This window comes from Lagenorhynchus albirostris, chromosome 1 (genome assembly GCF_949774975.1).
Source record: "Lagenorhynchus albirostris chromosome 1, mLagAlb1.1, whole genome shotgun sequence".
NCBI lineage: Eukaryota > Metazoa > Chordata > Mammalia > Artiodactyla > Delphinidae > Lagenorhynchus > Lagenorhynchus albirostris.
The window spans coordinates 109,734,453-109,806,541 of record NC_083095.1 but is presented as its reverse complement, the minus strand read 5'-3'; positions in this window follow the sequence as shown (position 1 = coordinate 109,806,541).

The following is a 72,089-nucleotide window of genomic DNA, read 5'->3' as shown; positions in this document are numbered from 1 at the left end:
TTAAAATCAAAAAGACACAGCCACCCCAAAGTTTGGGACGGCTCTGTTTACAAGAACCTCGTTTATCGTACAAGTTCAATATCACAGAAAGCGAAAAATGAATAAAGAATTTGTGGTACTTACGTACAATGCAATATCACTCAGCAATGAAATCTATGTCATCAGGCCTGTAGCAGCATAATGAGTGGACTCAGGTACGATGATTCTAAGAGAAATAAGTCACACAGAAAAAGAAATATCATAAGGTATCACTAATACACGGAATGTAAACTTGGCTACCCAGGAACTGAATTACAAAACAGAACAGGGTCTCAAATGTAGAAAACCAACTTATGCTTGCTTAAGGGGAAAGGTGAGTTGGGGTGCTGCATAAAACCAGAGATTGAAATTAGCACAGATACCATTCCATAAGCCAAATATGTAATAGACAAGAGCTACTCCTTGCTCAACGAAGTGGACTCAACACCCCATATTAAACGCCTAAGAATATAGCTGACTAGTAAGAATCTTAAAACCTATGGATTTACATGTCTCCAAAAGAGAATCAAGCGTGTGTACAGCAGCATAAACGCAGCAGTGATAGGATTGTTGAGGTTCGGTGAGCAAATGCAGACCCTTTGAAGTCATATTGCATGGTACCCATTCCATGGGTCTCAACTCTCCAGGTTTAAGGGATTCTTCCTTCAGCTAAAACATGCATGTGGAACCCAGAGTATGATCCACCGTGTGATCGGGAAACGTGTTCAAATGTGTCTCAGTTTTCGTCCCCTGGTACTCGGGTGCAACATTCCAGACGCTTTACTAACACTCTCCCCACTTGGAGAGTCAGTGCCTTTAACGTCGTGTTTTGCCCAGTTTGCAATTTCTGCGGGAAATGAACAGGAATAGGGAGAACCAATGAGAGACTAGCTGGAGGTGTCTGGACGGGCAAATTTAACTCTCATTTCCCACCAGGAAGAGGAATTAACCAAAGGCTCAGCTTGCCGTGCCGGAACCACCCTAGGGCATGAAGCAATCCTGCGGTGTTGCGGCCAGCTCACAATAAAGAGAGTTGAAGAAAGGACCTCAGGGGCACTGTCATTCACAAACCTGCAGAGTTATAAATGACAGCTATCGTCCAAAAATATATTGAAGTAAGGCTGCCAAGAGCACTTGAAAGCGGGGCAGAATTGCAGGAAACCGATTTCAGGAGGTAGACTGGAATTGCATGAAAAGCATAGGAAAAGAGGCAGAACGTCCACAATGATGCACTTGGCCAAAAAGGGCGTATGCGTTTTTTCCTGAATATATTCAGGAAAAAACGCATACGCCCTTTTTGGCCAACCAAGCAAGCTTGCAAAGGAAATCTGCACTATAATGAAGTCTCACTGCCCCACGGGCAAAAGGGCCATCTGAAAAAGGTGTAAAATCCAGAAAGGCAGGACAGGCCATGGAGAACTGGGAGCCTTGTTATGCTGATGGGCGGGATGTAAATTGCCAACAGCCACTCTGGAGAAGTGTATGGTGTTTCCTGAAACATCTAAAAAACAAAGCAACAGAGCCTAGGGCACTTCCACTTATGCTCCTATAGCTTAGGGAAATTCAAATCAAAAAGACACAGCCACCCCAAAGTTTGGGACGGCTCTGTTTACAAGAACCTCGTTTATGGTACAAGTTCAATATCACAGAAAGCGAAAAATGAATAAAGAATTTGTGGTACTTACGTACAATGCAATATCACTCAGCAATGAAATCTATGTCATCAGGCCCGTAGCAGCATAATGAGTGGACTCAGGTACGATGATTCTAAGAGAAATAAGTCACACAGAAAAAGAAATATCATAAGGTATCACTAATACACGGAATGTAAACTTGGCTACACAGGAATTGAATTACAAAACAGAACAGGGTCTCAGATGTAGAAAACCAACTTATGCTTGCTTAAGGGGAAAGGTGAGTTGGGGTGCTGCATAAAACCAGAGATTGAAATTAGCACAGATACCATTCCATAAGCCAAATATGTAATAGACAAGAGCTACTCCTTCCTCAACGAAGTGGACTCAACACCCCATATTAAACGCCTAAGAATATACCTGAGTAGTAAGAATCTTAAAACCTATGGATTTACATGTCTCCAAAAGAGAATCAAGCGTGTGTACAGCAGCATAAACGCAGCAGTGATAGGATTAGTGAGATTCGGTGAGCAAATGCAGACCCTTTGAAGTCATATTGCATGGTACCCATTCCATGGGTCTCAACTCTCCAGGTTTAAGGGATTCTTCCTTCAGCTAAAACATGCATGTGGAACCCAGAGTATGATCCACCGTGTGATCGGGAAACGTGTTCAAATGTGTCTCAGTTTTGGTCCCCTGGTACTCGGGTGCAACATTCCAGACGCTTTACTAACACTCTCCCCTCTTGGAGAGTCAGTGCCTTTAACGTCCTGTTTGGCCCAGTTTGCAATTTCTGCGGGAAATGAACAGGAATAGGGAGAACCAATGAGAGACTAGCTGGAGGTGTCTGGACGGGCAAATTTAACTCTCATTTCCCACCACGAAGAGGAGTTAACCAAAGGCTCAGCTTGCCGTGCCAGAACCACACTAGGGCCTGAAGCAATCTTGCGGTGTTGCGGCCAGCTCACAAGAAAGCGAGTTGAACGAAGGAGCTCAGGGGCACTGTCATTCACAAACCTGCAGAGTTATAAATGACAGCTATCGTCCAAAAATATATTGAAGTAAGGCTGCCAAGAGCACTTGAAAGCGGGGCAGAATTGCAGGAAACCGATTTCAGGAGGTAGACTGGAATTGCATGAAAAGCATAGGAAAAGAGGCAGAACGTCCACAATGATGCACTTGGCCAAAAAGGGCGTATGCGTTTTTTCCTGAATATATTCAGGAAAAAACGCATACGCCCTTTGTGGCCAACCAAGCAAGCTTGCAAAGGAAATCTGCACTACAATGAAGTCTCACTGCCCCCCGGTCAAAAGGGCCATCTGAAAAAAGTGTAAAATCCAGAAAGGCAGGACAGGCCATGGAGAACTGGGAGCCTTGTTATGCTGATGGGCGGGATGTAAATTGCCAACAGCCACTCTGGAGAAGTGTATGGTGTTTCCTGAAACATCTAAAAAACAAAGCAACAGAGCCTAGGGCACTTCCACTTATGCTCCTATAGCTTAGGGAAATTCAAATCAAAAAGACACAGCCACCCCAAACTTTGGGACGGCTCTGTTTACAAGAACCTCGTTTATGGTACAAGTTCAATATCACAGAAAGCGAAAAATGAATAAAGAATTTGTGGTACTTACGTACAATGCAATATCACTCAGCAATGAAATCTATGTCATCAGGCCTGTAGCAGCATAATGAGTGGACTCAGGTACGATGATTCTAAGAGAAATAAGTCACACAGAAAAAGAAATATCATAAGGTATCACTAATACACCGAATGTAAACTTGGCTACCCAGGAACTGAATTACAAAACAGAACAGGGTCTCAAATGTAGAAAACCAACTTATGCTTGCTTAAGGGGAAAGGTGAGTTGGGGTGCTGCATAAAACCAGAGATTGAAATTAGCACAAATACCGTTCCATAAGCCAAGTATGTAATAGACAAGAGCTACTCCTTCCTCAACGAAGTGGACTCAACACCCCATATTAAACGCCTAAGAATATACCTGAGTAGTAAGAATCTTAAAACCTATGGATTTACATGTCTCCAAAAGAGAATCAAGCGTGTGTACAGCAGCATAAACGCAGCAGTGATAGGATTAGTGAGATTCGGTGAGCAAATGCAGACCCTTTGAAGTCATATTGCATGGTACCCATTCCATGGGTCTCAACTCTCCAGGTTTAAGGGATTCTTCCTTCAGCTAAAACATGCATGTGGAACCCAGAGTATGATCCACCGTGTGATCGGTAAACGTGTTCAAATATGTCTCAGTTTAAGTCCCCTGGTACTCGGGTGCAACATTCCAGACGCTTTACTAACACTCTCCCCACTTGGAGAGTCAGTGCCTTTAACCTCCTGTTTGGCCCAGTTTGCAATTTCTGCGGGAAATGAACAGGAATAGGGAGAACCAATGAGAGACTAGCTGGAGGTGTCTGGACGGGCAAATTTAACTCTCATTTCCCACCAGGAAGAGGAATTAACCAAAGGCTCAGCTTGCCATGCCGGAACCACACTAGGGCCTGAAACAATCTTGCGGTGTTGCGGCCTGCTCAAAAGAAAACGAGTTGAACAAAGGAGCTCAGGGGCACTGTCATTCACAAACCTGCAGAGTTATAAATGACAGCTATCGTCCAAAAATATATTGAAGTAAGGCTGCCAAGAGGACTTGAAAGCGGGGCAGAATTGCAGGACACCGATTTCAGGAGGTAGACTGGAATTGCATGAAAAGCATAGGAAAAGAGGCAGAACGTCCACAATGATGCACTTGGCCAAAAAGGGCGTATGCGTTTTTTCCTGAATATATTCAGGAAAAAACGCATACGCCCTTTTTGGCCAACCAAGCAAGCTTGCAAAGGAAATCTGCACTACAATGAAGTCTCACTGCCCCCCGGGCAAAAGGGCCATCTGAAAAAAGTGTAAAATCCAGAAAGGCAGGACAGGCCATGGAGAACTGGGAGCCTTGTTATGCTGATGGGCGGGATGTAAATTGCCAACAGCCACTCTGGAGAAGTATATGGTGTTTCCTGAAACATCTAAAAAACAAAGCAACAGAGCCTAGGGCACTTCCACTTATGCTCCTATAGCTTAGGGAAATTCAAATCAAAAAGACACAGCCACCCCAAAGTTTGGGACGGCTCTGTTTACAAGAACCTCGTTTATGGTACAAGTTCAATATCACAGAAAGCGAAAAATGAATAAAGAATTTGTGGTACTTACGTACAATGCAATATCACTCAGCAATGAAATCTATGTCATCAGGCCCATAGCAGCATAATGAGTGGACTCAGGTACGATGATTCTAAGAGAAATAAGTCACACAGAAAAAGAAATATCATAAGGTATCACTAATACACCGCATGTAAACTTGGCTACCCAGGAACTGAATTACAAAACAGAACAGGGTCTCAAATGTAGAAAACCAACTTATGCTTGCTTAAGGGGAAAGGTGAGTTGGGGTGCTGCATAAAACCCGAGATTGAAATTAGCACAGATACCGTTCCATAAGCCAAATATATAATAGACAAGAGCTACTCCTTCCTCAACGAAGTGGACTCAACACCCCATATTAAACGCGTAAGAATATACCTGACTAGTAAGAATCTTAAAACCTATGGATTTACATGTCTCCGAAAGAGAATCAAGCGTGTGTACAGCAGCATAAACGCAGCAGTGATAGGATTAGTGAGGTTCGGTGAGCAAATGCAGACCCTTTGAAGTCATATTGCATGGTACCCATTCCATGGGCCTCAACTCTCCAGGTTTAAGGGATTCTTCCTTCAGCTAAAACATGCATGTGGAACCCAGAGTATGATCCACCGTGTGATCGGGAAACGTGTTCAAATGTGTCTCAGTTTTTGTCCCCTGGTACTCGGGTGCAACATTCCAGACGCTTTACTAACACTCTCCCCACTTGGAGAGTCAGTGCCTTTAACCTCCTGTTTGGCCCAGTTTGCAATTTCTGCGGGAAATGAACAGGAATAGGGAGAACCAATGAGAGACTAACTGGAGGTGTCTGGACGGGCAAATTTAACTCTCATTTCCCACCAGGAAGAGGAATTAACCAAAGGCTCAGCTTGCCGTGCCGGAACCACACTAGGGCCTGAAGCAATCTTGCTGTGTTGCGGCCTGCTCACAAGAAAGCGAGTTGAACAAAGGAGCTCAGGGGCACTGTCATTCACAAACCTGCAGAGTTATAACTGACAGCTATCGTCCAAAAATATATTGAAGTAAGGCTGCCAAGAGCACTTGAAAGCGGGGCAGAATTGCAGGAAACCGATTTCAGGAGGTAGACTGGAATTGCATGAAAAGCATAGGAAAAGAGGCAGAACGTCCACAATGATGCACTTGGCCAAAAAGGGCGTATGCGTTTTTTCCTGAATATATTCAGGAAAAAACGCATACGCCCTTTTGGCCAACCAAGCAAGCTTGCAAAGGAAATCTGCACTACAATGAAGTCTCACTGCCCCCGGGGCAAAAGGGCCATCTGAAAAAAGTGTAAAATCCAGAAAGGCAGGACAGGCCATGGAGAACTGGGAGCCTTGTTATGCTGATGGGCGGGATGTAAATTGCCAACAGCCACTCTGGAGAAGTGTATGGTGTTTCCTGAAACATCTAAAAAACAAAGCAACAGAGCCTAGGGCACTTCCACTTATGCTCCTATAGCTTAGGGAAATTCAAATCAAAAAGACACAGCCACCCCAAAGTTTGGGACGGCTCTGTTTACAAGAACCTCGTTTATGGTACAAGTTCAATATCACAGAAAGCGAAAAATGAATAAAGAATTTGTGGTACTTACGTACAATGCAATATCAGTCAGCAATGAAATGTATGTCATCAGGTCCGTAGCAGCATAATGAGTGGACTCAGGTACGATGATTCTAAGAGAAATAAGTCACACAGAAAAAGAAATATCATAAGGTATCACTAATACACGGAATGTAAACTTGGCTACCCAGGAACTGAATTACAAAACAGAACAGGGTCTCAAATGTAGAAAACCAACTTATGCTTGCTTAAGGGGAAAGGTGAGTTGGGTTGCTGCATGAAACCAGAGATTGAAATTAGCACAGATACCGTTCCATAAGCCAAATATGTAATAGACAAGAGCTACTCCTTGCTCAACGAAGTGGACGCATCACCCCATATTAAACGTCTAAGAATATACCTGACTAGTAAGAATCTTAAAACCTATGGATTTACATGTCTCCAAAAGAGAATCAAGCGTGTGTACAGCAGCATAAACGCAGCAGTGATTGGATTGGTTAGGTTCGGTGAGCAAATGCAGACCCTTTGAAGTCATATTGCATGGTACCCATTCCATGGGTCTCAACTCTCCAGGTTTAAGGGATTCTTCCTTCAGCTAAAACATCCATATGGAACCCAGAGTATGATCCACCGTGTGATCGGGAAACGTGTTCAAATGTGTCTCAGTTTTCGTCCCCTGGTACTCGGGTGCAACATTCCAGACGCTTTACTAACGCTCTCCCCAATTGGAGAGTCAGTGCCTTTAACCTCCTGTTTGGCCCAGTTTGCAATTTCTGCGGGAAATGAACAGGAATAGGGAGAACCAATGAGAGACTAGCTGGAGGTGTCTGGACGGGCAAATTTAACTCTCATTTCCCACCAGGAAGAGGAATTAACCAAAGGCTCAGCTTGCCGTGCCGGAACCACACTAGGACCTGAAGCAATCCTGCGGTGTTGCGGCCAGCTCACAATAAAGAGAGTTGAAGAAAGGACCTCAGGGGAACTGTCATTCACAAACCTGCAGAGTTATAAATGACAGCTATCGTCCAAAAATATATTGAAGTAAGGCTGCCAAGAGCACTTGAAAGCGGGGCAGAATTGCAGGAAACCGATTTCAGGAGGTAGACTGGAATTGCATGAAAAGCATAGGAAAAGAGGCAGAACGTCCACAATGATGCACTTGGCCAAAAGGGCGTATGCGTTTTTCCTGTATATATTCAGGAAAAAACGCATACGCCCTTTTTGGCCAACCAAGCAAGCTTGCAAAGGAAATCTGCAGTAAAATGAAGTCTCACTGCCCCCCGGGCAAAAGGGCCATCTGAAAAAAGTGTAAAATCCAGAAAGGCAGGACAGGCCATGGAGAACTGGGAGCCTTGTTATGCTGATGGGCGGGATGTAAATTGCCAACAGCCACTCTGGAGAAGTGTATGGTGTTTCCTGAAACATCTAAAAAACAAAGCAACAGAGCCTAGGGCACTTCCACTTATGCTCCTATAGCTTAGGGAAATTAAAATCAAAAAGACACAGCCACCCCAAAGTTTGGGACGGCTCTGTTTACAAGATCCTCGTTTATGGTACAAGTTCAATATCACAGAAAGCGAAAAATGAATAAAGAATTTGTGGTATTTACGTACAATGCAATATCACTCAGCAATGAAATCTATGTCATCAGGCCCATAGCAGCATAATGAGTGGACTCAGGTACGATGATTCTAAGAGAAATAAGTCACACAGAAAAAGAAATATCATAAGGTATCACTAATACAAGGAATGAAAACTTGGCTACCCAGGAACTGAATTACAAATCAGAAAAGGGTCTCAAATGTAGAAAACCAACTTATGCTTGCTTAAGGGGAAAGGTGAGTTGGGGTGCTGCATAAAACCAGAGATTGAAATTAGCACAGATACCGTTCCATAAGCCAAATATGTAATAGACAAGAGCTACTCCTTGCTCAACGAAGTGGACTCAACACCCCATATTAAACGCCTAAGAATATACCTGACTAGTAAGAATCTTAAAACCTATGGATTTACATGTCTCCGAAAGAGAATCAAGCGTGTGTACAGCAGCATAAACGCAGCAGTGATAGGATTGGTGAGGTTCGGTGAGCAAATGCAGACCCTTTGATGTCATATTGCATGGTACCCATTCCATGGGTCTCAACTCTCCAGGTTTAAGGGATTCTTCCTTCAGCTAAAACATGCATGTGGAACCCAGAGTATGATCCACCGTGTGATCGGGAAACGTGTTCAAATATGTCTCAGTTTAAGTCCCCTGGTACTCGGGTGCAACATTCCAGACGCTTTACTAACACTCTCCCCACTTGGAGAGTCAGTGCCTTTAACCTCCTGTTTGGCCCAGTTTGCAATTTCTGCGGGAAATGAACAGGAATAGGGAGAACCAATGAGAGACTAGCTGGAGGTGTCTGGACGGGCAAATTTAACTCTCATTTCCCACCAGGAAGAGGAATTAACCAAAGGCTCAGCTTGCCATGCCGGAACCACACTAGGACCTGAAGCAATCCTGCGGTGTTGCGGCCAGCTCACAATAAAGAGAGTTGAAGAAAGGAGCTCAGGGGCACTGTCATTCACAAACCTGCAGAGTTATAAATGACAGCTATCGTCCAAAAATATATTGAAGTAAGGCTGCCAAGAGGACTTGAAAGCGGGGCAGAATTGCCGGAAACCGATTTCAGGAGGTAGACTGGAATTGCATGAAAAGCATAGGAATAGAGGCAGAACGTCCACAATGATGCACTTGGCCAAAAAGGGCGTATGCGTTTTTTCCTGAATATATTCAGGAAAAAACGCATACGCCCTTTTTGGCCAACCAAGCAAGCTTGCAAAGGAAATCTGCACTACAATGAAGTCTCACTGCCCCCCAGGCAAGAGGGCCATCTGAAAAAAGTGTAAAATCCAGAAAGGCAGGACAGGCCATGGAGAACTGGGAGCCTTGTTATGCTGATGGGCGGGATGTAAATTGCCAACAGCCACTCTGGAGAAGTGTATGGTGTTTCCTGAAACATCTAAAAAACAAAGCAACAGAGCCTAGGGCAATTCCACTTATGCTCCTATAGCTTAGGGAAATTCAAATCAAAAAGACACAGCCACCCCAAAGTTTGGGACGGCTCTGTTTACAAGAACCTCGTTTATGGTACAAGTTCAATATCACAGAAAGCGAAAAATGAATAAAGAATTTGTGGTACTTACGTACAATGCAATATCACTCAGCAATGAAATCTATGTCATCAGGCCTGTAGCAGCATAATGAGTGGACTCAGGTACGATGATTCTAAGAGAAATAAGTCACACAGGAAAAGAAATATCATAAGGTATCACTAATACACGGAATGTAAACTTGGCTACCCAGGAACTGAATTACAACACAGAACAGGGTCTCAAATGTAGAAAACCAACTTATGCTTGCTTAAGGGGAAAGGTGAGTTGGGGTGCTGCATAAAACCAGAGATTGAAATTAGCACAGATACCGTTCCATAAGCCAAATATGTAATAGACAAGAGCTACTCCTTGCTCAACGAAGTGCACTCAACACCCCATATTAAACGCCTAAGAATATAGCTGACTAGTAAGAATCTTAAAACCTATGGATTTACAGGTCTCCAAAAGAGAATCAAGCGTGTGTACAGCAGCATAAACGCAGCAGTGATAGGATTGTTGAGGTTCGGTGAGCAAATGCAGACCCTTTGAAGTCATATTGCATGGTACCCATTCCATGGGTCTCAACTCTCCAGGTTTAAGGGATTCTTCCTTCAGCTAAAACATGCATGTGGAACCCAGAGTATGATCCACCGTGTGATCGGGAAACGTGTTCAAATGTGTCTCAGTTTTCGTCCCCTGGTACTCGGGTGCAACATTCCAGACGCTTTACTAACACTCTCCCCACTTGGAGAGTCAGTGCCTTTAACGTCGTGTTTTGCCCAGTTTGCAATTTCTGCGGGAAATGAACAGGAATAGGGAGAACCAATGAGAGACTAGCTGGAGGTGTCTGGACGGGCAAATTTAACTCTCATTTCCCACCAGGAAGAGGAATTAACCAAAGGCTCAGCTTGCCGTGCCGGAACCACCCTAGGGCATTATGCAATCCTGCGGTGTTGCGGCCAGCTCACAATAAAGAGAGTTGAAGAAAGGACCTCAGGGGCACTGTCATTCACAAACCTGCAGAGTTATAAATGACAGCTATCGTCCAAAAATATATTGAAGTAAGGCTGCCAAGAGCACTTGAAAGCGGGGCAGAATTGCAGGAAACCGATTTCAGGAGGTAGACTGGAATTGCATGAAAAGCATAGGAAAAGAGGCAGAACGTCCACAATGATGCACTTGGCCAAAAAGGGCGTATGCGTTTTTTCCTGAATATATTCAGGAAAAAACGCATACACCCTTTTTGGCCAACCAAGCAAGCTTGCAAAGGAAATCTGCACTACAATGAAGTCTCACTGCCCCCCGGGCAAAAGGGCCATCTGAAAAAAGTGTAAAATCCAGAAAGGCAGGACAGGCCATGGAGAACTGGGAGCCTTGTTATGCTGATGGGCGGGATGTAAATTGCCAACAGCCACTCTGGAGAAGTGTATGGTGTTTCCTGAAACATCTAAAAAACAAAGCAACAGAGCCTAGGGCACTTCCACTTATGCTCCTATAGCTTAGGGAAATTCAAATCAAAAAGACACAGCCACCCCAAACTTTGGGACGGCTCTGTTTACAAGATCCTCGTTTATGGTACAAGTTCAATATCACAGAAAGCGAAAAATGAATAAAGAATTTGTGGTACTTACGTACAATGCAATATCACTCAGCAATGAAATCTATGTCATCAGGCCCATAGCAGCATAATGAGTGGACTCAGGTACGATGATTCTAAGAGAAATAGGTCACACAGGAAAAGAAATATCATAAGGTATCACTAATACAAGGAATGAAAACTTGGCTACCCAGGAACTGAATTACAAATCAGAACAGGGTCTCAAATGTAGAAAACCAACTTATGCTTGCTTAAGGGGAAAGGTGAGTTGGGGTGCTGCATAAAACCAGAGATTGAAATTAGCACAGATACCGTTCCATAAGCCAAATATGTAATAGACAAGAGCTACTCCTTCCTCAACGAAGTGGACTCAACACCCCATATTAAACGCCTAAGAATATACCTGACTAGTAAGAATCTTAAAACCTATGGATTTACATGTCTCCGAAAGAGAATCAAGCGTGTGTACAGCAGCATAAACGCAGCAGTGATAGGATTGGTGAGGTTCGGTGAGCAAATGCAGACCCTTTGAAGTCATATTGCATGGTACCCATTCCATGGGTCTCAACTCTCCAGGTTTAAGGGATTCTTCCTTCAGCTAAAACATGCATGTGGAACCCAGAGTATGATCCACCGTGTGATCGGGAAACGTGTTCAAATATGTCTCAGTTTAAGTCCCCTGGTACTCGGGTGCAACATTCCAGACGCTTTACTAACACTCTCCCCACTTGGAGAGTCAGTGCCTTTAACCTCCTGTTTGGCCCAGTTTGCAATTTCTGCGGGAAATGAACAGGAATAGGGAGAACCAATGAGAGACTAGCTGGAGGTGTCTGGACGGGCAAATTTAACTCTCATTTCCCACCAGGAAGAGGAATTAACCAAAGGCTCAGCTTGCCATGCCGGAACCACACTAGGACCTGAAGCAATCCTGCGGTGTTGCGGCCAGCTCACAATAAAGAGAGTTGAAGAAAGGAGCTCAGGGGCACTGTCATTCACAAACCTGCAGAGTTATAAATGACAGCTATCGTCCAAAAATATATTGAAGTAAGGCTGCCAAGAGGACTTGAAAGCGGGGCAGAATTGCAGGAAACCGATTTCAGGAGGTAGACTGGAATTGCATGAAAAGCATAGGAATAGAGGCAGAACGTCCACAATGATGCACTTGGCCAAAAAGGGCGTATGCGTTTTTTCCTGAATATATTCAGGAAAAAACGCATACGCCCTTTTTGGCCAACCAAGCAAGCTTGCAAAGGAAATCTGCACTACAATGAAGTCTCACTGCCCCCCGGGCAAAAGGGCCATCTGAAAAAAGTGTAAAATCCAGAAAGGCAGGACAGGCCATGGAGAACTGGGAGCCTTGTTATGCTGATGGGCGGGATGTAAATTGCCAACAGCCACTCTGGAGAAGTGTATGGTGTTTCCTGAAACATCTAAAAAACAAAGCAACAGAGCCTAGGGCACTTCCACTTATGCTCCTATAGCTTAGGGAAATTCAAATCAAAAAGACACAGCCACCCCAATGTTTGGGACAGCTCTGTTTACAAGAACCTCGTTTATGGTACAAGTTCAATATCACAGAAAGCGAAAAATGAATAAAGAATTTGTGGTACTTACGTACAATGCAATATCACTCAGCAATGAAATCTATGTCATCAGGCCTGTAGCAGCATAATGAGTGGACTCAGGTACGATGATTCTAAGAGAAATAAGTCACACAGGAAAAGAAATATCATAAGGTATCACTAATACACGGAATGTAAACTTGGCTACCCAGGAACTGAATTACAAAACAGAACAGGGTCTCAAATGTAGAAAACCAACTTATGCTTGCTTAAGGGGAAAGGTGAGTTGGGGTGCTGCATAAAACCAGAGATTGAAATTAGCACAGATACCGTTCCATAAGCCAAATATGTAATAGACAAGAGCTACTCCTTGCTCAACGAAGTGCACTCAACACCCCATATTAAACGCCTAAGAATATAGCTGACTAGTAAGAATCTTAAAACCTATGGATTTACATGTCTCCAAAAGAGAATCAAGCGTGTGTACAGCAGCATAAACGCAGCAGTGATAGGATTGTTGAGGTTCGGTGAGCAAATGCAGACCCTTTGAAGTCATATTGCATGGTACCCATTCCATGGGTCTCAACTCTCCAGGTTTAAGGGATTCTTCCTTCAGCTAAAACATGCATGTGGAACCCAGAGTATGATCCACCGTGTGATCGGGAAACGTGTTCAAATGTGTCTCAGTTTTCGTCCCCTGGTACTCGGGTGCAACATTCCAGACGCTTTACTAACACTCTCCCCACTTGGAGAGTCAGTGCCTTTAACGTCGTGTTTTGCCCAGTTTGCAATTTCTGCGGGAAATGAACAGGAATAGGGAGAACCAATGAGAGACTAGCTGGAGGTGTCTGGACGGGCAAATTTAACTCTCATTTCCCACCAGGAAGAGGAATTAACCAAAGGCTCAGCTTGCCGTGCCGGAACCACCCTAGGGCATTAAGCAATCCTGCGGTGTTGCGGCCAGCTCACAATAAAGAGAGTTGAAGAAAGGACCTCAGGGGCACTGTCATTCACAAACCTGCAGAGTTATAAATGACAGCTATCGTCCAAAAATATATTGAAGTAAGGCTGCCAAGAGCACTTGAAAGCGGGGCAGAATTGCAGGAAACCGATTTCAGGAGGTAGACTGGAATTGCATGAAAAGCATAGGAAAAGAGGCAGAACGTCCACAATGATGCACTTGGCCAAAAAGGGCGTATGCGTTTTTTCCTGAATATATTCAGGAAAAAACGCATACACCCTTTTTGGCCAACCAAGCAAGCTTGCAAAGGAAATCTGCACTACAATGAAGTCTCACTGCCCCCCGGGCAAAAGGGCCATCTGAAAAAAGTGTAAAATCCAGAAAGGCAGGACAGGCCATGGAGAACTGGGAGCCTTGTTATGCTGATGGGCGGGATGTAAATTGCCAACAGCCACTCTGGAGAAGTGTATGGTGTTTCCTGAAACATCTAAAAAACAAAGCAACAGAGCCTAGGGCACTTCCACTTATGCTCCTATAGCTTAGGGAAATTAAAATCAAAAAGACACAGCCACCCCAAAGTTTGGGACGGCTCTGTTTACAAGATCCTCGTTTATGGTACAAGTTCAATATCACAGAAAGCGAAAAATGAATAAAGAATTTGTGTACTTACGTACAATGCAATATCACTCAGCAATGAAATCTATGTCATCAGGCCTGTAGCAGCATAATGAGTGGACTCAGGTACGATGATTCTAAGAGAAATAAGTCACACAGAAAAAGAAATATCATAAGGTATCACTAATACACGGAATGTAAACTTGGCTACCCAGGAACTGAATTACAAATCAGAACAGGGTCTCAAATGTAGAAAACCAACTTATGCTTGCTTAAGGGGAAAGGTGAGTTGGGGTGCTGCATAAAACCAGAGATTGAAATTAGCACAGATACCGTTCCATAAGCCAAATATGTAATAGACAAGAGCTACTCCTTGCTCAACGAAGTGGACGCAGCACCCCATATTAAACGCCTAAGGATATACCTGACTAGTAAGAATCTTAAAACCTATGGATTTACATGTCTCCGAAAGAGAATCAAGCGTGTGTACAGCAGCATAAACGCAGCAGTGATTGGATTGGTTAGGTTCGGTGAGCAAATGCAGACCCTTTGAAGTCATATTGCATGGTACCCATTCCATGGGTCTCAACTCTCCAGGTTTAAGGGATTCTTCCTTCAGCTAAAACATCCATATGGAACCCAGAGTATGATCCACCGTGTGATCGGGAAACGTGTTCAAATGTGTCTCAGTTTTCGTCCCCTGGTACTCGGGTGCAACATTCCAGACGCTTTACTAACGCTCTCCCCAATTGGAGAGTCAGTGCCTTTAAACTCCTGTTTGGCCCAGTTTGCAATTTCTGCGGGAAATGAACAGGAATAGGGAGAACCAATGAGAGACTAGCTGGAGGTGTCTGGACGGGCAAATTTAACTCTCATTTCCCACCAGGAAGAGGAATTAACCAAAGGCTCAGCTTGCCATGCCGGAACCACACTAGGACCTGAAGCAATCCTGCGGTGTTGCGGCCAGCTCACAATAAAGAGAGTTGAAGAAAGGACCTCAGGGGCACTGTCATTCACAAACCTGCAGAGTTATAAATGACAGCTATCGTCCAAAAATATATTGAAGTAAGGCTGCCAAGAGCACTTGAAAGCGGGGCAGAATTGCAGGACACCGATTTCAGGAGGTAGACTGGAATTGCATGAAAAGCATAGGAAAAGAGGCAGAACGTCCACAATGATGCACTTGGCCAAAAAGGGCGTATGCGTTTTTTCCTGAATATATTCAGGAAAAAACGCATACGCCCTTTTTGGCCAACCAAGCAAGCTTGCAAAGGATATCTGCACTACAATGAAGTCTCACTGCCCCCCGGGCAAAAGGGCCATCTGAAAAAAGGGTAAACTGCAGAAAGGCAGGACAGGCCATGGAGAACTGGGAGCCTTGTTATGCTGATGGGCGGGATGTAAATTGCCAACAGCCACTCTGGAGAAGTGTATGGTGTTTCCTGAAACATCTAAAAAACAAAGCAACAGAGCCTAGGGCACTTCCACTTATGCTCCTATAGCTTAGGGAAATTCAAATCAAAAAGACACAGCCACCCCAAAGTTTGGGACGGCTCTGTTTACAAGAACCTCGTTTATGGTACAAGTTCAATATCACAGAAAGCGAAAAATGAATAAAGAATTTGTGATACTTACGTACAATGCAATATCACTCAGCAATGAAATCTATGTCATCAGGCCCGTAGCAGCATAATGAGTTGATTCAGATACGATGATTCTAAGTGAAATATGTCACACAGAAAAAGAAATATCATAAGGTATCACTAATACACGGAATGTAAACTTGGCTACACAGGAACTGAATTACAAAACAGAACAGGGTCTCAAATGTTGAAAACCAACTTATGCTTGCTTAAGGGAAAGGTGAGTTGGGGTGCTGCATAAAACCAGAGATTGAAATTAGCACAGATACCGTTCCATAAGCCAAATATGTAATAGACAAGAGCTACTCCTTGCTCAACGAAGTGGACGCAGCACCCCATATTAAACGCCTAAGAATATACCTGACTAGTAAGAATCTTAAAACCTATGGATTTACATGTCTCTGAAAGAGAAAAAAGCGTGTGTACAGCAGCATAAACGCAGCAGTGATAGGATTGGTGAGGTTCGGTGAGCAAATGCAGACCCTTTGATGTCATATTGCATGGTACCCATTCCATGGGTCTCAACTCTCCAGGCTTAAGGGATTCTTCCTTCAGCTAAAACATGCATATGGAACCCAGAGTATGATCCACCATGTGATCGGGAAACGTGTTCAAATGTGTCTCAGTTTTCGTCCCCTGGTACTCGGGTGCAACATTCCAGACGCTTTACTAACACTCTCCCCACTTGGAGAGTCAGTGCCTTTAACGTCGTGTTTGGCCCAGTTTGCAATTTCTGCGGGAAATGAACAGGAATAGGGAGAACCAATGAGAGACTAGCTGGAGGTGTCTGGACGGGCAAATTTAACTCTCATTTCCCACCAGGAAGAGGAATTAACCAAAGGCTCAGCTTGCCGTGCCGGAACCACACTAGGGCCTGAAGCAATCTTGCGGTGTTGCGGCCAGCTCACAAGAAAGCGAGTTGAACAAAGGAGCTCAGGGGCACTGTCATTCACAAACCTGCAGAGTTATAAATGACAGCTATCGTCCAAAAATATATTGAAGTAAGGCTGCCAAGAGCACTTGAAAGCGGGGCAGAATTGCAGGAAACCGATTTCAGGAGGTAGACTGGAATTGCATGAAAAGCATAGGAAAAGAGGCAGAACGTCCACAATGATGCACTTGGCCAAAAAGGGCGTATGCGTTTTTTCCTGAATATATTCAGGAAAAAACGCATACGCCCTTTTTGGCCAACCAAGCAAGCTTGCAAAGGAAATCTGCACTACAATGAAGTCTCACTGCCCACCCGAGCAAAAGGGCAATCTGAAAAAAGTGTAAAATCCAGAAAGGCAGGACAGGCCATGGAGAACTGGGAGCCTTGTTATGCTGATGGGCGGGATGTAAATTGCCAACAGCCACTCTGGAGAAGTGTATGGTGTTTCCTGAAACATCTAAAAAACAAAGCAACAGAGCCTAGGGCACTTCCACTTATGCTCCTATACCTTAGGGAAATTCAAATCAAAAAGACACAGCCACCCCAAACTTTGGGACGGCTCTGTTTACAAGATCCTCGTTTATGGTACAAGTTCAATATCACAGAAAGCGAAAAATGAATAAAGAATTTGTGGTATTTACGTACAATGCAATATCACTCAGCAATGAAATCTATGTCATCAGGCCCGTAGCACCATAATGAGTGGATTCAGATACGATGATTCTAAGTAAAATAAGTCACACAGAAAAAGAAACATCATAAGATATCACTAATACACGGAATGTAAACTTGGCTACACAGGAACTGAATACAAAACAGAACAGGGTCTCAAATGTAGAAAACCAACTTATGCTTGCTTAAGGGCAAAGGTGAGTTGGGGTGCTGCATAAAACAAGAGATTGAAATTAGCACAGATACCGTTCCATAAGCCAAATATGTAATAGACAAGAGCTACTCCTTGCTCAACGAAGTGGACTCAACACCCCATATTAAACGCCTAAAAATATACCTGAATAGTAAGAATCTTAAAACCTATGGATTTATATGTCTCCGAAAAGGAATCAAGCGTGTGTACAGCAGCATAAACGCAGCAGTGATAGGATTGGTGAGTTTCGGTGAGCCAATGCAGACCCTTTGAAGTCATATTGCATGGTACCCATTCCATGGGTCACAACTCTCCAGGTTTAAGGGATTCCTCCTTCAGCTAAAACATGCATGTGGAACCCAGAGTATGATCCACCATGTGATTGGGAAACGTGTTCAAATGTGTCTCAGTTTTCGTCCCATGCTACTCGGGTGCAACATTCCAGACGCTTTACTAACACTCTCCCCACTTGGAGAGTCAGTGCCTTTAACGTCGTGTTTGGCCCAGTTTGCAATTTCTGCGGGAAATGAACAGGAATAGGGAGAACCAATGAGAGACTAGCTGGAGGTGTCTGGACGGGCAAATTTAACTCTCATTTCCCACCAGGAAGAGGAATTAACCAAAGGCTCAGCTTGCCGTGCCGGAACCACACTAGGGCCTGAAGCAATCCAGCGGTGTTGCGGCCAGCTCACAATAAAGAGAGTTGAAGAAAGGAGCTCAGGGGCACTGTCATTCACAAACCTGCAGAGTTATAAATGACAGCTATCGTCCAAAAATATATTGAAGTAAGGCTGCCAAGAGCACTTGAATGCGGGGCAGAATTGCAGGACACCGATTTCAGGAGGTAGACTGGAATTGCATGAAAAGCATAGGAAAAGAGGCAGAACGTCCACAATGATGCACTTGGCCAAAAAGGGCGTATGCGTTTTTTCCTGAATATATTCAGGAAAAAACGCATACGCCCTTTTTGGCCAACCAAGCAAGCTTGCAAAGGAAATCTGCACTACAATGAAGTCTCACTGCCCCACGGGCAAAAGGGCCATCTGAAAAAAGTGTAAAATCCAGAAAGGCAGGACAGGCCATGGAGAACTGGGAGCCTTGTTATGCTGATGGGCGGGATGTAAATTGCCAACAGCCACTCTGGAGAAGTGTATGGTGTTTCCTGAAACATCTAAAAAACAAAGCAACAGAGCCTAGGGCACTTCCACTTATGCTCCTATAGCTTAGGGAAATTAAAATCAAAAAGACACAGCCACCCCAAAGTTTGGGACGGCTCTGTTTACAAGATCCTCGTTTATGGTACAAGTTCAATATCGCAGAAAGCGAAAAATGAATAAAGAATTTGTGGTATTTACGTACAATGCAATATCACTCAGCAATGAAATCTATGTCATCAGGCCCATAGCACCATAATGAGTGGATTCAGATACGATGATTCTAAGTGAAATAAGTCACACAGAAAAAGAAACATCATAAGATATCACTAATACACGGAATGTAAACTTGGCTACCCAGGAACTGAATTACAAAACAGAACAGGGTCTCAAATGTAGAAAACCAACTTATGCTTGCTTAAGGGGAAAGGTGAGTTGGGGTGCTACATAAAACAAGAGATTGAAATTAGCACAGATACCGTTCCATAAGACAAATATGTAATAGACAAGAGCTACTCCTTCCTGAACGAAGTGGACTCAACACCCCATATTAAACGCCTAAAAATATACCTGAATAGTAAGAATCTTAAAACCTATGGATTTATATGTCTCCGAAAAGGAATCAAGCGTGTGTACAGAAGCATAAACGCAGCAGTGATAGGATTGGTGAGTTTCGGTGAGCAAATGCAGACCCTTTGAAGTCATATTGCATGGTACCCATTCCATTGTTCTCAACTCTCCAGGTTTAAGGGATTCTTCCTTCAGCTAAAACATGCATATGGAACCCAGAGTATGATCCACCGTGTGATCGGGAAACGTGTTCAAATATGTCTCATTTTAAGTCCCCTGGTACTCGGGTGCAACATTCCAGAGGCTTTACTAACACTCTCCCTACTTGGAGAGTCAGTGCCTTTAACCTCCTGTTTGGCCCAGTTTGCAAATTCTGCGGGAAATGAACAGGAATAGGGAGAACCAATGAGAGACTAGCTGGAGGTGTCTGGACGGGCAAATTTAACTCTCATTTCCCACCAGGAAGAGGAATTAACCAAAGGCTCAGCTTGCCGTGCCGGAACCACACTAGGGCCTGAAGCAATCTTGCGGTGTTGCGGCCAGCTCACAAGAAAGCGAGTTGAAGAAAGGAGCTCAGGGGCACTGTCATTCACAAACATGAAGAGTTATAAATGACAGCTATCGTCCAAAAATATATTGAAGTAAGGCTGCCAAGAGGACTTGAAAGCGGGGCAGAATTGCAGGAAACCGATTTCAGGAGGTAGACTGGAATTGCATGAAAAGCATAGGAAAAGAGGCAGAACGTCCACAATGATGCACTTGGCCAAAAAGTGCGTATGCGTTTTTTCCTGAATATATTCAGGAAAAAATGCATACGCCCTTTTTGGCCAACCAAGCAAGCTTGCAAAGGAAATCTGCACTACAATGAAGTCTCACTGCCCCATGGGCAAAAGGGCCATCTGAGAAAAGTGTAAAATCCAGAAAGGCAGGACAGGCCATGGAGAACTGGGAGCCTTGTTATGCTGATGGGCGGGATGTAAATTGCCAACAGCCACTCTGGAGAAGTGTATGGTGTTTCCTGAAACATCTAAAAAACAAAACAACAGAGCCTAGGGCACTTCCACTTATGCTCCTATAGCTTAGGGAAATTCAAATCAAAAAGACACAGCCACCCCAAAGTTTGGGACGGCTCTGTTTACAAGATCCTCGTTTATGGTACAAGTTCAATATCACAGAAAGCGAAAAATGAATAAAGAATTTGTGGTATTTACGTACAATGCAATATCACTCAGCAATGAAATCTATGTCATCAGGCCCGTAGAACCATAATGAGTGGATTCAGATACGATGATTCTAAGTGAAATAAGTCACACAGAAAAAGAAACATCATAAGATATCACTAATACACGGAATGTAAACTTGGCTATCCAGGAACTGAATTACAAAACAGAACAGGGCCTCAAATGTAGAAAACCAACTTATGCTTGCTTAAGGGGAAAGGTGAGTTGGGGTGCTGCATAAAACCAGAGATTGAAATTAGCACAGATACCGTTCCATAAGCCAAATATGTAATAGACAAGAGCTACTCCTTGCTCAACGAAGTGGACTCAACACCCCATATTAAACGCCTAAAAATATACCTGAATAGTAAGAATCTTAAAACCTATGGATTTATATGTCTCCGAAAAGGAATCAAGCGTGTGTACAGCAGCATAAACGCAGCAGTGATAGGATTGGTGAGTTTCGGTGAGCAAATGCAGACCCTTTGAAGTCATATTGCATGGTACCCATTCCATGGTTCTCAACTCTCCAGGTTTAAGGGATTCTTCCTTCAGCTAAAACATGCATATGGAACCCAGAGTATGATCCACCGTGTGATCGGGAAATGTGTTCAAATATGTCTCATTTTATGTCCCCTGGTACTCGGGTGCAACATTCCAGAGGCTTTACTAACACTCTCCCCACTTGGAGAGTCAGTGCCTTTAACCTCCTGTTTGGCCCAGTTTGCAAATTCTGCGGGAAATGAACAGGAATAGGGAGAACCAATGAGAGACTAGCTGGAGGTGTCTGGACGGGCAAATTTAACTCTCATTTCCCACCAGGAAGAGGAATTAACCAAAGGCTCAGCTTGCCGTGCCGGAACCACACTAGGGCCTGAAGCAATCTTGCGGTGTTGCGGCCAGCTCACAAGAAAGCGAGTTGAACAAAGGAGCTCAGGGGCACTGTCATTCACAAACATGAAGAGTTATAAATGACAGCTATCGTCCAAAAATATATTGAAGTAAGGCTGCCAAGAGGACTTGAAAGCGGGGCAGAATTGCAGGAAACCGATTTCAGGAGGTAGACTGGAATTGCATGAAAAGCATAGGAAAAGAGGCAGAACGTCCACAATGATGCACTTGGCCAAAAAGGGCGTATGCATTTTTTCCTGAATATATTCAGGAAAAAACGCATACGCCCTTTTTGGCCAACCAAGCAAGCTTGCAAAGGAAATCTGCACTACAATGAAGTCTCACTGCCCCCCGGGCAAAAGGGCCATCTGAAAAAAGTGTAAAATCCAGAAAGGCAGGACAGGCCATGGAGAACTGGGAGCCTTGTTATGCTGATGGGCGGGATGTAAATTGCCAACAGCCACTCTGGAGAAGTGTATGGTGTTTCCTGAAACATCTAAAAAACAAAGCAACAGAGCCTAGGGCACTTCCACTTATGCTCCTATAGCTTAGGGAAATTAAAATCAAAAAGACACAGCCACCCCAAAGTTTGGGACGGCTCTGTTTACAAGATCCTCGTTTATGGTACAAGTTCAATATCACAGAAAGCGAAAAATGAATAAAGAATTTGTGGTATTTACGTACAATGCAATATCACTCAGCAATGAAATCTATGTCATCAGGCCCGTAGCACCATAATGAGTGGATTCAGATACGATGATTCTAAGTGAAATAAGTCACACAGAAAAAGAAACATCATAAGATATCACTAATACACGGAATGTAAACTTGGCTATCCAGGAACTGAATTACAAAACAGAACAGGGCCTCAAATGTAGAAAACCAACTTATGCTTGCTTAAGGGGAAAGGTGAGTTGGGGTGCTGCATAAAACCAGAGATTGAAATTAGCACAGATACCGTTCCATAAGCCAAATATGTAATAGACAAGAGCTACTCCTTGCTCAACGAAGTGGACTCAACACCCCATATTAAACGCCTAAAAATATACCTGAATAGTAAGAATCTTAAAACCTATGGATTTATATGTCTCCGAAAAGGAATCAAGCGTGTGTACAGAAGCATAAACGCAGCAGTGATAGGATTGGTGAGTTTCGGTGAGCAAATGCAGACCCTTTGAAGTCATATTGCATGGTACCCATTCCATGGTTCTCAACTCTCCAGGTTTAAGGGATTCTTCCTTCAGCTAAAACATGCATATGGAACCCAGAGTATGATCCACCGTGTGATCGGGAAACGTGTTCAAATATGTCTCAGTTTAAGTCCCCTGTTACTCGGGTGCAACTATCCAGACGCTTTACTAACACTCTCCCCACTTGGAGAGTCAGTGCCTTTAACGTCTTGTTTGGCCCAGTTTGCAATTTCTGCGGGAAATGAACAGGAATAGGGAGAACCAATGAGAGACTAGCTGGAGGTGTCTGGACGGGCAAATTTAACTCTCATTTCCCACCAGGAAGAGGAATTAACCAAAGGCTCAGCTTGCCGTGCCGGAACCACACTAGGGCCTGAATCAATCCAGCGGTGTTGCGGCCAGCTCACAATAAAGAGAGTTGAAGAAAGGAGCTCAGGGGCACTGTCATTCACAAACCTGCAGAGTTATAAATGACAGCTATCGACCAAAAATATATTGAAGTAAGGCTGCCAAGAGCACTTGAATGCGGGGCAGAATTGCAGGACACCGATTTCAGGAGGTAGACTGGAATTGCATGAAAAGCATAGGAAAAGAGGCAGAACGTCCACAATGATGCACTTGGCCAAAAAGGGCGTATGCGTTTTTTCCTGAATATATTCAGGAAAAAACGCATACGCACTTTTTGGCCAACCAAGCAAGCTTGCAAAGGAAATCTGCACTACAATGAAGTCTCACTGCCCCCTGAGCAAAAGGGCCATCTGAAAAAAGTGTAAAATCCAGAAAGGCAGGACAGGCCATGGAGAACTGGGAGCCTTGTTATGCTGATGGGCGGGATGTAAATTGCCAACAGCCACTCTGGAGAAGTGTATGGTGTTTCCTGAAACATCCAAAAAACAAAGCAACAGAGCCTAGGGCACTTCCACTTATGCTCCTATAGCTTAGGGAAATTCAAATCAAAAAGACACAGCCACCCCAAACTTTGGGACGGCTCTGTTTACAAGATCCTCGTTTATGGTACAAGTTCAATATCACAGAAAGTGAAAAATGAATAAAGAATTTGTGCTATTTATGTACAATGCAATATCACTCAGCAATGAAATCTATGTCATCAGGCCCGTAGCACCATAATGAGTGGATTCAGATACGATGATTCTAAGAGAAATAAGTCACACAGAAAATGAAACATCATAAGATATCACTAATACACGGAATGTAAACTTGGCTACACAGGAACTGAATTACAAAACAGAACAGGGTCTCAAATGTAGAAAACCAACTTATGCTTGCTTAAGGGCAAAGGTGAGTTAGGGTTCTGCATAAAACAAGAGATTGAAATTAGCACAGATACCGTTCCATAAGCTAAATATGTAATAGACAAGAGCTACTCCTTGCTCAACGAAGTGGACTCAACACCCCATATTAAACGCCTAAAAATATACCTGAATAGTAACAATCTTAAAACCTATGGATTTATATGTCTCCGAAAAGGAATCAAGCGTGTGTACAGCAGCATAAACACAGCAGTGATAGGATTGGTGAGTTTCGGTGAGCAAATGCAGACCCTTTGAAGTCATATTGCATGCTATCCATTCCAGGGGTCACAACTCTCCAGGTTTAAGGGATTCTTCCTTCAGCTAAAACATGCATGTGGAACCCAGAGTATGATCCACCATGTGATCGGGAAACGTGTTCAAATGTGTCTCAGTTTTCGTCCCCTGGTACTCGGGTGCAACATTCCAGACGCTTTACTAACACTCTCCCCACTTGGAGAGTCAGTGCCTTTAACGTCTTGTTTGGCCCAGTTTGCAATTTCTGCGGGAAATGAACAGGAATAGGGAGAACCAATGAGAGACTAGCTGGAGGTGTCTGGACGGGCAAATTTAACTCTCATTTCCCACCAGGAAGAGGAATTAACCAAAGGCTCAGCTTGCCGTGCCGGAACCACACTAGGGCCTGAAGCAATCTTGCGGTGTTGCGGCCAGCTCACAAGAAAGCGAGTTGAAGAAAGGAGCTCAGGGGCACTGTCATTCACAAACCTGCAGAGTTATAAATGACAGCTATCGTCCAAAAATATATTGAAGTAAGGCTGTCAAGAGGACTTGAAAGCGGGGCAGAATTGCAGGACACCGATTTCAGGAGGTAGACTGGAATTGCATGAAAAGCATAGGAAAAGAGGCAGAACGTCCACAATGATGCACTTGGCCAAAAAGGGCGTATGCGTTTTTTCCTGAATATATTCAGGAAAAAACGCATACGCCCTTTTTGGCCAACCAAGCAAGCTTGCAAAGGATATCTGCACTACAATGAAGTCTCACTGCCCCCCGGGCAAAAGGGCCATCTGAAAAAAGTGTAAACTCCAGAAAGGCAGGACAGGCCATGGAGAACTGGGAGCCTTGTTATGCTGATGGGCGGGATGTAAATTGCCAACAGCCACTCTGGAGAAGTGTATGGTGTTTCCTGAAACATCTAAAAAACAAAGCAACAGAGCCTAGGGCACTTCCACTTATGCTCCTATAGCTTAGGGAAATTAAAATCAAAAAGACACAGCCACCCCAAACTTTGGGACGGCTCTGTTTACAAGATCCTCGTTTATGGTACAAGTTCAATATCACAGAAAGCGAAAAATGAATAAAGAATTTGTGGTATTTACGTACAATGCAATATCACTCAGCAATGAAATCTATGTCATCAGGCCCGTAGCACCATAATGAGTGGATTCAGATACGATGATTCTAAGTAAAATAAGTCACACAGAAAAAGAAACATCATAAGATATCACTAATACACGGAATGTAAACTTGGCTACACAGGAACTGAATACAAAACAGAACAGGGTCTCAAATGTAGAAAACCAACTTATGCTTGCTTAAGGGCAAAGGTGAGTTGGGGTGCTGCATAAAACAAGAGATTGAAATTAGCACAGATACCGTTCCATAAGCCAAATATGTAATAGACAAGAGCTACTCCTTGCTCAACGAAGTGGACTCAACACCCCATATTAAACGCCTAAAAATATACCTGAATAGTAAGAATCTTAAAACCTATGGATTTATATGTCTCCGAAAAGGAATCAAGCGTGTGTACAGCAGCATAAACGCAGCAGTGATAGGATTGGTGAGTTTCGGTGAGCCAATGCAGACCCTTTGAAGTCATATTGCATGGTACCCATTCCATGGGTCACAACTCTCCAGGTTTAAGGGATTCCTCCTTCAGCTAAAACATGCATGTGGAACCCAGAGTATGATCCACCATGTGATTGGGAAACGTGTTCAAATGTGTCTCAGTTTTCGTCCCATGCTACTCGGGTGCAACATTCCAGACGCTTTACTAACACTCTCCCCACTTGGAGAGTCAGTGCCTTTAACGTCGTGTTTGGCCCAGTTTGCAATTTCTGCGGGAAATGAACAGGAATAGGGAGAACCAATGAGAGACTAGCTGGAGGTGTCTGGACGGGCAAATTTAACTCTCATTTCCCACCAGGAAGAGGAATTAACCAAAGGCTCAGCTTGCCGTGCCGGAACCACACTAGGGCCTGAAGCAATCCAGCGGTGTTGCGGCCAGCTCACAATAAAGAGAGTTGAAGAAAGGAGCTCAGGGGCACTGTCATTCACAAACCTGCAGAGTTATAAATGACAGCTATCGTCCAAAAATATATTGAAGTAAGGCTGCCAAGAGCACTTGAATGCGGGGCAGAATTGCAGGACACCGATTTCAGGAGGTAGACTGGAATTGCATGAAAAGCATAGGAAAAGAGGCAGAACGTCCACAATGATGCACTTGGCCAAAAAGGGCGTATGCGTTTTTTCCTGAATATATTCAGGAAAAAACGCATACGCCCTTTTTGGCCAACCAAGCAAGCTTGCAAAGGAAATCTGCACTACAATGAAGTCTCACTGCCCCACGGGCAAAAGGGCCATCTGAAAAAAGTGTAAAATCCAGAAAGGCAGGACAGGCCATGGAGAACTGGGAGCCTTGTTATGCTGATGGGCGGGATGTAAATTGCCAACAGCCACTCTGGAGAAGTGTATGGTGTTTCCTGAAACATCTAAAAAACAAAGCAACAGAGCCTAGGGCACTTCCACTTATGCTCCTATAGCTTAGGGAAATTAAAATCAAAAAGACACAGCCACCCCAAAGTTTGGGACGGCTCTGTTTACAAGATCCTCGTTTATGGTACAAGTTCAATATCGCAGAAAGCGAAAAATGAATAAAGAATTTGTGGTATTTACGTACAATGCAATATCACTCAGCAATGAAATCTATGTCATCAGGCCCATAGCACCATAATGAGTGGATTCAGATACGATGATTCTAAGTGAAATAAGTCACACAGAAAAAGAAACATCATAAGATATCACTAATACACGGAATGTAAACTTGGCTACCCAGGAACTGAATTACAAAACAGAACAGGGTCTCAAATGTAGAAAACCAACTTATGCTTGCTTAAGGGGAAAGGTGAGTTGGGGTGCTACATAAAACAAGAGATTGAAATTAGCACAGATACCGTTCCATAAGACAAATATGTAATAGACAAGAGCTACTCCTTCCTGAACGAAGTGGACTCAACACCCCATATTAAACGCCTAAAAATATACCTGAATAGTAAGAATCTTAAAACCTATGGATTTATATGTCTCCGAAAAGGAATCAAGCGTGTGTACAGAAGCATAAACGCAGCAGTGATAGGATTGGTGAGTTTTGGTGAGCAAATGCAGACCCTTTGAAGTCATATTGCATGGTACCCATTCCATTGTTCTCAACTCTCCAGGTTTAAGGGATTCTTCCTTCAGCTAAAACATGCATATGGAACCCAGAGTATGATCCACCGTGTGATCGGGAAACGTGTTCAAATATGTCTCATTTTAAGTCCCCTGGTACTCGGGTGCAACATTCCAGAGGCTTTACTAACACTCTCCCTACTTGGAGAGTCAGTGCCTTTAACCTCCTGTTTGGCCCAGTTTGCAAATTCTGCGGGAAATGAACAGGAATAGGGAGAACCAATGAGAGACTAGCTGGAGGTGTCTGGACGGGCAAATTTAACTCTCATTTCCCACCAGGAAGAGGAATTAACCAAAGGCTCAGCTTGCCGTGCCGGAACCACACTAGGGCCTGAAGCAATCTTGCGGTGTTGCGGCCAGCTCACAAGAAAGCGAGTTGAACAAAGGAGCTCAGGGGCACTGTCATTCACAAACATGAAGAGTTATAAATGACAGCTATCGTCCAAAAATATATTGAAGTAAGGCTGCCAAGAGGACTTGAAAGCGGGGCAGAATTGCAGGAAACCGATTTCAGGAGGTAGACTGGAATTGCATGAAAAGCATAGGAAAAGAGGCAGAACGTCCACAATGATGCACTTGGCCAAAAAGGGCGTATGCATTTTTTCCTGAATATATTCAGGAAAAAACGCATACGCCCTTTTTGGCCAACCAAGCAAGCTTGCAAAGGAAATCTGCACTACAATGAAGTCTCACTGCCCCCCGGGCAAAAGGGCCATCTGAAAAAAGTGTAAAATCCAGAAAGGCAGGACAGGCCATGGAGAACTGGGAGCCTTGTTATGCTGATGGGCGGGATGTAAATTGCCAACAGCCACTCTGGAGAAGTGTATGGTGTTTCCTGAAACATCTAAAAAACAAAGCAACAGAGCCTAGGGCACTTCCACTTATGCTCCTATAGCTTAGGGAAATTAAAATCAAAAAGACACAGCCACCCCAAAGTTTGGGACGGCTCTGTTTACAAGATCCTCGTTTATGGTACAAGTTCAATATCACAGAAAGCGAAAAATGAATAAAGAATTTGTGGTATTTACGTACAATGCAATATCACTCAGCAATGAAATCTATGTCATCAGGCCCGTAGCACCATAATGAGTGGATTCAGATACGATGATTCTAAGTGAAATAAGTCACACAGAAAAAGAAACATCATAAGATATCACTAATACACGGAATGTAAACTTGGCTATCCAGGAACTGAATTACAAAACAGAACAGGGCCTCAAATGTAGAAAACCAACTTATGCTTGCTTAAGGGGAAAGGTGAGTTGGGGTGCTGCATAAAACCAGAGATTGAAATTAGCACAGATACCGTTCCATAAGCCAAATATGTAATAGACAAGAGCTACTCCTTGCTCAACGAAGTGGACTCAACACCCCATATTAAACGCCTAAAAATATACCTGAATAGTAAGAATCTTAAAACCTATGGATTTATATGTCTCCGAAAAGGAATCAAGCGTGTGTACAGAAGCATAAACGCAGCAGTGATAGGATTGGTGAGTTTCGGTGAGCAAATGCAGACCCTTTGAAGTCATATTGCATGGTACCCATTCCATGGTTCTCAACTCTCCAGGTTTAAGGGATTCTTCCTTCAGCTAAAACATGCATATGGAACCCAGAGTATGATCCACCGTGTGATCGGGAAACGTGTTCAAATATGTCTCAGTTTAAGTCCCCTGTTACTCGGGTGCAACTATCCAGACGCTTTACTAACACTCTCCCCACTTGGAGAGTCAGTGCCTTTAACGTCTTGTTTGGCCCAGTTTGCAATTTCTGCGGGAAATGAACAGGAATAGGGAGAACCAATGAGAGACTAGCTGGAGGTGTCTGGACGGGCAAATTTAACTCTCATTTCCCACCAGGAAGAGGAATTAACCAAAGGCTCAGCTTGCCGTGCCGGAACCACACTAGGGCCTGAATCAATCCAGCGGTGTTGCGGCCAGCTCACAATAAAGAGAGTTGAAGAAAGGAGCTCAGGGGCACTGTCATTCACAAACCTGCAGAGTTATAAATGACAGCTATCGACCAAAAATATATTGAAGTAAGGCTGCCAAGAGCACTTGAATGCGGGGCAGAATTGCAGGACACCGATTTCAGGAGGTAGACTGGAATTGCATGAAAAGCATAGGAAAAGAGGCAGAACGTCCACAATGATGCACTTGGCCAAAAAGGGCGTATGCGTTTTTTCCTGAATATATTCAGGAAAAAACGCATACGCACTTTTTGGCCAACCAAGCAAGCTTGCAAAGGAAATCTGCACTACAATGAAGTCTCACTGCCCCCTGAGCAAAAGGGCCATCTGAAAAAAGTGTAAAATCCAGAAAGGCAGGACAGGCCATGGAGAACTGGGAGCCTTGTTATGCTGATGGGCGGGATGTAAATTGCCAACAGCCACTCTGGAGAAGTGTATGGTGTTTCCTGAAACATCCAAAAAACAAAGCAACAGAGCCTAGGGCACTTCCACTTATGCTCCTATAGCTTAGGGAAATTCAAATCAAAAAGACACAGCCACCCCAAACTTTGGGACGGCTCTGTTTACAAGATCCTCGTTTATGGTACAAGTTCAATATCACAGAAAGTGAAAAATGAATAAAGAATTTGTGCTATTTATGTACAATGCAATATCACTCAGCAATGAAATCTATGTCATCAGGCCCGTAGCACCATAATGAGTGGATTCAGATACGATGATTCTAAGAGAAATAAGTCACACAGAAAATGAAACATCATAAGATATCACTAATACACGGAATGTAAACTTGGCTACACAGGAACTGAATTACAAAACAGAACAGGGTCTCAAATGTAGAAAACCAACTTATGCTTGCTTAAGGGCAAAGGTGAGTTAGGGTTCTGCATAAAACAAGAGATTGAAATTAGCACAGATACCGTTCCATAAGCTAAATATGTAATAGACAAGAGCTACTCCTTGCTCAACGAAGTGGACTCAACACCCCATATTAAACGCCTAAAAATATACCTGAATAGTAACAATCTTAAAACCTATGGATTTATATGTCTCCGAAAAGGAATCAAGCGTGTGTACAGCAGCATAAACACAGCAGTGATAGGATTGGTGAGTTTCGGTGAGCAAATGCAGACCCTTTGAAGTCATATTGCATGCTATCCATTCCAGGGGTCACAACTCTCCAGGTTTAAGGGATTCTTCCTTCAGCTAAAACATGCATGTGGAACCCAGAGTATGATCCACCATGTGATCGGGAAACGTGTTCAAATGTGTCTCAGTTTTCGTCCCCTGGTACTCGGGTGCAACATTCCAGACGCTTTACTAACACTCTCCCCACTTGGAGAGTCAGTGCCTTTAACGTCTTGTTTGGCCCAGTTTGCAATTTCTGCGGGAAATGAACAGGAATAGGGAGAACCAATGAGAGACTAGCTGGAGGTGTCTGGACGGGCAAATTTAACTCTCATTTCCCACCAGGAAGAGGAATTAACCAAAGGCTCAGCTTGCCGTGCCGGAACCACACTAGGGCCTGAAGCAATCTTGCGGTGTTGCGGCCAGCTCACAAGAAAGCGAGTTGAAGAAAGGAGCTCAGGGGCACTGTCATTCACAAACCTGCAGAGTTATAAATGACAGCTATCGTCCAAAAATATATTGAAGTAAGGCTGTCAAGAGGACTTGAAAGCGGGGCAGAATTGCAGGACACCGATTTCAGGAGGTAGACTGGAATTGCATGAAAAGCATAGGAAAAGAGGCAGAACGTCCACAATGATGCACTTGGCCAAAAAGGGCGTATGCGTTTTTTCCTGAATATATTCAGGAAAAAACGCATACGCCCTTTTTGGCCAACCAAGCAAGCTTGCAAAGGATATCTGCACTACAATGAAGTCTCACTGCCCCCCGGGCAAAAGGGCCATCTGAAAAAAGTGTAAACTCCAGAAAGGCAGGACAGGCCATGGAGAACTGGGAGCCTTGTTATGCTGATGGGCGGGATGTAAATTGCCAACAGCCACTCTGGAGAAGTGTATGGTGTTTCCTGAAACATCTAAAAAACAAAGCAACAGAGCCTAGGGCACTTCCACTTATGCTCCTATAGCTTAGGGAAATTAAAATCAAAAAGACACAGCCACCCCAAAGTTTGGGACGGCTCTGTTTACAAGAACCTCGTTTATGGTACAAGTTCAATATCACAGAAAGCGAAAAATGAATAAAGAATTTGTGATACTTACGTACAATGCAATATCACTCAGCAATGAAATCTATGTCATCAGGCCCGTAGCAGCATAATGAGTTGATTCAGATACGATGATTCTAAGTGAAATATGTCACACAGAAAAAGAAATATCATAAGGTATCACTAATACACGGAATGTAAACTTGGCTACACAGGAACTGAATTACAAAACAGAACAGGGTCTCAAATGTTGAAAACCAACTTATGCTTGCTTAAGGGAAAGGTGAGTTGGGGTGCTGCATAAAACCAGAGATTGAAATTAGCACAGATACCGTTCCATAAGCCAAATATGTAATAGACAAGAGCTACTCCTTGCTCAACGAAGTGGACGCAGCACCCCATATTAAACGCCTAAGAATATACCTGACTAGTAAGAATCTTAAAACCTATGGATTTACATGTCTCTGAAAGAGAAAAAAGCGTGTGTACAGCAGCATAAACGCAGCAGTGATAGGATTGGTGAGGTTCGGTGAGCAAATGCAGACCCTTTGAAGTCATATTGCATGGTACCCATTCCATGGGTCTCAACTCTCCAGGCTTAAGGGATTCTTCCTTCAGCTAAAACATGCATATGGAACCCAGAGTATGATCCACCATGTGATCGGGAAACGTGTTCAAATGTGTCTCAGTTTTCGTCCCCTGGTACTCGGGTGCAACATTCCAGACGCTTTACTAACACTCTCCCCACTTGGAGAGTCAGTGCCTTTAACGTCGTGTTTGGCCCAGTTTGCAATTTCTGCGGGAAATGAACAGGAATAGGGAGAACCAATGAGAGACTAGCTGGAGGTGTCTGGACGGGCAAATTTAACTCTCATTTCCCACCAGGAAGAGGAATTAACCAAAGGCTCAGCTTGCCGTGCCGGAACCACACTAGGGCCTGAAGCAATCTTGCGGTGTTGCGGCCAGCTCACAAGAAAGCGAGTTGAACAAAGGAGCTCAGGGGCACTGTCATTCACAAACCTGCAGAGTTATAAATGACAGCTATCGTCCAAAAATATATTGAAGTAAGGCTGCCAAGAGCACTTGAAAGCGGGGCAGAATTGCAGGAAACCGATTTCAGGAGGTAGACTGGAATTGCATGAAAAGCATAGGAAAAGAGGCAGAACGTCCACAATGATGCACTTGGCCAAAAAGGGTGTACGCGTTTTTTCCTGAATATATTCAGGAAAAAACGCATACGCAGTTTTTGGCCAACCAAGCAAGCTTGCAAAGGAAATCTGCACTACAATGAAGTCTCACTGCCCCACAGGCAAAAGGGCCATCTGAAAAAAGTGTAAAATCCAGAAAGGCAGGACAGGCCATGGAGAACTGGGAGCCTTGTTATGCTGATGGGCGGGATGTAAATTGCCAACAGCCACTCTGGAGAAGTGTATGGTGTTTCCTGAAACATCTAAAAAACAAAGCAACAGAGCCTAGGGCACTTCCACTTATGCTCCTATAGCTTAGGGAAATTAAAATCAAAAAGACACAGCCACCCCAAAGTTTGGGACGGCTCTGTTTACAAGAACCTCGTTTATGGTACAAGTTCAATATCACAGAAAGCGAAAAATGAATAAAGAATTTGTGGTACTTATGTACAATGCAATATCAGTCAGCAATGAAATCTATGTCATCAGGTCCGTAGCAGCATAATGAGTGGACTCAGGTACGATGATTCTAAGAGAAATAAGTCACACAGAAAAAGAAATATCATAAGGTATCACTAATACACGGAATGTAAACTTGGCTACACAGGAACTGAATTACAAAACAGAACAGGGTCTCAAATGTAGAAAACCAACTTATGCTTGCTTAAAGGGAAAAGTGAGTTGGGTTGCTGCATGAAACCAGAGATTGAAATTAGCACAGATACCGTTCCATAAGCCAAATATGTAATAGACAAGAGCTACTCCTTGCTCAACGAAGTGGACGCAGCACCCCATATTAAACGCCTAAGAATATACCTGACTAGTAAGAATCTTAAAACCTATGGATTTACATGTCTCTGAAAGAGAATCAAGCGTGTGTACAGCAGCATAAATGCAGCAGTGATAGGATTGGTGAGGTTCGTTGAGCAAATGCAGACCCTTTGAAGTCATATTGCATGGTACCCATTCCATGGGTCTCAACTCTCCAGGTTTAAGGGATTCTTCCTTCAGCTAAAACATCCATATGGAACCCAGAGTATGATCCACCGTGTGATCGGGAAACGTGTTCAAATGTGTCTCAGTTTTCGTCCCCTGGTACTCGGGTGCAACATTCCAGACGCTTTACTAACACTCTCCCCACTTGGAGAGTCAGTGCCTTTAACGTCGTGTTTGGCCCAGTTTGCAATTTCTGCGGGAAATGAACAGGAATAGGGAGAACCAATGAGAGACTAGCTGGAGGTGTCTGGACGGGCAAATTTAACTCTCATTTCCCACCAGGAAGAGGAATTAACCAAAGGCTCAGCTGGCAATGCCGGAACCACACTAGGGCCTGAAGCAATCTTGTGGTGTTGCGGCCATCTCACAAGAAAGCGAGTTGAACAAAGGAGCTCAGGGTCACTGTCATTCACAAACCTGCAGAGTTATAAATGACAGCTATCGTCCAAAAATATATTGAAGTAAGGCTGCCAAGAGCACTTGAAAGCGGGGCAGAATTGCAGGAAACCGATTTCAGGAGGTAGACTGGAATTGCATGAAAAGCATAGGAAAAGAGGCAGAACGTCCACAATGATGCACTTGGCCAAAAAGGGCGTATGCGTTTTTTCCTGAATATATTCAGGAAAAAACGCATACGCCCTTTTTGGCCAACCAAGCAAGCTTGCAAAGGAAATCTGCACTACAATGAAGTCTCACTGCCCCCCCGAGCAAAAGGGCAATCTGAAAAAAGTGTAAAATCCAGAAAGTCAGGACAGGCCATGGAGAACTGGGAGCCTTGTTATGCTGATGGGCGGGATGTAAATTGCCAACAGCCACTCTGGAGAAGTGTATGGTGTTTCCTGAAACATCTAAAAAACAAAGCAACAGAGCCTAGGGCACTTCCACTTATGCTCCTATAGCTTAGGGAAATTCAAATCAAAAAGACACAGCCACCCCAAACTTTGGGACGGCTCTGTTTACAAGAACCTCGTTTATGGTACAAGTTCAATATCACAGAAAGCGAAAAATGAATAAAGAATTTGTGGAACTTACGTACAATGCAATATCACTCAGCAATGAAATCTATGTCATCAGGCCCGTAGCAGCATAATGAGTGGACTCAGGTACGATGATTCTAAGAGAAATAAGTCACACAGAAAAAGAAATATCATAAGGTATCACTAATACACGGAATGTAAACTTGGCTACCCAGGAACTGAATTACAAAACAGAACAGGGTCTCAAATGTAGAAAACCAACTTATGCTTGCTTAAGGGCAAAGGTGAGTTGGGGTGCTGCATAAAACAAGAGATTGAAATTAGCACAGATACCGTTCCATAAGCCAAATATGTAATAGACAAGAGCTACTCCTTGCTCAACGAAGTGGACTCAACACCCCATATTAAACGCCTAAAAATATACCTGAATAGTAAGAATCTTAAAACCTATGGATTTATATGTCTCCGAAAAGGAATCAAGCGTGTGTACAGCAGCATAAACGCAGCAGTGATAGGATTGGTGAGTTTCGGTGAGCCAATGCAGACCCTTTGAAGTCATATTGCATGGTACCCATTCCATGGGTCACAACTCTCCAGGTTTAAGGGATTCCTCCTTCAGCTAAAACATGCATGTGGAACCCAGAGTATGATCCACCATGTGATTGGGAAACGTGTTCAAATGTGTCTCAGTTTTCGTCCCATGCTACTCGGGTGCAACATTCCAGACGCTTTACTAACACTCTCCCCACTTGGAGAGTCAGTGCCTTTAACGTCGTGTTTGGCCCAGTTTGCAATTTCTGCGGGAAATGAACAGGAATAGGGAGAACCAATGAGAGACTAGCTGGAGGTGTCTGGACGGGCAAATTTAACTCTCATTTCCCACCAGGAAGAGGAATTAACCAAAGGCTCAGCTTGCCGTGCCGGAACCACACTAGGGCCTGAAGCAATCCAGCGGTGTTGCGGCCAGCTCACAATAAAGAGAGTTGAAGAAAGGAGCTCAGGGGCACTGTCATTCACAAACCTGCAGAGTTATAAATGACAGCTATCGTCCAAAAATATATTGAAGTAAGGCTGCCAAGAGCACTTGAATGCGGGGCAGAATTGCAGGACACCGATTTCAGGAGGTAGACTGGAATTGCATGAAAAGCATAGGAAAAGAGGCAGAACGTCCACAATGATGCACTTGGCCAAAAAGGGCGTATGCGTTTTTTCCTGAATATATTCAGGAAAAAACGCATACGCCCTTTTTGGCCAACCAAGCAAGCTTGCAAAGGAAATCTGCACTACAATGAAGTCTCACTGCCCCCCGGGCAAAAGGGCCATCTGAAAAAAGTGTAAAATCCAGAAAGGCAGGACAGGCCATGGAGAACTGGGAGCCTTGTTATGCTGATGGGCGGGATGTAAATTGCCAACAGCCACTCTGGAGAAGTGTATGGTGTTTCCTGAAACATCTAAAAAACAAAGCAACAGAGCCTAGGGCACTTCCACTTATGCTCCTATAGCTTAGGGAAATTAAAATCAAAAAGACACAGCCACCCCAAAGTTTGGGACGGCTCTGTTTACAAGATCCTCGTTTATGGTACAAGTTCAATATCGCAGAAAGCGAAAAATGAATAAAGAATTTGTGGTATTTACGTACAATGCAATATCACTCAGCAATGAAATCTATGTCATCAGGCCCATAGCACCATAATGAGTGGATTCAGATACGATGATTCTAAGTGAAATAAGTCACACAGAAAAAGAAACATCATAAGATATCACTAATACACGGAATGTAAACTTGGCTACCCAGGAACTGAATTACAAAACAGAACAGGGTCTCAAATGTAGAAAACCAACTTATGCTTGCTTAAGGGGAAAGGTGAGTTGGGGTGCTACATAAAACAAGAGATTGAAATTAGCACAGATACCGTTCCATAAGACAAATATGTAATAGACAAGAGCTACTCCTTCCTGAACGAAGTGGACTCAACACCCCATATTAAACGCCTAAAAATATACCTGAATAGTAAGAATCTTAAAACCTATGGATTTATATGTCTCCGAAAAGGAATCAAGCGTGTGTACAGAAGCATAAACGCAGCAGTGATAGGATTGGTGAGTTTCGGTGAGCAAATGCAGACCCTTTGAAGTCATATTGCATGGTACCCATTCCATTGTTCTCAACTCTCCAGGTTTAAGGGATTCTTCCTTCAGCTAAAACATGCATATGGAACCCAGAGTATGATCCACCGTGTGATCGGGAAACGTGTTCAAATATGTCTCATTTTAAGTCCCCTGGTACTCGGGTGCAACATTCCAGAGGCTTTACTAACACTCTCCCTACTTGGAGAGTCAGTGCCTTTAACCTCCTGTTTGGCCCAGTTTGCAAATTCTGCGGGAAATGAACAGGAATAGGGAGAACCAATGAGAGACTAGCTGGAGGTGTCTGGACGGGCAAATTTAACTCTCATTTCCCACCAGGAAGAGGAATTAACCAAAGGCTCAGCTTGCCGTGCCGGAACCACACTAGGGCCTGAAGCAATCTTGCGGTGTTGCGGCCAGCTCACAAGAAAGCGAGTTGAAGAAAGGAGCTCAGGGGCACTGTCATTCACAAACATGAAGAGTTATAAATGACAGCTATCGTCCAAAAATATATTGAAGTAAGGCTGCCAAGAGGACTTGAAAGCGGGGCAGAATTGCAGGAAACCGATTTCAGGAGGTAGACTGGAATTGCATGAAAAGCATAGGAAAAGAGGCAGAACGTCCACAATGATGCACTTGGCCAAAAAGTGCGTATGCGTTTTTTCCTGAATATATTCAGGAAAAAATGCATACGCCCTTTTTGGCCAACCAAGCAAGCTTGCAAAGGAAATCTGCACTACAATGAAGTCTCACTGCCCCATGGGCAAAAGGGCCATCTGAGAAAAGTGTAAAATCCAGAAAGGCAGGACAGGCCATGGAGAACTGGGAGCCTTGTTATGCTGATGGGCGGGATGTAAATTGCCAACAGCCACTCTGCAGAAGTGTATGGTGTTTCCTGAAACATCTAAAAAACAAAACAACAGAGCCTAGGGCACTTCCACTTATGCTCCTATAGCTTAGGGAAATTCAAATCAAAAAGACACAGCCACCCCAAAGTTTGGGACGGCTCTGTTTACAAGATCCTCGTTTATGGTACAAGTTCAATATCACAGAAAGCGAAAAATGAATAAAGAATTTGTGGTATTTACGTACAATGCAATATCACTCAGCAATGAAATCTATGTCATCAGGCCCGTAGAACCATAATGAGTGGATTCAGATACGATGATTCTAAGTGAAATAAGTCACACAGAAAAAGAAACATCATAAGATATCACTAATACACGGAATGTAAACTTGGCTATCCAGGAACTGAATTACAAAACAGAACAGGGCCTCAAATGTAGAAAACCAACTTATGCTTGCTTAAGGGGAAAGGTGAGTTGGGGTGCTGCATAAAACCAGAGATTGAAATTAGCACAGATACCGTTCCATAAGCCAAATATGTAATAGACAAGAGCTACTCCTTGCTCAACGAAGTGGACTCAACACCCCATATTAAACGCCTAAAAATATACCTGAATAGTAAGAATCTTAAAACCTATGGATTTATATGTCTCCGAAAAGGAATCAAGCGTGTGTACAGCAGCATAAACGCAGCAGTGATAGGATTGGTGAGTTTCGGTGAGCAAATGCAGACCCTTTGAAGTCATATTGCATGGTACCCATTCCATGGTTCTCAACTCTCCAGGTTTAAGGGATTCTTCCTTCAGCTAAAACATGCATATGGAACCCAGAGTATGATCCACCGTGTGATCGGGAAATGTGTTCAAATATGTCTCATTTTAAGTCCCCTGGTACTCGGGTGCAACATTCCAGAGGCTTTACTAACACTCTCCCCACTTGGAGAGTCAGTGCCTTTAACCTCCTGTTTGGCCCAGTTTGCAAATTCTGCGGGAAATGAACAGGAATAGGGAGAACCAATGAGAGACTAGCTGGAGGTGTCTGGACGGGCAAATTTAACTCTCATTTCCCACCAGGAAGAGGAATTAACCAAAGGCTCAGCTTGCCGTGCCGGAACCACACTAGGGCCTGAAGCAATCTTGCGGTGTTGCGGCCAGCTCACAAGAAAGCGAGTTGAAGAAAGGAGCTCAGGGGCACTGTCATTCACAAACATGAAGAGTTATAAATGACAGCTATCGTCCAAAAATATATTGAAGTAAGGCTGCCAAGAGGACTTGAAAGCGGGGCAGAATTGCAGGAAACCGATTTCAGGAGGTAGACTGGAATTGCATGAAAAGCATAGGAAAAGAGGCAGAACGTCCACAATGATGCACTTGGCCAAAAAGGGCGTATGCATTTTTTCTTGAATATATTCAGGAAAAAACGCATACGCCCTTTTTGGCCAACCAAGCAAGCTTGCAAAGGAAATCTGCACTACAATGAAGTCTCACTGCCCCCCGGGCAAAAGGGCCATCTGAAAAAAGTGTAAAATCCAGAAAGGCAGGACAGGCCATGGAGAACTGGGAGCCTTGTTATGCTGATGGGCGGGATGTAAATTGCCAACAGCCACTCTGGAGAAGTGTATGGTGTTTCCTGAAACATCTAAAAAACAAAGCAACAGAGCCTAGGGCACTTCCACTTATGCTCCTATAGCTTAGGGAAATTAAAATCAAAAAGACACAGCCACCCCAAAGTTTGGGACGGCTCTGTTTACAAGATCCTCGTTTATGGTACAAGTTCAATATCACAGAAAGCGAAAAATGAATAAAGAATTTGTGGTATTTACGTACAATGCAATATCACTCAGCAATGAAATCTATGTCATCAGGCCCGTAGCACCATAATGAGTGGATTCAGATACGATGATTCTAAGTGAAATAAGTCACACAGAAAAAGAAACATCATAAGATATCACTAATACACGGAATGTAAACTTGGCTATCCAGGAACTGAATTACAAAACAGAACAGGGCCTCAAATGTAGAAAACCAACTTATGCTTGCTTAAGGGGAAAGGTGAGTTGGGGTGCTGCATAAAACCAGAGATTGAAATTAGCACAGATACCGTTCCATAAGCCAAATATGTAATAGACAAGAGCTACTCCTTGCTCAACGAAGTGGACTCAACACCCCATATTAAACGCCTAAAAATATACCTGAATAGTAAGAATCTTAAAACCTATGGATTTATATGTCTCCGAAAAGGAATCAAGCGTGTGTACAGAAGCATAAACGCAGCAGTGATAGGATTGGTGAGTTTCGGTGAGCAAATGCAGACCCTTTGAAGTCATATTGCATGGTACCCATTCCATGGTTCTCAACTCTCCAGGTTTAAGGGATTCTTCCTTCAGCTAAAACATGCATATGGAACCCAGAGTATGATCCACCGTGTGATCGGGAAACGTGTTCAAATATGTCTCAGTTTAAGTCCCCTGTTACTCGGGTGCAACTATCCAGACGCTTTACTAACACTCTCCCCACTTGGAGAGTCAGTGCCTTTAACGTCTTGTTTGGCCCAGTTTGCAATTTCTGCGGGAAATGAACAGGAATAGGGAGAACCAATGAGAGACTAGCTGGAGGTGTCTGGACGGGCAAATTTAACTCTCATTTCCCACCAGGAAGAGGAATTAACCAAAGGCTCAGCTTGCCGTGCCGGAACCACACTAGGGCCTGAATCAATCCAGCGGTGTTGCGGCCAGCTCACAATAAAGAGAGTTGAACAAAGGAGCTCAGGGGCACTGTCATTCACAAACCTGCAGAGTTATAAATGACAGCTATTGTCCAAAAATATATTGAAGTAAGGCTGCCAAGAGCACTTGAATGCGGGGCAGAATTGCAGGACACCGATTTCAGGAGGTAGACTGGAATTGCATGAAAAGCATAGGAAAAGAGGCAGAACGTCCACAATGATGCACTTGGCCAAAAAGGGCGTATGCGTTTTTTCCTGAATATATTCAGGAAAAAACGCATACGCACTTTTTGGCCAACCAAGCAAGCTTGCAAACGAAATCTGCACTACAATGAAGTCTCACTGCCCCCTGAGCAAAAGGGCCATCTGAAAAAAGTGTAAAATCCAGAAAGGCAGGACAGGCCATGGAGAACTGGGAGCCTTGTTATGCTGATGGGCGGGATGTAAATTGCCAACAGCCACTCTGGAGAAGTGTATGGTGTTTCCTGAAACATCCAAAAAACAAAGCAACAGAGCCTAGGGCACTTCCACTTATGCTCCTATAGCTTAGGGAAATTAAAATCAAAAAGACACAGCCACCCCAAACTTTGGGACGGCTCTGTTTACAAGATCCTCGTTTATGGTACAAGTTCAATATCACAGAAAGTGAAAAATGAATAAAGAATTTGTGCTATTTATGTACAATGCAATATCACTCAGCAATGAAATCTATGTCATCAGGCCCGTAGCACCATAATGACTGGATTCAGATACGATGATTCTAAGAGAAATAAGTCACACAGAAAATGAAACATCATAAGATATCACTAATACACGGAATGTAAACTTGGCTACACAGGAACTGAATTACAAAACAGAACAGGGTCTCAAATGTAGAAAACCAACTTATGCTTGCTTAAGGGCAAAGGTGAGTTAGGGTTCTGCATAAAACAAGAGATTGAAATTAGCACAGATACCGTTCCATAAGCTAAATATGTAATAGACAAGAGCTACTCCTTGCTCAACGAAGTGGACTCAACACCCCATATTAAACGCCTAAAAATATACCTGAATAGTAACAATCTTAAAACCTATGGATTTATATGTCTCCGAAAAGGAATCAAGCGTGTGTACAGCAGCATAAACACAGCAGTGATAGGATTGGTGAGTTTCGGTGAGCAAATGCAGACCCTTTGAAGTCATATTGCATGCTACCCATTCCAGGGGTCACAACTCTCCAGGTTTAAGGGATTCTTCCTTCAGCTAAAACATGCATGTGGAACCCAGAGTATGATCCACCATGTGATCGGGAAACGTGTTCAAATGTGTCTCAGTTTTCGTCCCCTGGTACTCGGGTGCAACATTCCAGACGCTTTACTAACACTCTCCCCACTTGGAGAGTCAGTGCCTTTAACGTCCTGTTTGGCCCAGTTTGCAATTTCTGCGGGAAATGAACAGGAATAGGGAGAACCAATGAGAGACTAGCTGGAGGTGTCTGGACGGGCAAATTTAACTCTCATTTCCCACCAGGAAGAGGAATTAACCAAAGGCTCAGCTGGCCATGCCGGAACCACACTAGGGCCTGAAGCAATCTTGCGGTGTTGCGGCCATCTCACAAGAAAGCGACTTGAACAAAGGAGCTCAGGGGCACTGTCATTCACAAACCTGCAGAGTTATAAATGACAGCTATCGTCCAAAAATATATTGAAGTAAGGCTGCCAAGAGCACTTGAAAGCGGGGCAGAATTGCAGGAAACCGATTTCAGGAGGTAGACTGGAATTGCATGAAAAGCATAGGAAAAGAGGCAGAACGTCCACAATGATGCACTTGGCCAAAAAGGGCGTATGCGTTTTTTCCTGAATATATTCAGGAAAAAACGCATACGCCCTTTTTGGCCAACCAAGCAAGCTTGCAAAGGAAATCTGCACTACAATGAAGTCTCACTGCCCCCCGGGCAAAAGGGCCATCTGAAAAAAGTGTAAAATCCAGAAAGGCAGGACAGGCCATGGAGAACTGGGAGCCTTGTTATGCTGATGGGCGGGATGTAAATTGCCAACAGCCACTCTGGAGAAGTGTATGGTGTTTCCTGAAACATCTAAAAAACAAAGCAACAGAGCCTAGGGCACTTCCACTTATGCTCCTATAGCTTAGGGAAATTCAAATCAAAAAGACACAGCCACCCCAAACTTTGGGACGGCTCTGTTTACAAGATCCTCGTTTATGGTACAAGTTCAATATCACAGAAAGCGAAAAATGAATAAAGAATTTGTGGTATTTACGTACAATGCAATATCACTCAGCAATGAAATCTATGTCATCAGGCCCGTAGCACCATAATGAGTGGATTCAGATACGATGATTCTAAGTAAAATAAGTCACACAGAAAAAGAAACATCATAAGATATCACTAATACACGGAATGTAAACTTGGCTACACAGGAACTGATTACAAAACAGAACAGGGTCTCAAATGTAGAAAACCAACTTATGCTTGCTTAAGGGCAAAGGTGAGTTGGGGTGCTGCATTAAACAAGAGATTGAAATTAGCACAGATACCGTTCCATAAGCCAAATATGTAATAGACAAGAGCTACTCCGTGCTCAACGAAGTGGACTCAACACCCCATATTAAACGCCTAAAAATATACCTGAATAGTAAGAATCTTAAAACCTATGGATTTATATGTCTCCGAAAAGGAATCAAGCGTGTGTACAGCAGCATAAACGCAGCAGTGATAGGATTGGTGAGTTTCGGTGAGCAAATGCAGACCCTTTGAAGTCATATTGCATGCTACCCATTCCAGGGGTCACAACTCTCCAGGTTTAAGGGATTCTTCCTTCAGCTAAAACATGCATGTGGAACCCAGAGTATGATCCACCGTGTGATCGGGAAACGTGTTCAAATGTGTCTCAGTTTTCGTCCCCTGGTACTCGGGTGCAACATTCCAGACGCTTTACTAACACTCTCCCCACTTGGAGAGTCAGTGCCTTTAACCTCCTGTTTGGCCCAGTTTGCAATTTCTGCGGGAAATGAACAGGAATAGGGAGAACCAATGAGAGACTAGCTGGAGGTGTCTGGACGGGCAAATTTAACTCTCATTTCCCACCAGGAAGAGGAATTAACCAAAGGCTCAGCTTGCCGTGCCGGAACCACACTAGGGCCTGAAGCAATCCTGCGGTGTTGCGGCCAGCTCACAATAAAGAGAGCTGAAGAAAGGAGCTCAGGGGCACTGTCATTCACAAACCTGCAGAGTTATAAATGACAGCTATCGTCCAAAAATATATTGAAGTAAGGCTGCCAAGAGCACTTGAAAGCGGGGCAGAATTGCAGGACACCGATTTCAGGAGGTAGACTGGAATTGCATGAAAAGCATAGGAAAAGAGGCAGAACGTCCACAATGATGCACTTGGCCAAAAAGGGCGTATGAGTTTTTTCCTGAATATATTCAGGAAAAAACGCATATGCACTTTTTGGCCAACCAAGCAAGCTTGCAAAGGAAATCGGCACTACAATGAAGTCTCACTGCCCCACGGGCAAAAGGGCCATCTGAAAAAAGTGTAAAATCCAGAAAGGCAGGACAGGCCATGGAGAACTGTGAGCCTTGTTATGCTGATGGGTGGGATGTAAATTGCCAACAGCCACTCAGGAGAAGTGTATGGTGTTTCCTGAAACATCTAAAAAACAAAGCAACAGAGCCTAGGGCACTTCCACTTATGCTCCTATAGCTTAGGGAAATTCAAATCAAAAAGACACAGCCACCCCAAAGTTTGGGACGGCTCTGTTTACAAGAACCTCGTTTATGGTACAAGTTCAATATCACAGAAAGCGAAAAATGAATAAAGAATTTGTGGTACTTATGTACAATGCAATATCACTCAGCAATGAAATCTATGTCATCAGGCCCATAGCAGCATAATGAGTGGACTCAGGTACGATGATTCTAAGAGAAATAAGTCACACAGAAAAAGAAATATCATAAGGTATCACTAATACACGGAATGTAAACTTGGCTACCCAGGAACTGAATTACAAAACAGAACAGGGTCTCAAATGTAGAAAACCAACTTATGCTTGCTTAAGGGGAAAGGTGAGTTGGGGTGCTGCATAAAACCAGAGATTGAAATTAGCACAGATACCGTTCCATAAGCCAAATATATAATAGAAAAGAGCTACTCCTTCCTCAACGAACTGGACTCAACACCCCATATTAAACGCCTAAGAATATACCTGACTAGTAAGAATCTTAAAACGTATGGATTTTCATGTCTCCGAAAGAGAATCAAGCGTGTGTACAGCAGCATAAACGCAGCAGTGATAGGATTGGTGAGGTTCGGTGAGCAAATGCAGACCCTTTGAAGTCATATTGCATGGTACCCATTCCATGGGTCTCATCTCTCCAGGTTTAAGGGATTCTTCCTTCAGCTAAAACATGCATGTGGAACCCAGAGTATGATCCACCGTGTGATCGGGAAACGTGTTCAAATATGTCTCAGTTTAAGTCCCCTGGTACTCGGGTGCAACATTCCAGACGCTTTACTAACACTCTCCCCACTTGGAGAGTCAGTGCCTTTAACCTCCTGTTTGGCCCAGTTTGCAATTTCTGCGGGAAATGAACAGGAATAGGGAGAACCAATGAGAGACTAGCTGGAGGTGTCTGGACGGGCAAATTTAACTCTCATTTCCCACCAGGAAGAGGAATTAACCAAAGGCTCAGCTTGCCGTGCCGGAACCACACTAGGGCCTGAAGCAATCATGCGGTGTTGCGGCCAGCTCACAAGAAAGCGAGTTGAACAAAGGAGCTCAGGGGAACTGTCATTCACAAACCTGCAGAGTTATAAATGACAGCTATCGTCCAAAAATATATTGAAGTAAGGCTGCCAAGAGGACTTGAAAGCGGGGCACAATTGCAGGAAACCGATTTCAGGAGGTAGACTGGAATTGCATGAAAAGCATAGGAAAAGAGGCAGAACGTCCACAATGATGCACTTGGCCAAAAAGGCCGTATGCGTTTTTTCCTGAATATATTCAGGAAAAAACGCATACGCCCTTTTTGGCCAACCAAGCAAGCTTGCAAAGGAAATCTGCACTACAATGAAGTCTCACTGCCCCCCGGTCAAAAGGGCCATCTGAAAAAAGTGTAAAATCCAGAAAGGCAGGACAGGCCATGGAGAACTGGGAGCCTTGTTATGCTGATGGGCGGGATGTAAATTGCCAACAGCCACTCTGGAGAAGTGTATGGTGTTTCCTGAAACATCTAAAAAACAAAGCAACAGAGCCTAGGGCACTTCCACTTATGCTCCTATACCTTAGGGAAATTAAAATAAAAAAGACACAGCCACCCCAAAGTTTGGGACGGCTCTGTTTACAAGAACCTCGTTTATGGTACAAGTTCAATATCACAGAAAGTGAAAAATGAATAAAGAATTTGTGGTACTTACGTACAATGCAATATCACTCAGCAATGAAATCTATGTCATCAGACCCGTAGCAGCATAATGAGTGGACTCAGGTACGATGATTCTAAGAGAAATAAGTCACACAGAAAAAGAAATATCATAAGGTATCACTAATACACGGAATGTAAACTTGGCTACCCAGGAACTGAATTACAAAACAGAACAGGGTCTCAAATGTAGAAAACCAACTTATGCTTGCTTAAGGGGAAAGGTGAGTTGGGGTGCTGCATAAAACCAGAGATTGAAATTAGCACAGATACCGTTCCATAAGCCGAATATGTAATAGACAAGAGCTACTCCTTCCTCAACGAAGTGAACTCAACACCACATATTAAACGCCTAACAATATACCTGACTAGTAAGAATCTTAAAACCTATGGATTTACATGTGTCCGAAAGGGAATCAAGCATGTGTACAGCAGCATAAACGCAGCAGTGATAGGATTGGTGAGGTTCGGTGAGCAAATGCAGACCCTTTGAAGTCATATTGCATGGTACCCATTCCATGGGTCACAACTCTGAAGGTTTAAGGGATTCCTCCTTCAGCTAAAACATGCATGTGGAACCCAGAGTATGATCCACCGTGTGATCGGGAAACGTGTGCAAATATGTCTCAGTTTAAGTCCCCTGGTACTCGGGTGCAACATTCCAGACGCTTTACTAACACTCTCCCCACTTGGAGAGTCAGTGCCTTTAACCTCCTGTTTGGCCCAGTTTGCAATTTCTGCGGGAAATGAACAGGAATAGGGAGAACCAATGAGAGACTAGCTGGAGGTGTCTGGACGGGCAAATTTAACTCTCATTTCCCACCAGGAAGAGGAATTAACCAAAGGCTCAGCTTGCCGTGCCGGAACCACACTAGGGCCTGAAGCAATCCTGCGGTGTTGCGGCCAGCTCACAATAAAGAGAGCTGTAGAAAGGAGCTCAGGGGCACTGTCATTCACAAACCTGCAGAGTTATAAATGACAGCTATCGTCCAAAAATATATTGAAGTAAGGCTGCCAAGAGCACTTGAAAGCGGGGCAGAATTGCAGGACACCGATTTCAGGCGGTAGACTGGAATTGCAAGAAAAGCATAGGAAAAGAGGCAGAACGTCCACAATGATGCACTTGGCCAAAAAGGGCGTATGCGTTTTTTCCTGAATATATTCAGGAAAAAACGCATACGCCCTTTTTGGCCAACCAAGCAAGCTTGCAAAGGAAATCTGCACTACAATGAAGTCTCACTGCCCCACGGGCAAAAGGGCCATCTGAAAAAAGTGTAAAATCCAGAAAGGCAGGACAGGCCATGGAGAAGTGGGAGCCTTGTTATGCTGATGGGCGGGATGTAAATTGCCAACAGCCACTCTGGAGAAGTGTATGGTGTTTCCTGAAACATCTAAAAAACAAAGCAACAGAGCCTAGGGCACTTCCACTTATGCTCCTATAGCTTAGGGAAAGTAAAATCAAAAAGACACAGCCACCCCAAAGTTTGGGACGGCTCTGTTTACAAGATCCTCGTTTATGGTACAAGTTCAATATCACAGAAAGCGAAAAATGAATAAAAAATTTGTGGTACTTACGTACAATGCAATATCACTCAGCAATGAAATCTACGTCATCAGACCCGTAGCAGCATAATGAGTGGACTCAGGTACGATGATTCTAAGTGAAATATGTCACACAGAAAAAGAAATATCATAAGGTATCACTAATACACGGAATGTAAACTTGGCTACCCAGGAACTGAATTACAAAACAGAACAGGGTCTCAAATGTTGAAAACCAACTTATGCTTGCTTAAGGGAAAGGTGAGTTGGGGTGCTGCATAAAACCAGAGATTGAAATTAGCACAGATACCGTTCCATAAGCCAAATATGTAATAGACAAGAGCTACTGCTTCCTCAACGAAGTGGACTCAACACCCCATATTAAACGCCTAAGAATATACCTGACTAGTAAGAATCTTAAAACCTAAGGATTTACATGTCTCCAAAAGAGAATCAAGCGTGTGTACAGCAGCATAAACGCAGCAGTGATAGGATTGGTGAGGTTCGGTGAGCAAATGCAGACACTTTGAAGTCATATTGCATGGTACCCATTCCATGGGTCTCAACTCTCCAGGTTTAAGGGATTCTTCCTTCAGCTAAAACATGCATGTGGAACCCAGAGTATGATCCACCGTGTGATCGGGAAACGTGTTCAAATGTGTCTCAGTTTTCGTCCCTGGTACTCGGGTGCAACATTCCAGACGCTTTACTAACACTCTCCCCACTTGGAGAGTCAGTGCCTTTAACGTCCTGTTTGGCCCAGTTTGCAATTTCTGCGGGAAATGAACAGGAATAGGGAGAACCAATGAGAGACTAGCTGGAGGTGTCTGGACGGGCAAATTTAACTCTCATTTCCCACCAGGAAGAGGAATTAACCAAAGGCTCAGCTTGCCGTGCCGGAACCACACTAGGGCCTGAAGCAATCTTGCGGTGTTGCGGCCAGCTCACAAGAAAGCGAGTTGAACGAAGGAGCTCAGGGGCACTGTCATTCACAAACCTGCAGAGTTATAAATGACAGCTATCGTCCAAAAATATATTGAAGTAAGGCTGCCAAGAGCACTTGAAAGCGGGGCAGAATTGCAGGACACCGATTTCAGGAGGTAGACTGGAATTGCATGAAAAGCATAGGAAAAGAGGCAGAACATCCACAATGATGCACTTGGCCAAAAAAGGCATATGCGTTTTTTCCTCAATATATTCAGGAAAAAACGCATACGCCCATTTTTGGCCAACCAAGCAAGCTTGCAAAGGAAATCTGCACTACAATGAAGTCTCACTGCCCCCCGGGCAAAAGGGCCATCTGAAAAAAGTGTAAAATCCAGAAAGGCAGGACAGGCCATGGAGAACTGGGAGCCTTGTTATGCTGATGGGCGGGATGTAAATTGCCAACAGCCACTCTGGAGAAGTGTATGGTGTTTCCTGAAACATCTAAAAAACAAAGCAACAGAGCCTAGGGCACTTCCACTTATGCTCCTATAGCTTAGGGAAATTCAAATCAAAAAGACACAGCCACCCCAAAGTTTGGGACGGCTCTGTTTACAAGATCCTCGTTTATGGTACAAGTTCAATATCACAGAAAGCGAAAAATGAATAAAGAATTTGTGGTACTTACGTACAATGCAATACCACTCAGCAATGAAATCTATGTCATCAGGCCCGTAGCAGCATAATGAGTGGCCTCAGGTACGATGATTCTAAGAGAAATAAGTCACACAGAAAAAGAAATATCATAAGGTATCACTAATACACGGAATGTAAACTTGGCTACACAGGAACTGAATTACAAAACAGAACAGGGTCTCAAATGTACAAAACCAACTTATGCTTGCTTAAGGGGAAAAGTCAGTTGGGGTGCTGCATAAAACAGAGATTGAGGGCTTCCCTGGTGGCTCAGAGGTTGAAAGTCCGCCTGCCGTTGCAGGGGACACGGGTGCGTGCCCCGATCCGGGAGGATCCCACATGCCGCGGAGTGGCTGGGCCCGTGAGCCTTGGCTGCTGAGCCTGCGCATCTGGAGCCTGTGCTCCGCAACGGGAGACGCCACAACAATGATAGGCCTCCGTAAAAAAAAAAAAAAAAAAACCAGAGATTGAAATTAGCACAGATACCGTTCCATAAGCCAAGTATGTAATAGACAAGAGCTACTCCTTGCTCAACGAAGTGGACTCAACACCCCATATTAAAGGCCTAAGAATATACCTGACTAGTAAGAATCTTAACACCTATGGATTTACATGTCTCCGAAAGAGAATCAAGCGTGTGTACAGAAGCATAAACGCAGCAGTGATAGGATTGGTGAGGTTCGGTGAGCAAATGCAGACCCTTTGAAGTCATATTGCATGGTACCCATTCCATGGGTCTCAACTCTCCAGGTTTAAGGGATTCTTCCTTCAGCTAAAACATGCATGTGGAACCCAGAGTATGATCCACCGTGTGATCGGGAAACGTGTTCAAATATGTCTCAGTTTAAGTCCCCTGGTACTCGGGTGCAACATTCCAGACGCTTTACTAACACTCTCCCCACTTGGAGAGTCAGTGCCTTTAACCTCCTGTTTGGCCCAGTTTGCAATTTCTGCGGGAAATGAACAGGAATAGGGAGAACCAATGAGAGACTAGCTGGAGGTGTCTGGACGGGCAAATTTAACTCTCATTTCCCACCAGGAAGACGAATTAACCAAAGGCTCATCTTGCCGTGCCGGAACCACACTAGGGCCTGAAGCAATCCTGCGCTGTTGCGGCCAGCTCACAAGAAAGCGAGTTGAACAAAGGAGCTCAGGGGCACTGTCATTCACAAACCTGCAGAGTTATAAATGACAGCTATCGTCCAAAAATATATTGAAGTAAGGCTGCCAAGAGCACTTGAAAGCGGGGCAGAATTGCAGGAAACCGATTTCAGGAGGTAGACTGGAATTGCATGAAAAGCATAGGAAAAGAGGCAGAACGTCCACAATGATGCACTTGGCCAAAAAGGGCGTATGAGTTTTTTCCTGAATATATTCAGGAAAAAACGCATATGCACTTTTTGGCCAACCAAGCAAGCTTGCAAAGGAAATCTGCACTACAATGAAGTCTCACTGCCCCCCGGGCAAAAGGGCCATCTGAAAAATGTGTAAAATCCAGAAAGGCAGGACAGGCCATGGAGAACTGGGAGCCCTGTTATGCTGATGGGCGGGATGTAAATTGCCAACAGCCACTCAGGAGAAGTGTATGGTGTTTCCTGAAACATCTAAAAAACAAAGCAACAGAGCCTAGGGCACTTCCACTTATGCTCCTATAGCTTAGGGAAATTAAAATCAAAAAGACACAGCCACCCCAAAATTTGGGACGGCTCTGTTTACAAGAACCTCGTTTATGGTACAAGTTCAATATCATAGAAAGCGAAAAATGAATAAAGAATTTGTGGTACTTACGTACAATGCAATATCACTCAGCAATGAAATCTATGTCATCAGACCCGTAGCAGCATAATGAGTGCACTCAGGTACGATGATTCTAAGTGAAATATGTCACACAGAAAAAGAAATATCATAAGGTATCACTAATACACGGAATGTAAACTTGGCTACCCAGGAACTGAATTACAAAACAGAACAGGGTCTCAAATGTTGAAAACCAACTTATGCTTGCTTAAGGGAAAGGTGAGTGGGGTGCTGCATAAAACCAGAGATTGAAATTAGCACAGATACCGTTCCATAAGCCAAATATGTAATAGACAAGAGCTACTCCTTGCTCAACGAAGTGGACTCAACACCCCATATTAAACGCCTAAGAATATACCTGACTAGTAAGAATCTTAAAACCTATGGATTTACATGTCTCCAAAAGAGAATCAAGCGTGTGTACAGCAGCATAAACGCAGCAGTGATAGGATTAGTGAGTTTCGGTGAGCAAATGCAGACCCTTTGAAGTCATATTGCATGGTACCCATTCCATGGGTCTCAACTCTCCAGGTTTAAGGGATTCTTCCTTCAGCTAAAACATGCATGTGGAACCCAGAGTATGATCCACCGTGTGATCGGGAAACGTGTTCAAATGTTTCTCAGTTTTCGTCCCTGGTACTCGGGTGCAACATTCCAGACGCTTTACTAACACTCTCCCCACTTGGAGAGTCAGTGCCTTTAACCTCCTGTTTGGCCCAGTTTGCAATTTCTGCGGGAAATGAACAGGAATAGGGAGAACCAATGAGAGACTAGCTGGAGGTGTCTAGATGGGCAAATTTAACTCTCATTTCCCACCAGGAAGAGGAATTAACCAAAGGCTCAGCTTGCCGTGCCGGAACCACACTAGAGCCTGAAGCAATCTTGCGATGTTGCGGCCAGCTCACAATAAAGAGAGTTGAAGAAAGGATCTCAGGGGCACTGTCATTCACAAACCTGCAGAGTTATAAATGACAGCTATCATCCAAAAATATATTGAAGTAAGGCTGCCAAGAGGACTTGAAAGCGGGGCACAATTGCAGGACACCGATTTCAGGAGGTAGACTGGAATTGCATGAAAAGCATAGGAGAAGAGGCAGAACGTCCACAATGATGCACTTGGCCAAAAAGGGCGTATGCGTTTTTTCCTGAATATATTCAGGAAAAAACGCATACGCCCTTTTTGGCCAACCAAGCAAGCTTGCAAAGGAAATCTGCACTACAATGAAGTCTCACTGCCCCCCGGGCAAAAGGGCCATCTGAAAAAAGTGTAAAATCCAGAAAGGCAGGACAGGCCATGGAGAACTGGGAGCCTTGTTATGCTGATGGGCGGGATGTAAATTGCCAACAGCCACTCTGGAGAAGTGTATGGTGTTTCCTGAAACATCTAAAAAACAAAGCAACAGAGCCTAGGGCACTTCCACTTATGCTCCTATAGCTTAGGGAAATTAAAATCAAAAAGACACAGCCACCCCAAAGTTTGAAATGGCTCTGTTTACCAGATCCTCGTTTATGGTACAAGTTCAATATCACAGAAAGCGAAAAATGAATAAAGAATTTGTGGTACTTACGTACAATGCAATATCACTCAGCAATGAAATCTATGTCATCAGGCCCATAGCAGCATAATGAGTGGACTCAGGTACGATGATTCTAAGAGAAATAAGTCACACAGAAAAAGAAATATCATAAGGTATCACTAATACACGGAATGTAAACTTGGCTACCCAGGAACTGAATTACAAAACAGAACTGGGTCTCAAATGTACAAAACCAACTTATGCTTGCTTAAGGGGAAAGGTGAGTTGGGGTGCTGCATAAAACCAGAGATTGAAATTAGCACAGATACCGTTCCATAAGCCAAATATATAATAGACAAGAGCTACTGCTTCCTCAACGAAGTGGACTCAACACCACATATTAAACGCCTAAGAGTATACCTGACTAGTAAGAATCTTAAAACCTATGGATTTACATGTCTCCGAAAGAGAATCAAGCATGTGTACAGCAGCATAAACGCAGCAGTGATAGGATTGGTGAGGTTCGGTGAGCAAATGCAGACCCTTTGAAGTCATATTGCATGGTACCCATTCCATGGGTCTCAACTCTCCAGGTTTAAGGGATTCTTCCTTCAGCTAAAACATGCATGTGGAACCCAGAGTATGATCCACCGTGTGATCGGGAAACGTGTTCAAATATGTCTCAGTTTAAGTCCCCTGGTACTCGGGTGCAACATTCCAGACGCTTTACTAACACTCTCCCCACTTAGAGAGTCAGTGCCTTTAACCTCCTGTTTGGCCCAGTTTGCAATTTCTGAGGGAAATGAACAGGAATAGGGAGAACCAATGAGAGACTAGCTGGAGGTGTCTGGACGGGCAAATTTAACTCTCATTTCCCACCAGGAAGACGAATTAACCAAAGGCTCATCTTGCCGTGCCGGAACCACACTAGGGCCTGAAGCAATCTTGCGGTGTTGCGGCCAGCTCACAAGAAAGCGAGTTGAACAAAGGAGCTCAGGGGCACTGTCATTCACAAACCTGCAGAGTTATAAATGACAGCTATCGTCCAAAAATATATTGAAGTAAGGCTGCCAAGAGCACTTGAAAGCGGGGCAGAATTGCAGGAAACCGATTTCAGGAGGTAGACTGGAATTGCATGAAAAGCATAGGAAAAGAGGCAGAACGTCCACAATGATGCACTTGGCCAAAAAGGGCGTATGAGTTTTTTCCTGAATATATTCAGGAAAAAACGCATATGCACTTTTTGGCCAACCAAGCAAGCTTGCAAAGGAAATCTGCACTACAATGAAGTCTCACTGCCCCCCGGGCAAAAGGGCCATCTGAAAAAAGTGTAAAATCCAGAAAGGCAGGACAGGCCATGGAGACCTGGGAGCCCTGTTATGCTGATGGGCGGGATGTAAATTGCCAACAGCCACTCAGGAGAAGTGTATGGTGTTTCCTGAAACATCTAAAAAACAAAGCAACAGAGCCTAGGGCACTTCCACTTATGCTCCTATAGCTTAGGGAAATTAAAATCAAAAAGACACAGCCACCCCAAAATTTGGGACGGCTCTGTTTACAAGAACCTCGTTTATGGTACAAGTTCAATATCATAGAAAGCGAAAAATGAATAAAGAATTTGTGGTACTTACGTACAATGCAATATCACTCAGCAATGAAATCTATGTCATCAGACCCGTAGCAGCATAATGAGTGCACTCAGGTACGATGATTCTAAGTGAAATATGTCACACAGAAAAAGAAATATCATAAGGTATCACTAATACACGGAATGTAAACTTGGCTACCCAGGAACTGAATTACAAAACAGAACAGGGTCTCAAATGTTGAAAACCAACTTATGCTTGCTTAAGGGAAAGGTGAGTGGGGTGCTGCATAAAACCAGAGATTGAAATTAGCACAGATACCGTTCCATAAGCCAAATATGTAATAGACAAGAGCTACTCCTTGCTCAACGAAGTGGACTCAACACCCCATATTAAACGCCTAAGAATATACCTGACTAGTAAGAATCTTAAAACCTATGGATTTACATGTCTCCAAAAGAGAATCAAGCGTGTGTACAGCAGCATAAACGCAGCAGTGATAGGATTAGTGAGTTTCGGTGAGCAAATGCAGACCCTTTGAAGTCATATTGCATGGTACCCATTCCATGGGTCTCAACTCTCCAGGTTTAAGGGATTCTTCCTTCAGCTAAAACATGCATGTGGAACCCAGAGTATGATCCACCGTGTGATCGGGAAACGTGTTCAAATGTTTCTCAGTTTTCGTCCCTGGTACTCGGGTGCAACATTCCAGACGCTTTACTAACACTCTCCCCACTTGGAGAGTCAGTGCCTTTAACCTCCTGTTTGGCCCAGTTTGCAATTTCTGCGGGAAATGAACAGGAATAGGGAGAACCAATGAGAGACTAGCTGGAGGTGTCTAGATGGGCAAATTTAACTCTCATTTCCCACCAGGAAGAGGAATTAACCAAAGGCTCAGCTTGCCGTGCCGGAACCACACTAGAGCCTGAAGCAATCTTGCGATGTTGCGGCCAGCTCACAATAAAGAGAGTTGAAGAAAGGATCTCAGGGGCACTGTCACTCACAAACCTGCAGAGTTATAAATGACAGCTATCATCCAAAAATATATTGAAGTAAGGCTGCCAAGAGGACTTGAAAGCGGGGCACAATTGCAGGACACCGATTTCAGGAGGTAGACTGGAATTGCATGAAAAGCATAGGAGAAGAGGCAGAACGTCCACAATGATGCACTTGGCCAAAAAGGGCGTATGCGTTTTTTCCTGAATATATTCAGGAAAAAACGCATACGCCCTTTTTGGCCAACCAAGCAAGCTTGCAAAGGAAATCTGCACTACAATGAAGTCTCACTGCCCCCCGGGCAAAAGGGCCATCTGAAAAAAGTGTAAAATCCAGAAAGGCAGGACAGGCCATGGAGAACTGGGAGCCTTGTTATGCTGATGGGCGGGATGTAAATTGCCAACAGCCACTCTGGAGAAGTGTATGGTGTTTCCTGAAACATCTAAAAAACAAAGCAACAGAGCCTAGGGCACTTCCACTTATGCTCCTATAGCTTAGGGAAATTAAAATCAAAAAGACACAGCCACCCCAAAGTTTGAAATGGCTCTGTTTACCAGATCCTCGTTTATGGTACAAGTTCAATATCACAGAAAGCGAAAAATGAATAAAGAATTTGTGGTACTTACGTACAATGCAATATCACTCAGCAATGAAATCTATGTCATCAGGCCCATAGCAGCATAATGAGTGGACTCAGGTACGATGATTCTAAGAGAAATAAGTCACACAGAAAAAGAAATATCATAAGGTATCACTAATACACGGAATGTAAACTTGGCTACCCAGGAACTGAATTACAAAACAGAACAGGGTCTCAAATGTAGAAAACCAACTTATGCTTGCTTAAGGGGAAAGGTGAGTTGGGGTGCTGCATAAAACCAGAGATTGAAATTAGCACAGATACCGTTCCATAAGCCAAGTATGTAATAGACAAGAGCTACTCCTTCCTCAACGAAGTGGACTCAACACCCCATATTAAACGCCTAAGAATATACCTGACTAGTAAGAATCTTAAAACCTATGGATTTACATGTCTCCGAAAGACAATCAAGCGTGTGTACAGAAGCATAAACGCAGCAGTGATAGGATTGGTGAGGTTCGGTGAGCAAATGCAGACCCTTTGAAGTCATATTGCATGGTAACCATTCCATGGGTCACAACTCTGCAGGTTTAAGGGATTCCTCCTTCAGCTAAAACATGCATGTGGAACCCAGAGTATGATCCACCGTGTGATCGGGAAACGTGTTCAAATGTGTCTCAGTTTTCGTCCCCTGGTACACGGGTGCAACATTCCAGACGCTTTACTAACACTCTCCCCACTTGGAGAGTCAGTGCCTTTAACCTCCTGTTTGACCCAGTTTGCAATTTCTGCGGCAAATGAACAGGAATAGGGAGAACCAATGAGAGACTAGCTGGAGGTGTCTGGACGGGCAAATTTAACTCTCATTTCCCACCAGGAAGAGGAATTAACCAAAGGCTCAGATTGCCATGCCGGAACCACACTAGGGCCTGAAGCAATCTTGCGGTGTTGCGGCCAGCTCACAAGAAAGCGAGTTTAACAAAGGAGCTCAGGGGCACTGTCATTCACAAACCTGCAGAGTTATAAATGACAGCTATCGTCCAAAAATATATTGAAGTAAGGCTGCCAAGAGGACTTGAAAGCGGGGCAGAATTGCAGGACACCGATTTCAGGAGGTAGACTGGAATTGCATGAAAAGCATAGGAAAAGAGGCAGAACGTCCACAATGATGCACTTGGCCAAAAAGGGCGTATGCGTTTTTTCCTGAATATATTCAGGAAAAAACGCATACGCCCTTTTTGGCCAACCAAGCAAGCTTGCAAAGGAAATCTGCACTACAATGAAGTCTCACTGCCCCCCGGGCAAAAGGGCCATCTGAAAAAAGTGTAAAATCCAGAAAGGCAGGACAGGCCATGGAGAACTGGGAGCCTTGTTATGCTGATGGGCGGGATGTAAATTGCCAACAGCCACTCTGGAGAAGTGTATGGTGTTTCCTGAAACATCTAAAAAACAAAGCAACAGAGCCTAGGGCACTTCCACTTATGCTCCTATACCTTAGGGAAATTAAAATAAAAAAGACACAGCCACCCCAAAGTTTGGGACGGCTCTGTTTACAAGAACCTCGTTTATGGTACAAGTTCAATATCACAGAAAGCGAAAAATGAATAAAGAATCTGTGGTACTTACGTACAATGCAATATCACTCAGCAATGAAATCTATGTCATCAGGCCCGTAGCAGCATAATGAGTGGACTCAGGTACGATGATTCTAAGAGAAATAGGTCACACAGAAAAAGAAATATCATAAGGTATCACTAATACACGGAATGTAAACTTGGCTACCCAGGAACTGAATTACAAAACAGAACATGGTCTCAAATGTAGAAAACTAACTTATGCTTGCTTAAGGGGAAAGGTGAGTTAGGGTGCTGCATAAAACCAGAGATTGAAATTAGTACAGATACCGTTCCATAAGCCAAATATGTAATAGACAAGAGCTACTCCTTGCTCACCGAAGTGGACTCAACACCCCATATTAAACGCCTAAGAATATACCTGACTACTAAGAATCTTAAAACCTATGGATTTACATGTCTCCAAAAGAGAATCAAGTGTGTGTACAGCAGCATAAACGCAGCAGTGATAGGATTGGTGAGGTTCGGTGAGCAAATGCAGACCCTTTGAAGTCATATTGCATGGTACCCATTCCATGGGTCTCAACTCTCCAGGTTTAAGGGATTCTTCCTTCAGCTAAAACATGCATGTGGAACCCAGAGTATGATCCACCGTGTGATCGGGAAACGTGTTCAAATATGTCTCAGTTTTCGTCCCCTGGTACTCGGGTGCAACATTCCAGACGCTTTACTAACACTCTCCCCACTTGGAGAGTCAGTGCCTTTAACCTCCTGTTTGGCCCAGTTTGCAATTTCTGCGGGAAATGAACAGGAATAGGGAGAACCAATGAGAGACTAGCTGGAGGTGTCTGGACGGGCAAATTTAACTCTCATTTCCCACCAGGAAGAGGAATTAACCAAAGGCTCAGCTTGCCATGCCGGAACCACACTAGGGCCTGAAGCAATCTTGCGGTGTTGCGGCCAGCTCACAAGAAAGCGAGTTGAAGAAAGGAGCTCAGGGGCACTGTCATTCACAAACCTGCAGAGTTATAAATGACAGCTATGGTCCAAAAATATATTGAAGTAAGGCTGCCAAGAGCACTTGAAAGCGGGGCAGAATTGCAGGAAACCGATTTCAGGAGGTAGACTGGAATTGCATGAAAAGCATAGGAAAAGAGGCAGAACGTCCACAATGATGCACTTGGCCAAAAAGGGCGTATGCGTTTTTTCCTGAATATATTCAGGAAAAAACGCATACGCCCTTTTTGGCCAACCAAGCAAGCTTGCAAAGGAAATCTGCACTACAATGAAGTCTCACTGCCCCACGGGCAAAAGGGCCATCTGAAAAAGGTGTAAAACCCAGAAAGGCAGGACAGGCCATGGAGAACTGGGAGCCTTGTTATGCTGATGGGCGGGATGTAAATTGCCAACAGCCACTCTGGAGAAGTGTATGGTGTTTCCTGAAACATCTAAAAAACAAAGCAACAGAGCCTAGGGCACTTCCACTTATGCTCCTATAGCTTAGGGAAATTAAAATCAAAAAGACACAGCCACCCCAAAGTTTGGGACGGCTCTGTTTACAAGAACCTCGTTTATGGTACAAGTTCAATATCACAGAAAGCGAAAAATGAATAAAGAATTTGTGGTATTTACGTACAATGCAATATCACTCAGCAATGAAATCTATGTCATCAGGCCCGTAGCACCATAATGACTGGATTCAGATACGATGATTCTAAGAGAAATAAGTCACACAGAAAAAGAAACATCATAAGATATCACTAATACACGGAATGTAAACTTGGCTGCCCAGGAACTGAATTACAAAACAGAACAGGGACTCAAATGTAGAAAACCAACTTATGCTTGCTTAAGGGGAAAGGTGAGTTAGGGTGCTGCATAATACCACAGATTGAAATTAGTACAGATACCGTTCCATAAGCCAAATATGTAATAGTCAAGAGCTACTCCTTGCTCAACGAAGTGGACTCAACACCCCATATTAAACGCCTAAGAATATACCTGAGTAGTAAGAATCTTAAAACCTATGGATTGACATGTCTCCGAAAGAGATTCAAGCATGTGTACAGCATCATAAACGCAGCAGTGATAGGATTGGTGAGGTTCGGTGAGCAAATGCAGACACTTTGAAGTCATATTGCATGGTACCCATTCCATGGGTCTCAACTCTCCAGGTTTAAGGGATTCTTCCTTCAGCTAAAACATGCATATGGAACCCAGAGTATGATCCACCGTGTGATCGGGAAACGTGTTCAAATGTGTCTCAGTTTTCGTCCCCTGGTACTCGGGTGCAACATTCCAGACGCTTTACTAACACTCTCCCCACTTGGAGAGTCAGTGCCTTTAAGCTTCTCTTTGGCCCAGTTTGCAATTTCTGCGGGAAATGAACAGGAATAGGGAGAACCAATGAGAGACTAGCTGGAGGTGTCTGGACGTGCAAATTTAACTCTCATTTCCCACCAGGAAGAGGAATTAACCAAAGGCTCAGCTTGCCGTGCCGGAACCACACTAGGGCCTGAAGCAATCTTGCGGTGTTGCGGCCAGCTCACAAGAAAGCGAGTTGAACAAAGGAGCTCAGGGGCACTGTCATTCACAAACCTGCAGAGTTATAAATGACACCTTTCGTCCAAAAATATATTGAAGTAAGGCTGCCAAGAGCACTTGAAAGCGGGGCAGAATTGCAGGACACCGATTTCAGGAGGTAGACTGGAATTGCATGAAAAGCATAGGAAAAGAGGCAGAACGTCCACAATGATGCACTTGGCCAAAAAGGGCATATGCGTTTTTTCCTGAATATATTCAGGAAAAAACACATACGCACTTTTTGGCCAACCAAGCAAGCTTGCAAAGGAAATCTGCACTACAATGAAGTCTCACTGCCCCCCGGGCAAAAGGGCCATCTGAAAAAAGTGTAAAATCCAGAAAGGCAGGACAGGCCATGGAGAACTGGGAGCCTTGTTATGCTGATGGGCGGGATGTAAATTGCCAACAGCCACTCTGGAGAAGTGTATGGTGTTTCCTGAAACATCTAAAAAACAAAGCAACAGAGCCTAGGGCACTTCCACTTATGCTCCTATAGCTTAGGGAAATTAAAATCAAAAAGACACAGCCACCCCAAAGTTTGGGACGGCTCTGTTTACAAGATCCTCGTTTATGGTACAAGTTCAATATCACAGAAAGCGAAAAATGAATAAAGAATTTGTGGTACTTACGTACAATGAAATATCACTCAGCAATGAAATCTATGTCATCAGACCCGTAGCAGCATAATGAGTGGACTCAGGTACGATGATTCTAAGAGAAATAAGTCACACAGAAAAAGAAATATCATAAGGTATCACTAATACACGGAATGTAAACTTGGCTACCCAGGAACTGAATTACAAAACAGAACTGGGTCTCAAATGTACAAAACCAACTTATGCTTGCTTAAGGGGAAAGGTGAGTTGGGGTGCTGCATAAAACCAGAGATTGAAATTAGCACAGATACCGTTCCATAAGCCAAATATATAATAGACAAGAGCTACTGCTTCCTCAACGAAGTGGACTCAACACCACATATTAAACGCCTAAGAGTATACCTGACTAGTAAGAATCTTAAAACCTATGGATTTACATGTCTCCGAAAGAGAATCAAGCATGTGTACAGCAGCATAAACGCAGCAGTGATAGGATTGGTGAGGTTCGGTGAGCAAATGCAGACCCTTTGAAGTCATATTGCATGGTACCCATTCCATGGGTCTCAACTCTCCAGGTTTAAGGGATTCTTCCTTCAGCTAAAACATGCATGTGGAACCCAGAGTATGATCCACCGTGTGATCGGGAAACGTGTTCAAATATGTCTCAGTTTAAGTCCCCTGGTACTCGGGTGCAACATTCCAGACGCTTTACTAACACTCTCCCCACTTGGAGAGTCAGTGCCTTTAACCTCCTGTTTGGCCCAGTTTGCAATTTCTGAGGGAAATGAACAGGAATAGGGAGAACCAATGAGAGACTAGCTGGAGGTGTCTGGACGGGCAAATTTAACTCTCATTTCCCACCAGGAAGAGGAATTAACCAAAGGCTCATCTTGCCGTGCCGGAAGCACACTAGGGCCTGAAGCAATCTTGCGGTGTTGCGGCCAGCTCACAAGAAAGCGAGTTGAACAAAGGATCTCAGGGGCACTGTCATTCACAAACCTGCAGAGTTATAAATGACAGCTATCGTCCAAAAATATATTGAAGTAAGGCTGCCAAGAGCACTTGAAAGCGGGGCAGAATTGCAGGACACCGATTTCAGGAGGTAGACTGGAATTGCATGAAAAGCATAGGAAAAGAGGCAGAACGTCCACAATGATGCACTTGGCCAAAAAGGGCGTATGCGTTTTTTCCTGAATATATTCAGGAAAAAACGCATATGCCCTTTTTGGCCAACCAAGCAAGCTTGCAAAGGAAATCTGCACTACAATGAAGTCTCACTGCCCCCCGGGCAAAAGGGCCATCTGAAAAAAGTGTAAAATCCAGAAAGGCAGGACAGGCCATGGAGAACTGGGAGCCTTGTTATGCTGATGGGCGGGATGTAAATTGCCAACAGCCACTCTGGAGAAGTGTATGGTGTTTCCTGAAACATCTAAAAAACAAAGCAACAGAGCCTAGGGCACTTCCACTTATGCTCCTATAGCTTAGGGAAATTAAAATCAAAAAGACACAGCCACCCCAAAGTTTGGGACGGCTCTGTTTACAAGAACCTCGTTTATGGTACAAGTTCAATATCACAGAAAGCGAAAAATGAATAAAGAATTTGTGGTACTTACGTACAATGCAATATCACTCAGCAATGAAATCTATGTCATCAGACCCGTAGCAGCATAATGAGTGGACTCAGGTACGATGATTCTAAGAGAAATAACTCACACAGAAAAAGAAATATCATAAGGTATCACTAATACACGGAATGTAAACTTGGCTACCCAGGAACTGAATTACAAAACAGAACAGGGTCTCAAATGTAGAAAACCAACTTATGCTTGCTTAAGGGGAAAGGTGAGTGGGGTGCTGCATAAAACCAGAGATTGAAATTAGCACAGATACCGTTCCATAAGCCAAATATGTAATAGACAAGAGCTACTGCTTCCTCAACGAAGTGGACTCAACACCACATATTAAACGCCTAAAAATATACCTGACTAGTAAGAATCTTAAAACCTATGGAATTACATGTCTCCGAAAGGGAATCAAGCGTGTGTACAGCAGCATAAACGCAGCAGTGATAGGATTGGTGAGGTTCGGTGAGCAAATGCAGACCCTTTGAAGTCATATTGCATGGTACCCATTCCATGGGTCACAACTCTGCAGGTTTAAGGGATTCCTCCTTCAGCTAAAACATGCATGTGGAACCCAGAGTATGATCCACCGTGTGATCGGGAAACGTGTTCAAATGTGTCTCAGTTTTCGTCCCCTGGTACACGGGTGCAACATTCCAGACGCTTTACTAACACTCTCCCCACTTGGAGAGTCAGTGCCTTTAACCTCCTGTTTGGCCCAGTTTGCAATTTCTGCGGGAAATGAACAGGAATAGGGAGAACCAATGAGAGACTAGCTGGAGGTGTCTGGACGGGCAAATTTAACTCTCATTTCCCACCAGGAAGAGGAATTAACCAAAGGCTCAGCTTGCCATGCCGGAAACACACTAGGACCTGAAGCAATCCTGCGGTGTTGCGGCCAGCTCACAATAAAGAGAGCTGAAGAAAGGAGCTGAGGGGCACTGTCATTCACAAACCTGCAGAGTTATAAATGACAGCTATCGTCCAAAAATATATTGAAGTAAGGCTGCCAAGAGCACTAGAAAACGGGGCAGAATTGCAGGAAACCGATTTCAGGAGGTAGACTGGAATTGCATGAAAAGCATAGGAAAAGAGGCAGAACGTCCACAATGATGCACTTGGCCAAAAAGGGCGTATGCGTTTTTTCCTGAATATATTCAGGAAAAAACGCATACGCCCTTTTTGGCCAACCAAGCAAGCTTGCAAAGGAAATCTGCACTACAATGAAGTCTCACTGCCCCCCGGGCAAAAGGGCCATCTGAAAAAGGTGTAAAACCCAGAAAGGCAGGACAGGCCATGGAGAACTGGGAGCCTTGTTATGCTGATGGGCGGGATGTAAATTGCCAACAGCCACTCTGGAGAAGTGTATGGTGTTTCCTGAAACATCTAAAAAACAAAGCAACAGAGCCTAGGGCACTTCCACTTATGCTCCTATAGCTTAGGGAAATTAAAATCAAAAAGACACAGCCACCCCAAAGTTTGGGACGGCTCTGTTTACAAGATCCTCGTTTATGGTACAAGTTCAATATCACAGAAAGTGAAAAATGAATAAAGAATTTGTGGTACTTACGTACAATGAAATATCACTCAGCAATGAAATCTATGTCATCAGACCCGTAGCAGCATAATGAGTGGACTCAGGTACGATGATTCTAAGAGAAATAAGTCACACAGAAAAAGAAATATCATAAGGTATCACTAATACACGGAATGTAAACTTGGCTACCCAGGAACTGAATTACAAAACAGAACAGGGTCTCAAATGTACAAAACCAACTTATGCTTGCTTAAGGGGAAAGGTGAGTTGGGGTGCTGCATAAAACCAGAGATTGAAATTAGCACAGATACCGTTCCATAAGCCAAATATGTAATAGACAAGAGCTACTGCTTCCTCAACGAAGTGGACTCAACACCACATATTAAACGCCTAAGAGTATACCTGACTAGTAAGAATCTTAAAACCTATGGATTTACATGTCTCCGAAAGAGAATCAAGCATGTGTACAGCAGCATAAACGCAGCAGTGATAGGATTGGTGAGGTTCGGTGAGCAAATGCAGACCCTTTGAAGTCATATTGCATGGTACCCATTCCATGGGTCTCAAGTCTCCAGGTTTAAGGGATTCTTCCTTTAGCTAAAACATGCATGTGGAACCCAGAGTATGATCCACCGTGTGATCGGGAAACGTGTTCAAATATGTCTCAGTTTAAGTCCCCTGGTACTCGGGTGCAACATTCCAGACGCTTTACTAACACTCTCCCCACTTGGAGAGTCAGTGCCTTTAACCTCCTGTTTGGCCCAGTTTGCAATTTCTGCGGGAAATAAACAGGAATAGGGAGAACCAATGAGAGACTAGCTGGAGGTGCCTGGACGTGCAAATTTAACTCTCATTTCCCACCAGGAAGAGGAATTAACCAAAGGCTCAGATTGCCATGCCAGAACCACACTAGGGCCTGAAGCAATCTTGCGGTGTTGCGGCCATCTCACAAGAAAGCGAGTTGAACAAAGGAGCTCAGGGGCACTGTCATTCACAAACCTGCAGAGTTATAAATGACAGCTATCGTCCAAAAATATATTGAAGTAAGGCTGCCAAGAGGACTTGAAAGCGGGGCACAATTGCAGGAGACCGATTTCAGGAGGTAGACTGGAATTGCATGAAAAGCATAGGAAAAGAGGCAGAACGTCCACAATGATGCACTTGGCCAAAAAGGGCGTATGCGTTTTTTCCTGAATATATTCAGGAAAAAACGCATACGCCCTTTTTGGCCAACCAAGCAAGCTTGCAAAGGAAATCTGCACTACAATGAAGTCTCACTGCCCCACGGGCAAAAGGGCCATCTGAAAAAAGTGTAAAATCCAGAAAGGCAGAACAGGCCATGGAGAACTGGGAGCCTTGTTATGCTGATGGGCGGGATGTAAATTGCCAACAGCCACTCTGGAGAAGTGTATGGTGTTTCCTGAAACATCTAAAAAACAAAGCAACAGAGCCTAGGGCACTTCCACTTATGCTCCTATAGCTTAGGGAAATTAAAATCAAAAAGACACAGCCACCCCAAAGTTTGGGACGGCTCTGTTTACAAGAACCTCGTTTATGGTACAAGTTCAATATCACAGAAAGCGAAAAATGAATAAAGAATTTGTGGTACTTACGTACAATGCAATATCACTCAGCAATGAAATCTATGTCATCAGACCCGTAGCAGCATAATGAGTGGACTCAGGTACGATGATTCTAAGAGAAATAACTCACACAGAAAAAGAAATATCATAAGGTATCACTAATACACGGAATGTAAACTTGGTTACCCAGGAACTGAATTAAAAAACAGAACAGGGTCTCAAATGTAGAAAACCAACTTATGCTTGCTTAAGGGGAAAGGTGAGTGGGGTGCTGCATAAAACCAGAGATTGAAATTAGCACAGATACCGTTCCATAAGCCAAATATGTAATAGACAAGAGCTACTGCTTCCTCAACGAAGTGGACTCAACACCACATATTAAACGCCTAAGAATATACCTGACTAGTAAGAATCTTAAAACCTATGGATTTACATGTCTCCGAAAGGGAATCAAGCATGTGTACAGCAGCATAAACGCAGCAGTGATAGGATTGGTGAGGTTCGGTGAGCAAATGCAGACCCTTTGAAGTCATATTGCATGGTACCCATTCCATGGGTCACAACTCTGCAGGTTTAAGGGATTCCTCCTTCAGCTAAAACATGCATGTGGAACCCAGAGTATGATCCACCGTGTGATCGGGAAACGTGTTCAAATGTGTCTCAGTTTTCGTCCCCTGGTACACGGGTGCAACATTCCAGACGCTTTACTAACACTCTCCCCACTTGGAGAGTCAGTGCCTTTAACCTCCTGTTTGGCCCAGTTTGCAATTTCTGCGGGAAATGAACAGGAATAGGGAGAACCAATGAGAGACTAGCTGGAGGTGTCTGGACGGGCAAATTTAACTCTCATTTCCCACCAGGAAGAGGAATTAACCAAAGGCTCAGCTTGCCGTGCCGGAACCACACTAGGACCTGAAGCAATCCTGCGGTGTTGCGGCCAGCTCACAATAAAGAGAGCTGAAGAAAGGAGCTGAGGGGCACTGTCATTCACAAACCTGCAGAGTTATAAATGACAGCTATCGTCCAAAAATATATTGAAGTAAGGCTGCCAAGAGCACTTGAAAGCGGGGCAGAATTGCAGGACACCGATTTCAGGAGGTAGACTGGAATTGCATGAAAAGCATAGGAAAAGAGGCAGAACGTCCACAATGATGCACTTGGCCAAAAAGGGCGTATGCGTTTTTTCCTGAATATATTCAGGAAAAAACGCATACGCCCTTTTTGGCCAACCAAGCAAGCTTGCAAAGGAAATCTGCACTACAATGAAGTCTCACTGCCCCCCGGGCAAAAGGGCCATCTGAAAAAAGTGTAAAATCCAGAAAGGCAGGACAGGCCATGGAGAACTGGGAGCCTTGTTATGCTGATGGGCGGGATGTAAATTGCCAACAGCCACTCTGGAGAAGTGTATGGTGTTTCCTGAAACATCTAAAAAACAAAGCAACAGAGCCTAGGGCACTTCCACTTATGCTCCTATACCTTAGGGAAATTAAAATAAAAAAGACACAGCCACCCCAAAGTTTGGGACGGCTCTGTTTACAAGAACCTCGTTTATGGTACAAGTTCAATATCACAGAAAGCGAAAAATGAATAAAGAATTTGTGGTACTTACGTACAATGCAATATCACTCAGCAATGAAATCTATGTCATCAGACCCGTAGCAGCATAATGAGTGGACTCAGGTACGATGATTCTAAGAGAAATAAGTCACACAGAAAAAGAAATATCATAAGGTATCACTAATACACGGAATGTAAACTTGGCTACCCAGGAACTGAATTACAAAACAGAACAGGGTCTCAAATGTAGAAAACCAACTTATGCTTGCTTAAGGGGAAAGGTGAGTTGGGGTGCTGCATAAAACCAGAGATTGAAATTAGCACAGATACCGTTCCATAAGCCAAATATGTAATAGACAAGAGCTACTCCTTCCTCAACGAAGTGAACTCAACACCACATATTAAACGCCTAAGAATATAGCTGACTAGTAAGAATCTTAAAACCTATGGATTTACATGTGTCCGAAAGGGAATCAAGCATGTGTACAGCAGCATAAACGCAGCAGTGATAGGATTGGTGAGGTTCGGTGAGCAAATGCAGACCCTTTGAAGTCATATTGCATGGTACCCATTCCATGGGTCACAACTCTGCAGGTTTAATGGATTCCTCCTTCAGCTAAAACATGCATGTGGAACCCAGAGTATGATCCACCGTGTGATCGGGAAACGTGTTCAAATATGTCTCAGTTTAAGTCCCCTGGTACTCGGGTGCAACATTCCAGACGCTTTACTAACACTCTCCCCACTTGGAGAGTCAGTGCCTTTAACCTCCTGTTTGGCCCAGTTTGCAATTTCTGCGGGAAATGAACAGGAATAGGGAGAACCAATGAGAGACTAGCTGGAGGTGTCTGGACGGGCAAATTTAACTCTCATTTCCCACCAGGAAGAGGAATTAACCAAAGGCTCAGCTTGCCGTGCCGGAACCACACTAGGGCCTGAAGCAGTCTTGCGGTGTTGCGGCCAGCTCACAATAAAGAGAGCTGAAGAAAGGAGCTCAGGGGCACTGTCATTCAAAAACCTGCAGAGTTATAAATGACAGCTATCGTCCAAAAATATATTGAAGTAAGGCTGCCAAGAGCACTTGAAAGCGGGGCAGAATTGCAGGACACCGATTTCAGGAGGTAGACTGGAATTGCATGAAAAGCATAGGAAAAGAGGCAGAACGTCCACAATGATGCACTTGGCCAAAAAGGGCGTATGCGTTTTTTCCTGAATATATTCAGGAAAAAATGCATACGCCCTTTTTGGCCAACCAAGCAAGCTTGCAAAGGAAATCTGCACTACAATGAAGTCTCACTGCCCCACGGGCAAAAGGGCCATCTGAAAAAAGTGTAAAATCCAGAAAGGCAGGACAGGCCATGGAGAACTGGGAGCCTTGTTATGCTGATGGGCGGGATGTAAATTGCCAACAGCCACTCTGGAGAAGTGTATGGTGTTTCCTGAAACATCTAAAAAACAAAGCAACAGAGCCTAGGGCACTTCCACTTATGCTCCTATAGCATAGGGAAAGTAAAATCAAAAAGACACAGCCACCCCAAAGTTTGGGACGGCTCTGTTTACAAGATCCTCGTTTATGGTACAAGTTCAATATCACAGAAAGCGAAAAATGAATAAAGAATTTGTGGTACTTACGTACAATGCAATATCACTCAGCAATGAAATCTATGTCATCAGACCCGTAGCAGCATAATGAGTGGACTCAGGTACGATGATTCTAAGTGAAATATGTCACACAGAAAAAGAAATATCATAAGGTATCACTAATACACGGAATGTAAACTTGGCTACCCAGGAACTGAATTACAAAACAGAACAGGGTCTCAAATGTTGAAAACCAACTTATGCTGGCTTAAGGGAAAGGTGAGTTGGGGTGCTGCATAAAACCAGAGATTGAAATTAGCACAGATACCGTTCCATAAGCCAAATATGTAATAGACAAGAGCTACTCCTTGCTCAACGAAGTGGACTCAACACCCCATATTAAACGCCTAAGAATATACCTGACTAGTAAGAATCTTAAAACCTATGGATTTACATGTCTCCAAAAGAGAATCAAGCGTGTGTACAGCAGCATAAACGCAGCAGTGATAGGATTGGTGAGGTTCGGTGAGCAAATGCAGACACTTTGAAGTCATATTGCATGGTACCCATTCCATGGGTCTCAACTCTCCAGGTTTAAGGGATTCTTCCTTCAGCTAAAACATGCATGTGGAACCCAGAGTATGATCCACCGTGTGATCGGGAAACGTGTTCAAATGTGTCTCAGTTTTCATCCCTGGTACTCGGGTGCAACATTCCAGACGCTTTACTAACACTCTCCCCACTTGGAGAGTCAGTGCCTTTAACCTCCTGTTTGGCCCAGTTTGCAATTTCTGCGGGAAATGAACAGGAATAGGGAGAACCAATGAGAGACTAGCTGGAGGTGTCTGGACGGGCAAATTTAACTCTCATTTCCCACCAGGAAGAGGAATTAACCAAAGGCTCAGCTTGCTGTGCCGGAACCACACTAGGGCCTGAAGCAATCTTGCGGTGTTGCGGCCAGCTCACAAGAAAGCGAATTGAACAAAGGAGCTCAGGGGCACTGTCATTCACAAACCTGCAGAGTTATAAATGACAGCTATCGTCCAAAAATATATTGAAGTAAGGCTGCCAAGAGCACTTGAAAGCGGGGCAGAATTGCAGGAAACCGATTTCAGGAGGTAGACTGGAATTGCATGAAACGCATAGGAAAAGAGGCAGAACGTCCACAATGATGCACTTGGGCAAAAAGGGCGTATGCGTTTTTTCCTGAATATATTCAGGAAAAAACGCATACGCCCTTTTTGGCCAACCAAGCAAGCTTGCAAAGGAAATCTGCACTACAATGAAGTCTCACTGCCCCACGGGCAAAAGGGCCATCTGAAAAAAGTGTAAAATCCAGAAAGGCAGGACAGGCCATGGAGAACTGGGAGCCTTGTTATGCTGATGGGCGGGATGTAAATTGCCAACAGCCACTCTGGAGAAGTGTATGGTGTTTCCTGAAACATCTAAAAAACAAAGCAACAGAGCCTAGGGCACTTCCACTTATGCTCCTATAGCTTAGGGAAATTAAAATCAAAAAGACACAGCCACCCCAAAGTTTGGGACGGCTCTGTTTACAAGATCCTCGTTTATGGTACAAGTTCAATATCACAGAAAGCGAAAAATGAATAAAGAATTTGTGGTACTTACATACAATGCAATACCACTCAGCAATGAAATCTATGTCATCAGGCCCGTAGCAGCATAATGAGTGGCCTCAGGTACGATGATTCTAAGAGAAATAAGTCACACAGAAAAAGAAATATCATAAGGTATCACTAATACACGGAATGTAAACTTGGCTACCCAGGAACTGAATTACAAAACAGAACAGGGTCTCAAATGTACAAAACCAACTTATGCTTGCTTAAGGGGAAAAGTCAGTTGGGGTGCTGCATAAAACAGAGATTGAGGGCTTCCCTGGTGGCTCAGAGGTTGAAAGTCCGCCTGCCGTTGCAGGGGACACGGGTGCGTGCCCCGATCCGGGAGGATCCCACATGCCGCGGAGTGGCTGGGCCCGTGAGCCTTGGCTGCTGAGCCTGCGCATCTGGAGCCTGTGCTCCGCAACGGGAGACGCCACAACAATGATAGGCCTCCGTAAAAAAAAAAAAAAAAAAAACCAGAGATTGAAATTAGCACAGATACCATTCCATAAGCCAAGTATGTAATAGACAAGAGCTACTGCTTGCTCAACGAAGTGGACTCAACACCTCATATTAAACGCCTAAGAATATACCTGACTAGTAAGAATCTTAAAACCTATGGATTTACATGTCTCCGAAAGAGAATCAAGCGTGTGTACAGAAGCATAAACGCAGCAGTGATAGGATTGGTGAGGTTCGGTGAGCAAATGCAGACCCTTTGAAGTCATATTGCATGGTACCCATTCCATGGGTCTCAACTCTCCAGGTTTAAGGGATTCTTCCTTCAGCTAAAACATGCATGTGGAACCCAGAGTATGATCCACCATGTGATCGGGAAACGTGTTCAAATATGTCTCTGTTTAAGTCCCCTGGTACTCGGGTGCAACATTCCAGACGCTTTGCTAACACTCTCCCCACTTGGAGAGTCAGTGCCTTTAACCTCCTGTTTGGCCCAGTTTGCAATTTCTACGGGAAATGAACAGGAATAGGGAGAACCAATGAGAGACTAGCTGGAGGTGTCTGGACGGGCAAATTTAACTCTCATTTCCCACCAGGAAGAGGAATTAACCAAAGGCTCAGCTTGCCGTGCCGGAACCACACTAGGGCCTGAAGCAATCTTGCGGTGTTGCGGCCAGCTCACAAGAAAGCGAATGAACAAAGGAGCTCAGGGGCACTGTAATTCACAAACCTGCAGAGTTATAAATGACAGCTATCGTCCAAAAATATATTGAAGTAAGGCTGCCAAGAGGACTTGAAAGCGGGGCAGAATTGCAGGAAACCGATTTCAGGAGGTAGACTGGAATTGCATGAAAAGCATAGGAAAAGAGGCAGAACGTCCACAATGATGCACTTGGCCAAAAAGGGCGTATGCGTTTTTTCCTGAATATATTCAGGAAAAAACGCATACGCCCTTTTTGCCAACCAAGCAAGCTTGCAAAGGAAATCTGCACTACAATGAAGTCTCACTGCCCCCGGGTAAAAGGGCCATCTGAAAAAAGTGTAAAATCCAGAAAGGCAGGACAGGCCATGGAGAACTGGGAGCCTTGTTATGCTGATGGGCGGGATGTCAATTGCCAACAGCCACTCTGGAGAAGTGTATGGTGTTTCCTGAAACATCTAAAAAACAAAGCAACAGAGCCTAGGGCACTTCCACTTATGCTCCTATAGCTTAGGGAAATTAAAATCAAAAAGACACAGCCACCCCAAAGTTTGGGACGGCTCTGTTTACAAGATCCTTGTTTATGGTACAAGTTCAATATCACAGAAAGCGAAAAATGAATAAAGAATTTGTGGTACTTACGTACAATGCAATATCACTCAGCAATGAAATCTATGTCATCAGGCCCATAGCAGCATAATGAGTGGACTCAGGTACGATGATTCTAAGAGAAATAAGTCACACAGAAAAAGAAATATCATAAGGTATCACTAATACACGGAATGTAAACTTGGCTACCCAGGAACTGAATTACAAAACAGAACTGGGTCTCAAATGTACAAAACCAACTTATGCTTGCTTAAGGGGAAAGGTGAGTTGGGGTGCTGCATAAAACCAGAGATTGAAATTAGCACAGATACCGTTCCATAAGCCAAATATATAATAGACAAGAGCTACTGCTTCCTCAACGAAGTGGACTCAACACCACATATTAAACGCCTAAGAGTATACCTGACTAGTAAGAATCTTAAAACCTATGGATTTACATGTCTCCGAAAGAGAATCAAGCATGTGTACAGCAGCATAAACGCAGCAG